This window comes from Drosophila willistoni, unplaced genomic scaffold (assembly GCF_018902025.1).
Source record: "Drosophila willistoni isolate 14030-0811.24 unplaced genomic scaffold, UCI_dwil_1.1 Seg531, whole genome shotgun sequence".
In the NCBI taxonomy this organism is placed as follows: Eukaryota; Metazoa; Arthropoda; class Insecta; order Diptera; family Drosophilidae; genus Drosophila; species Drosophila willistoni.
Window position 1 is genome coordinate 487,910 of NW_025814459.1, and position 72,089 is coordinate 559,998.

Consider the following 72,089-nt stretch of genomic DNA (forward strand, 5'->3'; position numbering starts at 1 on the left):
GTAGCTTATTTTTTCAATATTGAAAAGTTTTGTAATCAAATTTTTTGTAGCTTATTTTTTTTCAGAAAGTACAGGTCATGTTTACAATTTTGTCTGCTGTAATCTAAGTTCTAAGCAAACACTCTGTAAAAAGTGGGCATGCCCATTGTAGTATACTTTTAGGGATTGAATTAGGCCACATACTTTAAGGGATAGATTATAAGTAATTAGAACTTAAACATAATGTTTAGATTTAAGTGCCGTTAAGGACACTAGCCATAAGACCAATGTAAATGCACCCTTATAAATACCGGGCTTGCGGCCCCAATAAATCACTTCAAGTCAAACCTTGCGTTCGCCTACTTCATGGCGATCCTGCCTACTATCGGCAAAAAAAATAAGGCAAAGCAGACAAATCACTGCCATAAGTAAAAAAAAAGGCAAAGTGAAATAAAACAGGGCAGCCTACGTAAACAAATGCCAAAGGAGATAAACGAAGCACTCCAGAAGGCATTGGAGGATTTCCCACTGGACGCTCCACGGCCTTTGAGCATAGAAGAGTACCGTGCCAGGCAACCAGCGTCAAGAGCAGAGCTTGCCAGAAGGAGGAGAGAGGAGGACGCATTGACGGCCATCCCCCTGGGATGGCCCTAAGGCCGAAGCGCCAAGGCGGCCACCTCCGCTTCCGAAAACAGCGTTCGGGTCTACTGGCCCATATTAACAGCGACCCGCCACCACCCTGGGCATGCAAGCTGTGGGACAAAGTAGATGACCTGGAAAAAACGCACCAGAGAAGTAAACAGGCAAGGCAGCAACAGCAGCAGAACCAACAGCAGTAGAACCAATAGCAAATATAGATATAAGATACAGTCTACACACAAACCATCGGAGTCGCGTTCAAAGCGTGCGATACACGCGCATGCACCATTGGGACCGGTCGAACTCAATCGAAGCATACGATATACGATCAAACTCAAGTATGGCCGATCGAACCACAAGCAACCGCTGACGAATTTCGTCCAAGCGGGAAGATGCGTGGGAGGCGTAACACAAGAAATCGGCTACACCCACAAAACGAAAGCGGGAGTGAGACGAATCGTGAGGGCATTGGCCTCATAACGAGACCCAAAGAGCAAAGTGGGAAAGGTAATAAGAGAAATGCATGCACTTGTCTAGCATGCGTGGGGCCCATGGAGAGAGCAAAAGTGGTGGGCCAAGCAAGCCCAGGACGCGTGCGGGGTGCATCGTGCCCGAGACAAACGCAAGAGAGGGCGGCATGTGGGTATGTGAGGGCCTAAATTCCAGTATCTATATATCCTGACGAATACCAATCGCTGAGGAAAAATCCTGCTGCATAGCAAACGGCCACGGGATTTGTCCTAGAGGCGAGCACGCAAAGACCATCTTACAAACACAGCTGAAGGTACTGAGGTGGAAACAACATCCCTAGAAGATCAGGATACGCCAGAAACGCGAAAGAAAGGCCATAGGATCAATCCTAGGACCAATCAAAGTTCCAGAGATGTTCTGAAGAGATACAAGTCAAAGTATCTACATTGCGAGTCTGAAATAGTAACCAGCGCTGCCCAAGTTCGAGACTTCTTCAGAGAAATTGGTCATACCCAGCCGAGCCAAAAGAATATTATAAATAAATACCTGCTTTAAAACCATTAAAAAACGTGTTCTAATTTCACTAAGGCACAAATTAAATTTTGTTGTGCCGAACCTAGCCCAAGAAATATTGAAAATATCCCAAGGGACGAGAAAGGATCGTTACAAACTAATTATTATACAAAATGGAATCTAAAACAACATGAAAAACAAAAACAAGAAACAAAAAATTTTTTATTATAATATAAACAAAAAAATATATGAAATACTAGGAGAACGAAATTAATTTTAGGGAATTATTTAGTAACATTTAGTAGGCCATAAAGATAAAACGAAAAGTAACAGAATTTCATATGGACCAGAACATAGAAATATTAAAAGAAAATTGTCAAAAAGCGTACAAGTGCCTAAATAAAACAATTTATATACACCCCCGGACCATTAATAAGCACCCTGAAACTATCTTTGAGAGTTACAATAAAATAAAGAATAACAATACAGACATATGCAAAGAATCAAGTAATAAGATCTTCACTGAACTAATATACAGTTTAAACAAACAACTAATAAGCATAGCAACTAAACATAATATAAAATTCACAATACCGGTAGATTCGAATCTAAAAGCAACTTTTGAACCTCTAGTAGCAAAAGACACAGAACAGCCAGGTGCAGAAGATAACCCAGAAGACATTCAAGATATTAATACAAAACCAAAGATGGTGCAAACATAGATTGAATTTCTTAATACAGCTTCTAAGCTGTTCGAAGAGTATGATGGTGGAGTAGAAACACTTCAAAGTTTCATAGATTCATTAGAATTAATCAATGAAATAAAGGCAGAATACGAAGAAACAGCTATTAAAGTCATAAAAACAAAACTAAAAGGGGACGTTAGACTACTAGTAACAAATGAAAACACTATAAATGGTATAATCCATAATTAAGGGCGAAACAGTTCAGGTAGCAGAGGCAAGATTAATGAATTTAAAACAAAATGGCAAGAACGCAAGTTAATTTATGTCATAAATAGAAAATCTCACTAAATCATTGAAACGTAAATCCTGAAACAGCAAAAAAATATGCAACTCAGATAGCGGTGAAATCAATTATAAAGAACTGCGAAAACGATAAGGTCATAACAATAATAGAAGCAGGCAATTTTACTGAAATGAATGATGTAGCTAAATTTGTAAATACATCTACAAATATGGAACAGGATCACAGCGTGTTTTATACTGAAAGAAACAATTACACAAATAAGAACTCGTACAATAATAAGAGAAATTATAATAATAATTACCAAAATAAAAACCCAAATGATAATACTAACTATAACAATACTAGGAATTACAATAACTATAGTAATAATTATAATCGAAGAAATTATAACAATAGAAATACAAAAACTAATTATCCTCCTAAAACACAACAAAATAATAATGCCAGATTTACAAACGTAGAAGAAAATTCGGAAAACTCCGAATATCTTTTGATGTAAAAAATCGAACAAATAAAATATATAGTTTAAATTGCAACCTTAATAGCTACATAACTTTAAACTTTGACGATGTAGGGACAATAAAATTACTATTAGACACAGGAGCTGATGTATCACTAATAAAACAAAAAATATTAAGAAAAGACAATACAGTTGACATACAAAGACGGACAAAACTTAGTGGAATAGGCAAAGACGTCCTATTTACAATAGGTGAAACCAAACTCAAGGTCAGCAACCTCTCAACAAAACACACCTTCCAAGTAAAAGAAAATGATTTTCCCATCCCATGTGACGGAATCCTGGGGCTTGACTTTATAAAAAAATTCAATTGCACACTGAATTATTCCACCAACAAATTGATAATAGGTCCGTATAAATCAAGATTATAATTAACATAGGGATCAGTCAAAACATACATGTATTCCATATCCCACCTAGAACAGAAAAAATATTACGCATTACAATATCCTTAAACAATAATAACATCTTTATCCCTAATCAAGAATTTCACCCAGGGGTATTCGTTGCAAACACAATTGCTCCTAGGACTAAACCATATGTCCGCATATTAAATACTAACAACACAAACGTGCAAATTACGTGCAAAATAGACAAACAGCATGATTCAAAACATAAAACCACCATCATGAACAAACTAGCACCCCGTTTTCTCGACTTCGTGAAGGAACCTCTACATAAATTATGCTCAGAATTTGATGATGTATCTGCAATTAAATCAGAGGACAAGAAAATTTCGCAGCAGATGCTCTCTCCAGAATTGAATTTGAAAAATATAAAAAACAGAAACTAATAAAATACTTAAAGTAGCAACAAGATCAGAAACATAAAAATTAACACATAAGGAAAACAACATTAACAATAACAGAATAGAAATACCAAGAATATATGAAATAATAAATCCTAACGAAGCCAAAAAATATACCCAACTTAGAGTAAAAAATGCAAATGTTTTATTACCAATGAAGTAAGTAAGTCGTCTCGCCGACTTGGGTATACCATACACCAGGTGAAACAAATATTTATAATTTCGAAAACCAAATGTTGTATGTCCATTAAATTGTTTTAACATGCCTCATACCATATGCTATCTCGCTCACTCTAAAAACACACGAGCACTCTAGCGCCGCCACTAGCCAACGGCCAATTCTGCCCTTATGGATCGCGTAGCAAAATACGTTCATACGTATATTTTGCATGTTTCTAGACCGATTTCAATCAAATTTGGCAGTTTGATAGAAATAGATAAATAGATAGATTTATTAGTCTGCCAAATTTGATCGCGATGGTCAAAAAATTGCAAGAGCCATTCGGTTTTTTTTAATTATGGAGGCGGAAGTGGGCGTGGCAACATATTAAAATATATGTATTCTGCGCGCATACTATGCCAATATACATACTAAATTTGGTGAGTTTAGCTTTGTTAGTTTTCGAGAAAATCAGTTTTGTTTAATTTTCGGGGGCGGAAATGGGCGTGGCAAAATTTTTAAATAGTCAATATCTGCGCGTCTATTAGGCTAACTTACATACCAAATTTAATGTCGGTAGCTTTCATAGTTTTTAAGAAAATCAGAGTTATGTGGCAAAAAGTTGGAACAATTATTTTCTGCGCGCTAACTAAACGAGTATATAAACCAAATTTGATGTTTCTATCTGCTATACTTTTTAAGAAAAACAGTTTTATGTAAATTCTGGGGGCGGAAGGGGGCGTGGCAAAAATTTGAAACAAACTCGATAAGCGTACATACTACACGAGACTGCATACCAAATTTGGTGGCTCTAGCTCTTATAGTCTCCGAGATCTAGGTGTTCATACGGATGGGCGGACGGACGGACAGCCGGACATGGCTAGATCGACTCGGTTTTTGATCCTGATCAAGAATATATATATATTTGTGGGGTCGGAGATGCTTCCTTCTGCCTGTTACATACATTTTGGCGACTTTAATATACCATTTCACCCTATGGGTGTATGGTATAAAAATAAAGAAAAGTTACTCCCAACATAGGCGATTTGATCATTAATGGAAGAATAGATCTAGATCTATTTCTTCCACGGCTTGAAAAAGAAGCCGGTGCTCAAAGAATCTATAATCTAAAGTTAGACTTGTCAGAAAAACTATTTAAGTCACTTACAATCAATGAATTAAAACAAAAAGGACATGACACATTAAAACATTTAGAAATAGCAGTTCTACCGCTAGTAAAAGTAATAACAAATAAAGAAAAACTAAGAGATGCATTAAATAAATATCATAATGATCCAATAGAGGAAGGTCACTGATGGGTAAACAGAACGCTAGGAAAAATAAAAAGAGATTTTTTTTGGAAACACATGTCTTGAGACGTTGCAACATACATCAAAAATTGCGAAAAGTGCAAACTAGCCAAAACAACCACCCACAACCACTCTCCATTGATAATAACACCAACCCCTGCAACCACTTTTGACACAATAATAATAATGGATACAATTGGACCATTACCAAAAACAATGAATGGTAATGAATACGCAGTTACTATTATCTGCGATGTGTCCAAATATCTCATATCAATACCAATACCAAACAAAAGTGCAAAAGCGGTTGCAAAGGCAATATTTGAAAAATTTATTTTAATTAACGCGCTCAGTTAAAACAATTCTAACAAACATGGGAACAGAATATAGGAATTTAATATTAAAAGAACTCTGCAAAAATTTTAGCATAACTAAAATAAACTCCACGGCTCACCATCATCAAACTTTTGGAACAGTAGAAAGGAGCCATAGAACTTTCAATGAGTTTATCAGGTCATATATATCCATTAAAAAGGACGATTGCGATGAATATCTAGCATACTTCACATATTGCTTTAACACCACTCCATCCACCGAACTTGGTTATTCACCTTTTGAACTAGTCTTTGCGAAACATCCTAAAACTGTCCCTTTCTCATTTGGGATCATCAATAAAGAAATAAAATTTAAACTGCGAATAGCACAAAATAGAGCAAAACTGCTTATCGAAAAATTTAAAGCATTACAAAAAGAAACATATGATAAAAACACAAAAAAAGTATCACTGACTGAAGCACAAGAAATACTTTTAAAAAATGAGGTAGGACATAAATTAGAAAAAAAATTTACAGGAAAATATAAAATACTGAGCATAGGTCCTAACAATAATATAGTAATAACTGATGGTAAAAACAAAAAGCAAACATTACATTTAGATAGAATAAAATTAATATAAATAGGATATAAGATAAAATAGGATATAGGATATAAGAAGAATGTAAATGCTCTTCTATAAATACCGGGCTTGCGGACCCAATAAATCACTTCAAGTCAACCTTGCCTTCGCCTACTTCACCATATAACCAGTAATAGTAAGGTTCGTTGTAATCTACAAATGTTAGGTCTGGAAGTGACACTGCGTACAAATACCTTATCGATTAAATAATCAACAAAATTCCGGCTCGAAAGTAAAATTGAAAGAAAGGTTTTTATATGCGTGTACATACGTATAATTTGTCTTTGTGTTATAATTATTAAAAGTTGATTATATTATTACGGAAGTTTATTAATTACTAACTACGTACATGTACATATATCTAAGACAGTGTGGCAACAAACACGAAGTACGAAACGTTTCCTTGCTTTACACTAAAAAACTGTTTAGCTAAAATAATTCGATTAAAATGTTAAAAAATGATAACAAATTTTTAATGCAATATAATTATGTCATAAAGGTAATGTAAAATTATTATTTAATGCATTATAACCAGCTTTAAAGGAATTTCATAGTAAATAACGCATTGCACATCAAATCCAAATTTTCAATAAAGAAAAAATAAATTTTTCCATTTGTCAACAAACATTTTTTAAGTGTACTTTTGACACGTGGACTTATTTTTTTTCTGACAAGCACAAGTTGAATTGTTTCCGAAGTACCGTTGCCGAACCTACAGAGCGAGGCCCTAGTCCGGGGAATGGGCCGTGCCTGCCGACCACTGATCTAAGATATGGACGTTTTTTATGCTATTTACCACATATCAAGTATCCCAACTTTTGCCCGTAGATACCGAGATCGTATGGGAATCGGCATTTCACCATCATTCATTTCGTTTTGAATATTGTTAAGTCAAATTGAGCTCTCTAGTATGAATATATATATACATATCATTGACAAACTCAACCTCTGCAATAAGCATTCTTTCCAGATCCGGTAGAAATATTTGGTCCGTTGTAAAATTTATTAAAATTTTGTTTCTTTATGTTTGTTTTTTGCCATTTATTGTTTAGATTTTTGCTCTAAATGGCACATGTCATCAAGTGGATGACAAATTTTTCGCAAAATATCGATAAAAAGGCCAGTCGAACCGCCTGAGATAGGAACGCCTCATTGGGATGGCAAAACCTTATGTACCATCCTTCAAGGAGATGGAAGATGGTCGCCAGTGGGAATCGGGCTTTACGCACTATAAAGAGATGATGGATGGTCCAGAGTGAGATTCGGGTTTTATTAGCCACCATAAATAATCGGAATTTCTGAAAAATAATTCATAGCTTCCAAATACCCGAAAGTATATGCTTAGTCGATAATTTTATCGATGAACTTACATTCCTACCACAAGGAATAAGATTATGTTATATATGCTACAAACAAATTTTGTATAATGGATTGTGAAAGTATACAAATGGCAATCGCAGAAGAAGTTCAGCCCACGGTAAGTGGTTATACAACAAAATATTTATATGAATTAAAAAGTATGAGTTTACCCAATTCCTTAAGTTTGCCCCTCAAATTGTCATAGAAATCTCGTTACATGTTCTTAGAAGTACATTTTTACACAGAACGATTTCTTAACATACATACATATGTATGTATGTATGTTTATACATACGTATGTATGTATGTCGCATAATTTTGCAAAATGAAAAAAGGCACACAAGTTCAATTTTAACATCGAAAAATGAAAAAGGAGGGTTTTTTCCATTAGCATCCAGCACTCCTTGGAGGCATCGCGAAATCGACGATACGGGGGCAGTCATATCGTAATGTTGTGCTATATATAGCCATTCCTGCTTTGTACAACGGAATTAATCTGTTTTTGACGTGGGGCGTCGTTTCGCTACCAGCTTAAGCAATGGCCATAAATTCTCAATGGAATTGAGAACCGGACTCTGTGGGGCGTCTCAATCACTTTGTAGTAGTTATACAATAGCCAAGTGCGACAAAGAATCGACTTATGCTTTGGATCATTGTCTTGATACAGCTTGTATTTTAGATTGCTGGTGTTTTTTCAGGATCCACAAAGTCGAAATCGTGAACACTTTGTCAATCGCTTTATAATGTCCATTGGTCATTATTTCGTATACAATTACAGAACTTACAATATTGAGTCAAACCAACATGTTAACTTGTTTCTATTAACAGACTCGCAAGGAATGCGGCAAAAGGGGGCGAAAACCAGGAAGAAAGACGTCGAATGAAAGAATTGATATGAAAGCAAAACTTGGTATATACGTATATATTGACAAATAAAAATTCATCCAAAATAAAAATTCATGAATGAATATTTGCAGAGCGTAGCAGACAAAGTGCTAGAGAGTGCCGTGCTCGCAAGAAATTACGATATCAGTATCTCGAAGAATTGGTTGCTGATCGTGAGAAGGCTATTATATCATTACGGGATGAACTGGAGCGTGTTGGTTAATATTTTTAATTGTTGCACAGCAGCAAAATATTAATTCTTTCTATTACAGTACATGCTATGCAGTAAACAGTTGTGCGACAAAATGTCATCAAATAATATCGACTATTTACTCAAGGATATTGGAATTGTTAAACAGGAGCAAACATTTTAACCTTAAATACTTCCTAATACGCACCACTGTATAAAGTTTATTTTCAGATTACACGCAAAGCTTATCTTATTTATATACACCATTAATTTTTTTATTTTGGGATTGTATTAAAAAAATGTAAACATGAAGTAGAAATAAAGAAAGACTTGAAATTAATTTTTTAAAAATATGAAAATAATACCTGCTTTATCATTAACTTTGCATAAAAGGCAAAATATTGGACTATAAAGAAGTTGGGATAATTTGCTCTCATTTGCGCACAAAATCTGTAGAAGTCGCCGTTTAGTGAACATTTTTTTTTTACAATCCGGAAAAATATAGAACTACAAGATGATCAGGTAGAATTCCATTACATGGCTTCATGTAACAAATTTATCCAGACTTGTAAGTAATACTGTATTCAAAATTACAGTGTGGAAAGTTCTTAGGGGTTTGAATTTAAAAATAGATAAAAAAAAAATAATTCCATGCATGAGTATGCCTTGTCATAATCTTCCTCGTCTGGAATTTTTTGAATGCAATTTGGTAAAACGTTTCCACGATCATAGTATGGGATGCAATTTTTGGCTATGATGCGCTATGTCTCTATAATTAACAAAGGGTTCAAAAATGCTAAACAAACTGATGTCATATACACTGACTTCAGCAAAACCTTTGATTCTGTTACTTTCTAAACTGAACGACGTTGGGTTTTCAGCCCTTTTCCATTCTTGGGTTCGAGAATATTTAACAAATAGAAAACAGAAGGTACTTTTTAAGTCTTCTTTTTCCAATCCCATTTCTGTGACATCCGGTGCACCCCAAGTTAGTCATCTTGACCAACTGCTTTTCTCATTATTCATTCATGAATCTTCTATCAGTCATTATTCATTCGCGTGTACTTATGTACATATGCTGATGATGTCAAGTTTTGTCTTACTTATAAAAAAACAGATTCATTTATTCGGCTACAAGCTGATCTTATAAACTCTTATTGTTTATAGATTAAACTTATTAAATCTTAACACTAAAAAATGTAAGGTAATGACTCTCCTCAATTGGTCAATTATTTTCTAAACAATAGTCCTTTATAACGTCTAAATAATATAAATGATTAAATTTTAACACCCATATTTCCACCACGGTCGCATAGGCCATGAGTGTTCTGGGTTTCATTAAAAGATGGTCAAAAGAATTTGACGACTCCTATACAATTAAAGTTCTTTTTACTTCCCTTGTCCGTCCTATCTTAGAGTATGGATCTTGCATTTGGACAACTCAATATGAGTCTTTCGGTACCATGTAGACGGAGTAGACATCCTGTTGTACCTTTAAACCTTAGTCGTTGCATGAATCATGAATCTTTTAGGGTCCTCTGCTCTGAATGCAACCTTATTTTTCCTGTAATCTGTTCAGAATCTTCAATTACTATACTTAAAACTTCTATCCTTTCCTATTTACTTCATAGATAGCTATAGTATTATTTGTTTGTCCGTTTTTATATTGTTTAATTGTCCACGCGATTCGTGCCGTGCATTATACGGCTGCACCGCTCGGTCGGTTCGGTGGGAGGTATGACGTATCATCAATTTTAACTCAAAACACACTAAGACGGTGATAATAAATATAGCAAGGAGCTGTATCAAACGGATGCTAAACATTTCGGATAAAATATACCATGAAGATACCAAGAAGGAAATAATAAATATTTTAAAAGACAACGATTTCCCGGATACCTTAATCAAGTCGTTATTCAAAAAACATAAATCACCTATTGACAAAACCAAAAATGAAAAAAACTACTTATCTGTCACTTATGTACCTAAATTATCACATTCACTATAATGACAAAGATCAAATAAAAATAGCACACAAACCTGACAATACCCTCAAACATATATTGAATAAAACAAAATTCAAGATAGAGACGACAAATAGAAGTAATGTGATAAACAAAATTCCATGCAATGGACAAGGAAATATATATATATATGTAATAAAATATACATAGGGACGACCAAATCAAAATTAAAAACTAGGATCTCAAAACACAAATCTGACTATAAAATGACACACACTAAAACCAGCACTAATGACACACTGTGCAACTAGTGGCCATGCACCGAATTTCGAAGAGACAGTAATAGTAGATGAAGAGCGACACTACAACAAGAGGTTCACCATGGAGATGCTACATACATCATGTATCATCAATACTCTGAACGCTACACGACTTAACTTTAAGACTGTCACCGACAATTGCGTCCACATATACAGACATTTTTTTTTTTACGAAAATTAGTTCCCAACTCGGTTGAACGGTGCTGACGTGTAAAATAATGTATGTAACAATTTAGTTAAGTTGTTGAAATATATCGGTACAAAATTTATTTTTATACCATACACCCATAGGGTGAAATGGTATATTAAAGTCGACAAAATGTATGTAACAGGCAGAAGGAAGCTTCTCCGACCCCATTAAGTATATATATTCTTGATCAGGATCAACAGCCGAGTCGATCAAGCCTTGTCCGTCTGTCCGTCCGTCCGTCTGTCCGTATGAACACCTAGATCGCGGAGACTGTTAAAGCTAGAGCCACCAAATTTGGTATGTAGACTCGTGTAGTATGTAGAGTGATCAAGTTTATTTCAAATTTTTGCCACGCCCCTTACCACCCCGCAATTAAAAAAAAGCGTTTATCTCAAAAACATTCCAGCTAGAGACACCATATTTGGTATGTATTCGCTTAGTAAATGCACACATTTTGTATGTATAAAGATTTAACCACGCCCTCTTCCGCCCCCGTAATTTGAAAAACTTGATTATCTCCCGTATGTTTTTACCTTATGCAATCAAATTTGGCACGTTTTTCCATAAGGCCGGAGTTGGCCGTTGGCTGGTGGGGGCGCTAGGATGCTCGTAAGATTGAGTGAGCGAAATACTAAGATGCGCTTGTCAAAATCATGTGAAAATGCATTTGTTTAATAAAGTTGAAATATTTGCTTTACTGGTGTATGGTATACCAAAGTCGACGAGACGACTTACTTACTTCATTTTTATTTATGATAATAAACTATAAAAACACAAGGCTTGCTAAAACAATCACAATGACAACAACGGAAGGCCCGCGGATCGCAACTCAACCCACGGGGTTTGTGAGAATGAAATTAAACTACAGCAACACAAAAACCACAATTAATAGACATCAGACTACCTCCAAAAAATTAGTAAGACTGAAAAGTAGTTTAAAATTTCTGTTAAAAGAAGAAAGAATGATGCATATACTATCGGATCTAAACACCTATAGAATCCTCGGGAAAGACCCAATAACACGTATACAGACAAAGAACAACAATCTGATGGACTAACTACATAAAATGACATCAGACTACCTCCAAAAAATTAGTAAGACTGAAAAGTAGTTTAAAATTTCTGTTAAAAGAAGAAAGAATGATGCATATACTATCGGATCTAAACACCTATAGAATCCTCGGGAAAGACCCAATAACACGTATACAGACAAAGAACAACAATCTGATGGACTAACTACATAAAATGGGTTTTATTTCAAAGATTGAAAAAGATTACTCTGCACATTACCCCTTGTGTCAGAACTGGTCGTTATATTGTTATACATATATTTTATTATCTTTAAACTGAGAAGGCTATTATATCATTACGGGATGAACTGGAGCGTGTTGGTTAATATTTTTAATTGTTGCACAGCAGCAAAATATTAATTCTTTCTATTACAGTACATGCTATGCAGTAAACAGTTGTGCGACAAAATTTCATCAAATAATATCGACTATTTACTCAAGGATATTGGAATTGTTAAACAGGAGCAAACATTTTAACCTTAAATACTTCCTAATACTCACCACTGTATAAAGTTTATTTTCAGATTACACGCAAAGCTTATCTTATTTATATACACCATTAATTTTTTTATTTTGGGATTGTACTAAAAAAATGTAAACATGAAGTAGAAATAAAGAAAGAAATTAAATTAATTTTTTAAAAATATGAAAATAATACCTGCTTTATCATTAACTTTGCAAAAAAGGCAAAATATTGGACTATAAAGAAGTTGGGATAATTTGCTCTCATTTGCGCACAAAATCTGTAGAAGTCGCCGTTTAGTGAACATTTTTTTTTTTACAATCCGGAAAAATATAGAACTACAAGATGATCAGGTAGAATTCCATTACATGGCTTCATGTAACAAATTTATCCAGAATTGTAAGTAATACTGTATTCAAAATTACAGTGTGGAAAGTTCTTAGGGGTTTGAATTTAAAAATAGATAAAAATAAAAATAATTCCATGCATGAGTATGCCTTGTCATAATCTTGCTCGTCTGGAATTTTTTTAATGCAATTTGGTAAAACGTTTCCACGATCATAGTATGGGATGCAATTTTTGGCTATGATGCGCTATGTCTCTATAATTAACAAAGGGTTTAAAAATGCTAAACAAACTGATGTCATATACACTGACTTCAGCAAAACCTTTGATTCTGTTACTTTCTAAACTGAACGACGTTGGGTTTTCAGCCCTTTTCCATTCTTACGTTCGAGAATATTTAACAAATAGAAAACAGAAGGTACTTTTTAAGTCTTCTTTTTCCAATCCCATTTCTGTGACATCCGGTGCACCCCAAGTTAGTCATCTTGACCAACTGCTTTTCTCATTATTCATTCATGAATCTTCTATCAGTCATTATTCATTCGCGTGTACTTATGTACATATGCTGATGATGTCAAGTTTTGTCTTACTTATAAAAAAACAGATTCATTTATTCGGCTACAAGCTGATCTTATAAACTCTTATTGTTTATAGATTAAACTTATTAAATCTTAACACTAAAAAATGTAAGGTAATGACTCTCCTCAATTGGTCAATTATTTTCTAAACAATAGTCCTTTATAACGTCTAAATAATATAAATGATTAAATTTTAACACCCATATTTCCACCACGGTCGCATAGGCCATGAGTGTTCTGGGTTTCATTAAAAGATGGTCAAAAGAATTTGACGACTCCTATACAATTAAAGTTCTTTTTACTTCCCTTGTCCGTCCTATCTTAGAGTATGGATCTTGCATTTGGACAACTCAATATGAGTCTTTCGGTACCATGTAGACGGAGTAGACATCCTGTTGTACCTTTAAACCTTAGTCGTTGCATGAATCATGAATCTTTTAGGGTCCTCTGCTCTGAATGCAACCTTATTTTTCCTGTAATCTGTTCAGAATCTTCAATTACTATACTTAAAACTTCTATCCTTTCCTATTTACTTCATAGATAGCTATAGTATTATTTGTTTGTCCGTTTTTATATTGTTTAATTGTCCACGCGATTCGTGCCGTGCATTATACGGCTGCACCGCTCGGTCGGTTCGGTGGGAGGTATGACGTATCATCAATTTTAACTCAAAACACACTAAGACGGTGATAATAAATATAGCAAGGAGCTGTATCAAACGGATGCTAAACATTTCGGATAAAATATACCATGAAGATACCAAGAAGGAAATAATAAATATTTTAAAAGACAACGATTTCCCGGATACCTTAATCAAGTCGTTATTCAAAAAACATAAATCACCTATTGACAAAACCAAAAATGAAAAAAACTACTTATCTGTCACTTATGTACCTAAATTATCACATTCACTATAATGACAAAGATCAAATAAAAATAGCACACAAACCTGACAATACCCTCAAACATATATTGAATAAAACAAAATTCAAGATAGAGACGACAAATAGAAGTAATGTGATAAACAAAATTCCATGCAATGGACAAGGAAATATATATATATATGTAATAAAATATACATAGGGACGACCAAATCAAAATTAAAAACTAGGATCTCAAAACACAAATCTGACTATAAAATGACACACACTAAAACCAGCACTAATGACACACTGTGCAACTAGTGGCCATGCACCGAATTTCGAAGAGACAGTAATAGTAGATGAAGAGCGACACTACAACAAGAGGTTCACCATGGAGATGCTACATACATCATGTATCATCAATACTCTGAACGCTACACGACTTAACTTTAAGACTGTCACCGACAATTGCGTCCACATATACAGACATTTTTTTTTTTACGAAAATTAGTTCCCAACTCGGTTGAACGGTGCTGACGTGTAAAATAATGTATGTAACAATTTAGTTAAGTTGTTGAAATATATCGGTACAAAATTTATTTTTATACCATACACCCATAGGGTGAAATGGTATATTAAAGTCGACAAAATGTATGTAACAGGCAGAAGGAAGCTTCTCCGACCCCATTAAGTATATATATTCTTGATCAGGATCAACAGCCGAGTCGATCAAGCCTTGTCCGTCTGTCCGTCCGTCCGTCTGTCCGTATGAACACCTAGATCGCGGAGACTGTTAAAGCTAGAGCCACCAAATTTGGTATGTAGACTCGTGTAGTATGTAGAGTGATCAAGTTTATTTCAAATTTTTGCCACGCCCCTTACCACCCCGCAATTAAAAAAAAGCGTTTATCTCAAAAACATTCCAGCTAGAGACACCATATTTGGTATGTATTCGCTTAGTAAATGCACACATTTTGTATGTATAAAGATTTAACCACGCCCTCTTCCGCCCCCGTAATTTGAAAAACTTGATTATCTCCCGTATGTTTTTACCTTATGCAATCAAATTTGGCACGTTTTTCCATAAGGCCGGAGTTGGCCGTTGGCTGGTGGGGGCGCTAGGATGCTCGTAAGATTGAGTGAGCGAAATACTAAGATGCGCTTGTCAAAATCATGTGAAAATGCATTTGTTTAATAAAGTTGAAATATTTGCTTTACTGGTGTATGGTATACCAAAGTCGACGAGACGACTTACTTACTTCATTTTTATTTATGATAATAAACTATAAAAACACAAGGCTTGCTAAAACAATCACAATGACAACAACGGAAGGCCCGCGGATCGCAACTCAACCCACGGGGTTTGTGAGAATGAAATTAAACTACAGCAACACAAAAACCACAATTAATAGACATCAGACTACCTCCAAAAAATTAGTAAGACTGAAAAGTAGTTTAAAATTTCTGTTAAAAGAAGAAAGAATGATGCATATACTATCGGATCTAAACACCTATAGAATCCTCGGGAAAGACCCAATAACACGTATACAGACAAAGAACAACAATCTGATGGACTAACTACATAAAATGACATCAGACTACCTCCAAAAAATTAGTAAGACTGAAAAGTAGTTTAAAATTTCTGTTAAAAGAAGAAAGAATGATGCATATACTATCGGATCTAAACACCTATAGAATCCTCGGGAAAGACCCAATAACACGTATACAGACAAAGAACAACAATCTGATGGACTAACTACATAAAATGGGTTTTATTTCAAAGATTGAAAAAGATTACTCTGCACATTACCCCTTGTGTCAGAACTGGTCGTTATATTGTTATACATATATTTTATTATCTTTAAACTGAGAAGGCTATTATATCATTACGGGATGAACTGGAGCGTGTTGGTTAATATTTTTAATTGTTGCACAGCAGCAAAATATTAATTCTTTCTATTACAGTACATGCTATGCAGTAAACAGTTGTGCGACAAAATTTCATCAAATAATATCGACTATTTACTCAAGGATATTGGAATTGTTAAACAGGAGCAAACATTTTAACCTTAAATACTTCCTAATACTCACCACTGTATAAAGTTTATTTTCAGATTACACGCAAAGCTTATCTTATTTATATACACCATTAATTTTTTTATTTTGGGATTGTACTAAAAAAATGTAAACATGAAGTAGAAATAAAGAAAGAAATTAAATTAATTTTTTAAAAATATGAAAATAATACCTGCTTTATCATTAACTTTGCAAAAAAGGCAAAATATTGGACTATAAAGAAGTTGGGATAATTTGCTCTCATTTGCGCACAAAATCTGTAGAAGTCGCCGTTTAGTGAACATTTTTTTTTTTACAATCCGGAAAAATATAGAACTACAAGATGATCAGGTAGAATTCCATTACATGGCTTCATGTAACAAATTTATCCAGAATTGTAAGTAATACTGTATTCAAAATTACAGTGTGGAAAGTTCTTAGGGGTTTGAATTTAAAAATAGATAAAAATAAAAATAATTCCATGCATGAGTATGCCTTGTCATAATCTTGCTCGTCTGGAATTTTTTTAATGCAATTTGGTAAAACGTTTCCACGATCATAGTATGGGATGCAATTTTTGGCTATGATGCGCTATGTCTCTATAATTAACAAAGGGTTTAAAAATGCTAAACAAACTGATGTCATATACACTGACTTCAGCAAAACCTTTGATTCTGTTACTTTCTAAACTGAACGACGTTGGGTTTTCAGCCCTTTTCCATTCTTACGTTCGAGAATATTTAACAAATAGAAAACAGAAGGTACTTTTTAAGTCTTCTTTTTCCAATCCCATTTCTGTGACATCCGGTGCACCCCAAGTTAGTCATCTTGACCAACTGCTTTTCTCATTATTCATTCATGAATCTTCTATCAGTCATTATTCATTCGCGTGTACTTATGTACATATGCTGATGATGTCAAGTTTTGTCTTACTTATAAAAAAACAGATTCATTTATTCGGCTACAAGCTGATCTTATAAACTCTTATTGTTTATAGATTAAACTTATTAAATCTTAACACTAAAAAATGTAAGGTAATGACTCTCCTCAATTGGTCAATTATTTTCTAAACAATAGTCCTTTATAACGTCTAAATAATATAAATGATTAAATTTTAACACCCATATTTCCACCACGGTCGCATAGGCCATGAGTGTTCTGGGTTTCATTAAAAGATGGTCAAAAGAATTTGACGACTCCTATACAATTAAAGTTCTTTTTACTTCCCTTGTCCGTCCTATCTTAGAGTATGGATCTTGCATTTGGACAACTCAATATGAGTCTTTCGGTACCATGTAGACGGAGTAGACATCCTGTTGTACCTTTAAACCTTAGTCGTTGCATGAATCATGAATCTTTTAGGGTCCTCTGCTCTGAATGCAACCTTATTTTTCCTGTAATCTGTTCAGAATCTTCAATTACTATACTTAAAACTTCTATCCTTTCCTATTTACTTCATAGATAGCTATAGTATTATTTGTTTGTCCGTTTTTATATTGTTTAATTGTCCACGCGATTCGTGCCGTGCATTATACGGCTGCACCGCTCGGTCGGTTCGGTGGGAGGTATGACGTATCATCAATTTTAACTCAAAACACACTAAGACGGTGATAATAAATATAGCAAGGAGCTGTATCAAACGGATGCTAAACATTTCGGATAAAATATACCATGAAGATACCAAGAAGGAAATAATAAATATTTTAAAAGACAACGATTTCCCGGATACCTTAATCAAGTCGTTATTCAAAAAACATAAATCACCTATTGACAAAACCAAAAATGAAAAAAACTACTTATCTGTCACTTATGTACCTAAATTATCACATTCACTATAATGACAAAGATCAAATAAAAATAGCACACAAACCTGACAATACCCTCAAACATATATTGAATAAAACAAAATTCAAGATAGAGACGACAAATAGAAGTAATGTGATAAACAAAATTCCATGCAATGGACAAGGAAATATATATATATATGTAATAAAATATACATAGGGACGACCAAATCAAAATTAAAAACTAGGATCTCAAAACACAAATCTGACTATAAAATGACACACACTAAAACCAGCACTAATGACACACTGTGCAACTAGTGGCCATGCACCGAATTTCGAAGAGACAGTAATAGTAGATGAAGAGCGACACTACAACAAGAGGTTCACCATGGAGATGCTACATACATCATGTATCATCAATACTCTGAACGCTACACGACTTAACTTTAAGACTGTCACCGACAATTGCGTCCACATATACAGACATTTTTTTTTTTACGAAAATTAGTTCCCAACTCGGTTGAACGGTGCTGACGTGTAAAATAATGTATGTAACAATTTAGTTAAGTTGTTGAAATATATCGGTACAAAATTTATTTTTATACCATACACCCATAGGGTGAAATGGTATATTAAAGTCGACAAAATGTATGTAACAGGCAGAAGGAAGCTTCTCCGACCCCATTAAGTATATATATTCTTGATCAGGATCAACAGCCGAGTCGATCAAGCCTTGTCCGTCTGTCCGTCCGTCCGTCTGTCCGTATGAACACCTAGATCGCGGAGACTGTTAAAGCTAGAGCCACCAAATTTGGTATGTAGACTCGTGTAGTATGTAGAGTGATCAAGTTTATTTCAAATTTTTGCCACGCCCCTTACCACCCCGCAATTAAAAAAAAGCGTTTATCTCAAAAACATTCCAGCTAGAGACACCATATTTGGTATGTATTCGCTTAGTAAATGCACACATTTTGTATGTATAAAGATTTAACCACGCCCTCTTCCGCCCCCGTAATTTGAAAAACTTGATTATCTCCCGTATGTTTTTACCTTATGCAATCAAATTTGGCACGTTTTTCCATAAGGCCGGAGTTGGCCGTTGGCTGGTGGGGGCGCTAGGATGCTCGTAAGATTGAGTGAGCGAAATACTAAGATGCGCTTGTCAAAATCATGTGAAAATGCATTTGTTTAATAAAGTTGAAATATTTGCTTTACTGGTGTATGGTATACCAAAGTCGACGAGACGACTTACTTACTTCATTTTTATTTATGATAATAAACTATAAAAACACAAGGCTTGCTAAAACAATCACAATGACAACAACGGAAGGCCCGCGGATCGCAACTCAAACCACGGGGTTTGTGAGAATGAAATTAAACTACAGCAACACAAAAACCACAATTAATAGACATCAGACTACCTCCAAAAAATTAGTAAGACTGAAAAGTAGTTTAAAATTTCTGTTAAAAGAAGAAAGAATGATGCATATACTATCGGATCTAAACACCTATAGAATCCTCGGGAAAGACCCAATAACACGTATACAGACAAAGAACAACAATCTGATGGACTAACTACATAAAATGACATCAGACTACCTCCAAAAAATTAGTAAGACTGAAAAGTAGTTTAAAATTTCTGTTAAAAGAAGAAAGAATGATGCATATACTATCGGATCTAAACACCTATAGAATCCTCGGGAAAGACCCAATAACACGTATACAGACAAAGAACAACAATCTGATGGACTAACTACATAAAATGGGTTTTATTTCAAAGATTGAAAAAGATTACTCTGCACATTACCCCTTGTGTCAGAACTGGTCGTTATATTGTTATACATATATTTTATTATCTTTAAACTGAGAAGGCTATTATATCATTACGGGATGAACTGGAGCGTGTTGGTTAATATTTTTAATTGTTGCACAGCAGCAAAATATTAATTCTTTCTATTACAGTACATGCTATGCAGTAAACAGTTGTGCGACAAAATTTCATCAAATAATATCGACTATTTACTCAAGGATATTGGAATTGTTAAACAGGAGCAAACATTTTAACCTTAAATACTTCCTAATACTCACCACTGTATAAAGTTTATTTTCAGATTACACGCAAAGCTTATCTTATTTATATACACCATTAATTTTTTTATTTTGGGATTGTACTAAAAAAATGTAAACATGAAGTAGAAATAAAGAAAGAAATTAAATTAATTTTTTAAAAATATGAAAATAATACCTGCTTTATCATTAACTTTGCAAAAAAGGCAAAATATTGGACTATAAAGAAGTTGGGATAATTTGCTCTCATTTGCGCACAAAATCTGTAGAAGTCGCCGTTTAGTGAACATTTTTTTTTTACAATCCGGAAAAATATAGAACTACAAGATGATCAGGTAGAATTCCATTACATGGCTTCATGTAACAAATTTATCCAGAATTGTAAGTAATACTGTATTCAAAATTACAGTGTGGAAAGTTCTTAGGGGTTTGAATTTAAAAATAGATAAAAATAAAAATAATTCCATGCATGAGTATGCCTTGTCATAATCTTGCTCGTCTGGAATTTTTTTAATGCAATTTGGTAAAACGTTTCCACGATCATAGTATGGGATGCAATTTTTGGCTATGATGCGCTATGTCTCTATAATTAACAAAGGGTTTAAAAATGCTAAACAAACTGATGTCATATACACTGACTTCAGCAAAACCTTTGATTCTGTTACTTTCTAAACTGAACGACGTTGGGTTTTCAGCCCTTTTCCATTCTTACGTTCGAGAATATTTAACAAATAGAAAACAGAAGGTACTTTTTAAGTCTTCTTTTTCCAATCCCATTTCTGTGACATCCGGTGCACCCCAAGTTAGTCATCTTGACCAACTGCTTTTCTCATTATTCATTCATGAATCTTCTATCAGTCATTATTCATTCGCGTGTACTTATGTACATATGCTGATGATGTCAAGTTTTGTCTTACTTATAAAAAAACAGATTCATTTATTCGGCTACAAGCTGATCTTATAAACTCTTATTGTTTATAGATTAAACTTATTAAATCTTAACACTAAAAAATGTTGGTCAATTATTTTCTAAACAATAGTCCTTTAAACCGTCTAAATAATATAAATGATTAAATTTTAACACCCCTATTTCCACCACGGTCGCATAGGCCATGAGTGTTCTGGGTTTCATTAAAAGATGGTCAAAAGAATTTGACGACTCCTATACAACTAAAGTTCTTTTTACTTCCCTTGTCCGTCCTATCTTAGAGTATGGATCTTGCATTTGGACAACTCAATATGAGTCTTTCGGTACCATGTAGACGGAGTAGACATCCTGTTGTACCTTTAAACCTTAGTCGTTGCATGAATCATGAATCTTTTAGGGTCCTCTGCTCTGAATGCAACCTTATTTTTCCTGTAATCTGTTCAGAATCTTCAATTACTATACTTAAAACTTCTATCCTTTCCTATTTACTTCATAGATAGCTATAGTATTATTTGTTTGTCCGTTTTTATATTGTTTAATTGTCCACGCGATTCGTGCCGTGCATTATACGGCTGCACCGCTCGGTCGGTTCGGTGGGAGGTATGACGTATCATCAATTTTAACTCAAAACACACTAAGACGGTGATAATAAATATAGCAAGGAGCTGTATCAAACGGATGCTAAACATTTCGGATAAAATATACCATGAAGATACCAAGAAGGAAATAATAAATATTTTAAAAGACAACGATTTCCCGGATACCTTAATCAAGTCGTTATTCAAAAAACATAAATCACCTATTGACAAAACCAAAAATGAAAAAAACTACTTATCTGTCACTTATGTACCTAAATTATCACATTCACTATAATGACAAAGATCAAATAAAAATAGCACACAAACCTGACAATACCCTCAAACATATATTGAATAAAACAAAATTCAAGATAGAGACGACAAATAGAAGTAATGTGATAAACAAAATTCCATGCAATGGACAAGGAAATATATATATATATGTAATAAAATATACATAGGGACGACCAAATCAAAATTAAAAACTAGGATCTCAAAACACAAATCTGACTATAAAATGACACACACTAAAACCAGCACTAATGACACACTGTGCAACTAGTGGCCATGCACCGAATTTCGAAGAGACAGTAATAGTAGATGAAGAGCGACACTACAACAAGAGGTTCACCATGGAGATGCTACATACATCATGTATCATCAATACTCTGAGCGCTACACGACTTAACTTTAAGACTGTCACCGACAATTGCGTCCACATATACAGACATTTTTTTTTTACGAAAATTAGTTCCCAACTCGGTTGAACGGTGCTGACGTGTAAAATAATGTATGTAACAATTTAGTTAAGTTGTTGAAATATATCGGTACAAAATTTATTTTTATACCATACACCCATAGCCAGCTGTATTCGCTTAGTAAATGCACACATTTTGTATGTATAAAGATTTAACCACGCCCTCTTCCGCCCCCGTAATTTGAAAAACTTGATTATCTCCCGTATTTTTTTACCTTATGCAATCAAATTTGGCACGTTTTTCCATAAGGCCGTTGGCTGGTGGGGGCTCTAGGATGCTCGTAAGATTGAGTGAGCGAAATACTAAGATGCGCTTGTCAAAATCATGTGAAAATGCATTTGTTTAATAAAGTTGAAATATTTGCTTTACTGGTGTATGGTATACCAAAGTCGACGAGACGACTTACTTACTTCATTTTTATTTATGATAATAAACTATAAAAACACAATTCTTGCTAAAACAATCACAATGACAACAACGGAAGGCCCGCGGATCGCAACTCAAACCACGGGGTTTGTGAGAATGAAATTAAACTACAGCAACACAAAAACCACAATTAATAGACATCAGACTACCTCCAAAAAATTAGTAAGACTGAAAAGTAGTTTAAAATTTCTGTTAAAAGAAGAAAGAATGATGCATATACTATCGGATCTAAACACCTATAGAATCCTCAGGAAAGACCCAATAACACGTATACAGACAAAGAACAACAATCTGATGGACTAACTACATAAAATGGGTTTTATTTCAAAGATTGAAAAAGATTACACTGCACATTACCCCTTGTGTCAGAACTGGTCGTTATATTGTTATACATATATTTTATTATCTTTAAACTGAGAAGGCTATTATATCATTACGGGATGAACTGGAGCGTGTTGGTTAATATTTTTAATTGTTGCACAGCAGCAAAATATTAATTCTTTCTATTACAGTACATGCTATGCAGTAAACAGTTGTGCGACAAAATTTCATCAAATAATATCGACTATTTACTCAAGGATATTGGAATTGTTAAACAGGAGCAAACATTTTAACCTTAAATACTTCCTAATACGCACCACTGTATAAAGTTTATTTTCAGATTACACGCAAAGCTTATCTTATCTGTAGAAGTCGCCGTTTAGTGAACATTTTTTTTTTACAATCCGGAAAAATATAGAACTACAAGATGATCAGGTAGAATTCCATTACATGGCTTCATGTAACAAATTTATCCAGACTTGTAAGTAATGCTGTATTCAAAATTACAGTGTGGAAAGTTCTTAGGGGTTTGAATTTAAAAATAGATAAAAAAAAAATAATTCCATGCATGAGTATGCCTTGTCATAATCTTGCTCGTCTGGAATTTTTTTAATGCAATTTGGTAAAACGTTTCCACGATCATAGTATGGGATGCAATTTTTGGCTATGATGCGCTATGTCTCTATAATTAACAAAGGGTTCAAAAATGCTAAACAAACTGATGTCATATACACTGAATTCAGCAAAACCTTTGATTCTGTTACTTTCTAAACTGAACGACGTTGGGTTTTCAGCCCTTTTCCATTCTTACGTTCGAGAATATTTAACAAATAGAAAACAGAAGGTACTTTTTAAGTCTTCTTTTTCCAATCCCATTTCTGTGACATCCGGTGCACCCCAAGTTAGTCATCTTGACCAACTGCTTTTCTCATTATTCATTCATGAATCTTCTATCAGTCATTATTCATTCGCGTGTACTTATGTACATATGCTGATGATGTCAAGTTTTGTCTTACTTATAAAAAAACAGATTCATTTATTCGGCTACAAGCTGATCTTATAAACTCTTATTGTTTATAGATTAAACTTATTAAATCTTAACACTAAAAAATGTTGGTCAATTATTTTCTAAACAATAGTCCTTTATAACGTCTAAATAATATAAATGATTAAATTTTAACACCCCTATTTCCACCACGGTCGCATAGGCCATGAGTGTTCTGGGTTTCATTAAAAGATGGTCAAAAGAATTTGACGACTCCTATACAACTAAAGTTCTTTTTACTTCCCTTGTCCGTCCTATCTTAGAGTATTGATCTTGCATTTGGACAACTCAATATGAGTCTTTCGGTACCATGTAGACGGAGTAGACATCCTGTTGTACCTTTAAACCTTAGTCGTTGCATGAATCATGAATCTTTTAGGGTCCTCTGCTCTGAATGCAACCTTATTTTTCCTGTAATCTGTTCAGAATCTTCAATTACTATACTTAAAACTTCTATCCTTTCCTATTTACTTCATAGATAGCTATAGTATTATTTGTTTGTCCGTTTTTATATTGTTTAATTGTCCACGCGATTCGTGCCGTGCATTATACGGCTGCACCGCTCGGTCGGTTCGGTGGGAGGTATGACGTATCATCAATTTTAACTCAAAACACACTAAGACGGTGATAATAAATATAGCAAGGAGCTGTATCAAACGGATGCTAAACATTTCGGATAAAATATACCATGAAGATACCAAGAAGGAAATAATAAATATTTTAAAAGACAACGATTTCCCGGATACCTTAATCAAGTCGTTATTCAAAAAACATAAATCACCTATTGACAAAACCAAAAATGAAAAAAACTACTTATCTGTCACTTATGTACCTAAATTATCACATTCACTATAATGACAAAGATCAAATAAAAATAGCACACAAACCTGACAATACCCTCAAACATATATTGAATAAAACAAAATTCAAGATAGAGACGACAAATAGAAGTAATGTGATAAACAAAATTCCATGCAATGGACAAGGAAATATACCATGTAATAAAATATACATAGGGACGACCAAATCAAAATTAAAAACTAGGATCTCAAAACACAAATCTGACTATAAAATGACACACACTAAAAACAGCACTAATGACACACTGTGCAACTAGTGGCCATGCACCGAATTTCGAAGAGACAGTAATAGTAGATGAAGAGCGACACTACAACAAGAGGTTCACCATGGAGATGCTACATACATCATGTATCATCAATACTCTGAGCGCTACACGACTTAACTTTAAGACTGTCACCGACAATTGCGTCCACATATACAGACATTTTTTTTTTACGAAAATTAGTTCCCAACTCGGTTGAACGGTGCTGACGTGTAAAATAATGTATGTAACAATTTAGTTAAGTTGTTGAAATATATCGGTACAAAATTTATTTTTATACCATACACCCATAGCCAGCTGTATTCGCTTAGTAAATGCACACATTTTGTATGTATAAAGATTTAACCACGCCCTCTTCCGCCCCCATAATTTGAAAAACTTGATTATCTCCCGTATTTTTTTACCTTATGCAATCAAATTTGGCACGTTTTTCCATAAGGCCGGAGTTGGCCGTTGGCTGGTGGGGGCTCTAGGATGCTCGTAAGATTGAGTGAGCGAAATACTAAGATGCGCTTGTCAAAATCATGTGAAAATGCATTTGTTTAATAAAGTTGAAATATTTGCTTTACTGGTGTATGGTATACCAAAGTCGACGAGACGACTTACTTACTTCATTTTTATTTATGATAATAAACTATAAAAACACAATTCTTGCTAAAACAATCACAATGACAACAACGGAAGGCCCGCGGATCGCAACTCAAACCACGGGGTTTGTGAGAATGAAATTAAACTACAGCAACACAAAAACCACAATTAATAGACATCAGACTACCTCCAAAAAATTAGTAAGACTGAAAAGTAGTTTAAAATTTCTGTTAAAAGAAGAAAGAATGATGCATATACTATCGGATCTAAACACCTATAGAATCCTCAGGAAAGACCCAATAACACGTATACAGACAAAGAACAACAATCTGATGGACTAACTACATAAAATGGGTTTTATTTCAAAGATTGAAAAAGATTACTCTGCACATTACCCCTTGTGTCAGAACTGGTCGTTATATTGTTATACATATATTTTATTATCTTTAAACTTTTATTTATTCCTTTTTAAAATTAAATTAATTTTTTTATAAAATGGTTGTCTGCTTCAAAAATAATTGGGCAGGTGTTTACAAACTCCAAGCGAAGCAGTTTACTGCGGTGGAGACTCATTTTATAAGCTTAGCGCTTATGAATTAGTCTCCAAAACGTAAAAGGACCAGTCCTTGGGGCGTTTCATAATCTGTAGATCCGCCAGCGTCTCTTATCGTCCCACACCGGTCTCATGCACCGTCTACTCCCAATGTACACAAATTGATATCGTTTAAGAGCCCGGTGGTGAATACGATTAATAAGGAATTACCGGTATCACTTGGGAATGATGTCTCAAAAACGATGCCATGAGTAGCCATTCCAATGGAAATTGCCGATAGTTTTAAAAGTATCGAGGGCCCCGTGAACAATTTGACTGCTGTAGTGGGGGACTTGTCCAACGTTGCTGCTGCGGCATACCACCAACGAAACATATATTTGTTTCTGGGCTAGACCCTGTTTTCATATCTAATAATGTCAGTTTTGTTGTATCACTCAACGCGAGAGGTCGTACCTTAATCTGAGTCATCCGATTATCTTTTCACTTCTTTCGTTAAAACGTACGGTACTTTAAGCTAAAAATAGCGCGTGCTTATCTGTTTTTTGGCGGGGCTACTGCACCTGCCAATGGCAAAATGCCTCGCACGAATGATAAAAATTCGCCGCGTAAACACACTGAAAACAATTTTTCAAACTATTTGCGTCCACTGCAGACTCTTGAAAACGAAAATATCAATGTACGTGTGCCTGAACCAGAGCCTGAGGCTAGTGTAAAATTACCACCAATCACAGTCATCAAACAAACAATGCAGTTTGTCCATAACTTGCTTTCAACAAACAAAATCAGCAATTGTTATGTCAAATCTATTTCAATTGGGCATAAAATATACGTAAAATCTGAATCTGACTTTACCTGCTGTGCATTAAGCTAAAGGAAAACAGTTGTGAATTTTTATCTCACGAGACAAGAGTTACTAAGCCATACAAGGCAGTTCTCTCTGGACTAGACAAGCAGTCCAATGATGAAGTAAAAACCATGCTCTTGAATCTTGGTCTCAGCTGCACTGATGTTAAGTTAATTGAAAAAACTACAAGAAACGGTTATAAACTGATATTGTATGTTGTTTACTTCTCTCCAAAGAGTATAACTATAAGACAGTTAAGGAATGAGTATCCACACATAAACCACACTAAAGTTCGTTGGAAGTATAAAACCAAAACCCACAATAAATTGACGCAATGCTACAAGAACCTACTATATGGTCACGGTGCCAAACAATGCGCAATCAAGACATCCTGCGCACACTGTGCTGGCCATCATCTAACGACCGTCTGCCCTGACAAGACTGCAACAAAGTGCAAACTGCAAAGGAAACCATCCGTCTACAGATGTTAACTGCCCTTGCCGGCTCTCCTACCTGTCGCTATTACAAAAGCGTTCCAAATATAACAAAAGCAACTCAAACCAAAACAATTATGCTTACCTATCAACGCCTAGGGCTGCTGCTGTATCCAACACCATCCAGAGCGTCCCTCAAACTACATCTCTGAGCTATAGCCAAGTCGTCACTAATGGTACAAACAACTCCACCAACCAAGATCTTTTCACATTTGAGGAAATTACTACTCTTACTAGGGAATTGATAAACAAACTTAGTCTTTGTAAAACTAAAAGCGATCAATTTAATATTATTACTGAACTAGCTCTTAAATATGTGTACAAATAGTCAACGAAACGCTCTTAATATCATGACATGGAACTCACGTGCCGTTTTCAATAAACGTCTAGAACTTATTAACTTTTTGAACGAAAACCAAATACATATATGTCTTGTCAGCGAAAATTGGCTGACGCAAACAAACAGATTCTTCATCCCTAATTATTCAGTCTATAGAAACGATCGCTCTGCCATTAGAGGAGGGGGTGTTGCAATAATTGTTAAGAAATCCATTAAACACTCTCAGATTCAGAGCATTGACACTCACCTTATTGAAAATGTTGCAATAAAAGTTTGTTTAGATGCTCAAACACGTACACTTGCTAAATCAATCCAGCCTGACCTAAATGCCTTCAAAGACTGCGTCACAGATAAAGCATTAATTGACTGTATGACCAAGACCATTACAGAAAAAATAACACAGGCAATTGAACACTGCACCCCAAGAATACAAGTTAAGTTACAAGCCCGAAAACTTCCAGCCAGAATAGCAGACATTATTGCTACCAGAAATGCTCTTCAGAGTCAATGGATCAGAACGAGACTGCCAATCTGCAAAGCTAGAATGAACCACTTAAATAGAATCATAAAGCAGGAATTATTTAATCATAATAATACTATTTGGGGAGAGAAGCTGTCTAAACGGGGTTATAACTCCAACCCTTTCTGGAAACTTACAAAAATAATAAAAAACAAAAAGCCGTTTATTCCCTTCTTCAACCATGATGATAAGATCTACACTACAAACTTAGAAAAGGCAAACTGTCTTAGTGAAATATTTGAGTCCAAACACCACATTACAGAAACCTTCTCTAATAGTGCTACCTCTAAGTTAGTGCATAACTCTCTCATTGAACTCGCTATTGAGACCAATATCACATGTGACTCCCTTATTTCAACTACAGATGTAAAATCCATAATAAAGTCACTCAAAAACAAAAAATCACCTGGGATAGACAAAATACCTAATATTTGTCTTAAAAACTTACCAGCAGGTGCAGTTGAATTTGTTACACTGATCTTTAATAGTTTTCTGAAAATTGGTTATTTTCCTCATGAATGGAAAACTGCTAAGATTATTCCAATTGGAAAACCAGGTAAATCTCCAAATTCTCCTTTGAGTTATCGTCCGATTAGCCTTCTGTGTGGTTTATCTAAAATATTTGAACGGATCATCAAGATCAGACTCAACACCCACCTTGAAGAAAACAATATTTTACCATCAATGCAATATGGATTTGGAGAGCCCTATAGCTGAGGGAAGCCTTTGGACAAATTGACTAACTTTGTCAAAACTAAGTTCGTTGAAAAGCAATCTGTTGGCTTGGTAACCATGGATGTTGAAGCTCCTTTCGACACTGTATGGCACGACGGTTTAATCCACAAACTGAGAGCCAGTAACACTCCAGTCTACCTGATCCATATAATTAGAAGTTTCCTGACTGATAGACACTTCTGCGTATAGTTGAACGAAACTTTGTCAGCCAAAAAATCCATCTGTGCCGGAGTCCCACAAGGCTCTGTTCTCAGCCCTATTTTATACAATATTTACACCTTTGACTTTCCTAGGACTTCAAGTTGCAAGGCCTTAATCTTCGCAGACGACACCATACTATTTTCTTCTGGTACATGTTACTCGGATATTCACAATAGTTTACAAAACACTCTAAACTCCATATATGAATACTTTTATAGTTGGAAAATTAAGCTCAATGCCAACAAAACCAAAGCACTATTTTTTACTTCAGATCTTGAACTGAATGGAACTAAAATCTCATGGGAGGAATCTGTTAAATATTTAGGAATTACTTTAGACAAAAAATTGTTATTTAGTAGCCATATAAGTAACACCATAGATAAAATTAACAAAACTGTTCGTAGTCTTTATCCATTTATAAACCGTCACTCTAAACATTCAAATAAAAATAAGTTAACAATTTACAGATCAATAATACTTCCATGTTAATGTACGGATCTGAAATATGGAACTGCTCGGCAGTAACTCATTTGAAAAAACTCCAAGTTGCCCAAAATAAAATTTTCAAAATGATCCTCAACCTACCACGATATCACAGAACCACATCTCTACATAAAATAGCTGATATTAAAATGATTGATGAGCGCATCAGTCACTCTAAAACCAAATTTACAATTAAAAAATCTCAGATAGCTCATGTTTTGAGCTAATAGGGCCTTTGCCTTATTATTTATATATAGTCAATGCCTTAAGTGCCTTCTTTTGTAGTTTTAAGATAGTACCTAAGTTGCATTTAAAGGTTTTTTTTTTCATCCATTTTCCTTTATATTCTAAATTTATTAACAACTTATTTCTAAACATGTAAATAGAATATCTCACCTGATCAGACATAAATTAAGTCTAAACTCTGTAAATAAATCAATAAGCTAGCTTTAAGCTAAATATAATAATATGGAAATAAAGCAATGAAAAATCGAATCAAAATATCTAATGATGTAATAGAATATATTCAAAGAAAAAGGTACCGTCTCGAATATTGCGGTGGAAAAGTTAAAAATTTTTTTGTTTCTACTAATATCTTTGACATATAATGTCGAGAAGATTTTTGGCTGACAACTAACACTGTTCCTGCCCCATCAGCATCTGCTGGTGTGTCAAAAAAATACTTCCGTCTCTTAACGTGGGATACCAGAACGTTAGAGGACTGAAATCGAAATTTCCTAATCTCTATGTAGATAGTCTTTCTTTTGAACATAACATTCTAACCTGACATTGCTGATGATCTGTTTTTCTACAAACTTTTATACATTCAGACGTGGCCGAGTTTCTCGCATAGGCAGTGGCCTTCTAATAACTGTTGATGCTGCTTTGTCACCTGAAATAATTAAAAGTTTCTAATACCCAGGAGATTGAGTTTGTCCGTGTTGAAGTAAATTTTAAATCCTTTAATGCTTTTATTAGTTGTTCCTATATTCCACTACTGTCAGACATTGTGGTCTATTTAAAACATTTAAAGGCAATTCGAGACATGTTCATAGTTAGGTGATTTTAATTTACGTGCTTTAGCATGGTGTAATAGGTTTGATGTTCTATCCTTCGAGATGTAGTATTTTTAGTTTTAAAGAAAGACACAAGCAGGTCTTTTCAGTTTGAGTATGGTTTATTGAATAATTCTTAATTCTATTACAATTGTTCTCTATAGCTAAGAGCGCGTAGCTGCGCTGCTGGCAATGCAGGCAGAGGAGCGGTATGCTGATGTATAAACATATTTATGTATAAATGTATGAATGTATAAATGTATAATGTTTACATAAGAGTATGTGTGTATATATGTCGCCGCAGCGAGAGAGTGAGGTTGTATCATATTGCATATTGGGCCAGAGTGGCCGCGCGTGTTATATTTGCCGAGACAGCAATTGTCCAGCACCATGCACTCATGGGTCATGTTGCTTAAGAGGCAAATGTACTTGAATGTTGCGCACATAAATATTGTAACTAATTGCTACAATATATTTGTATACATTGTAATGTTGTTATTCTAGAACATGCTACATCCCCCCTCTTTAGAACTTGTACTTGAATGTTGCGCACATAAATATTGTAACTAATTGCTACAATATATTTGTATACATTGTAATGTTGTTATTCTAGAACATGCTACATCCCCCCTCTTTAGAAAAATAACGTAATTATATGGAGTTATTTTCTAATGGAAATTTATTTATGTATTATTGTTAAAAGAATTTTTTTTTTGTGGTTTTTTTTTTTCAATTTGATTGTTTGATTTTCCGTTTGATTATATATGTGGTAAAAGTATTTTTGTATATATGTATAGTGCCATTAAATGTAGATAAAATTTTTTTTTTTTTGTTTTATTATTTTTTTTTTTTCATATATATTAATTGATAAAAATTTTTAACCTATCTTTATGCACTAATTGTTTCTTATTCTTTGTATCTTTAATTAAAATGTTATCCCTATCCTTTATTTCTTCTATAATGTATGGGCCTAAATACTTAGGTTCTAACTTATGACCCGTATCATTACGTAATAAAACTTTATCTCCTATTTTTAATTCGATATCTTTTATTTATTTATTTATTTATTTATTTATTTATTTATTTACGTCAACTAACACAGAAGTCGACGAAAAAGCTTAAGCTAAAGACAGATAGTAATTAATTGAAAAAGATAGCTTAGCTATATACACAACTAAACATCCCCGACCCGGTGGAGGTGTTTTATTTGCATAAGGTGCCCCGATTCACAGCCAATGTGGTCAGGGATGAGTTGCAGCCAATCCAAGTACAGAATATTATTATTGGTTTCGCTGTAGATGATTAAAAAGTATAGCGCGAAGAGAAGTGACAGAAAGATGAGGAGAAATTAGGTGAGAAAGGTTGTTAAAAGATTGGCAAAGAACACGAAAAGTTCATGAAGAGAGTAGTTAGTCAGACATCTACTAAGGTGAATAGGAAAAAAGTTTCTGGTCCGACGTGAGGGAACACAAAAATATAGCGTATCTAGTAAATTCGTAGAAATGACTTCGCCGTTGACTAGTTTATAAGGAAAGAGAATGCCAAAAACGAGCCTACGGTTGTAAAGTGAAGGAAGATTAATAAGAAGAAGTCTGTTAGAATAAGAAGGTAGGCGAAGACTCGGGTCCCAATTAAGACCGCGTAGCGCAAACTTAAGGAATTGCTTCTGTACCGATTCAATACTACGCTGGTGAACATCATATTGCGGATTCCACACTGGGGAGCAATATTCTAGAGTAGGGCGAACTAACGAAGTGTATAAAACCTTTGTTACATAGGGATCATCAAATTCTTTGGCCCAACGTTTAATGAAGCCAAGAAGGCTGCATGCTCTATTGACAATAGAAGAAATAGGAACATTAAATGAAAGTTTTGGGTCAAACATAACGCCTAAGTCTTTGAACGATGGTACACAATCTAAAAGAACAGACTTAACAGAGTAATGAGCCAGGAACGGAGACAAACGACTGAAAGTCATAAAAGAACACTTAGAGGCATTAAGGTGTAATTTATTAACGTGGCACCACTCACAGAACGCATCGAGATCTGATTGCAAGTACTGTTGGAAAGAAGGATCATTATAAGAATAACAAATCTTGACGTCATCCGCAAACAGGAGCACGCGTGAATGAGCCAAGGCCAAAGGCAAATCATTTATAAACAGTGTAAATAACAGGGGGCCCAGATGACTGCCTTGGGGTACACCTGACGTAACTCGAACAGTTTTAGATATCGAGGAACGAAAAGACACCTTTTGGGTTCTGCCAATAAGATACGACTTTAACCAAGCCAACAGTTTTGGGGAAAAACCCATTATGTTAAGTTTCGCGAGAAGCATAGAATGATCATAAAGTCAGTATAAATAACATCAGTTTGACACTTTTTACGGAAGCCGTGGTCTACAAGGGTAGTCAATTCTAAAAGGTTAGTAAGCGACGAACGACCTTTCATGAATCCATGCTGACAAGGAGAAATAGTGGATCTGGATAGGTGTTGAAGGGAAGACGTAATAATTTTCTCAAACAACTTTGGTATTGCCGAAAGTTTGGCAATGCCACGGTAGTTAGAAACATCCGATTTGCTACCCTTTTTAAAAAGCGGAATAATAAAAGACTCCTTCCAAATATCGGGAAAGCTACAAGTCTCACTCGATATAAAGAATAACCGAGATGAAGGGTTAGATAGGGAACTCGAACACATTTTAAGGATGCAACTAGGTATATTATCAGGACCGGGAACGAAGGAAGACGTCATAGATGACAAGCTAGAGATAATACAGTCTTCAGTAATACTATGAAAAAACATACAATTTAAATGTGGGATTGAAAAGGGATAGGGTGTGGGTTCCGAAACAGTAGTAGAATAAGTCGAATGAAAGAATTTAGCAAACAGATCTGCAATATCTGAATCATTATTAGCAGTCTGGTCATTAAGTCTGAAGGGGGAGGGTAGTACATTAGAGCGTCTTTTGGAATTAACAAAGTTGTAAAATCTTTTGGGGTTCTTATAAAATTCAACCTTACAGCGAACGATATAATTATTGTAGCATTGAGTGTTTAAAAGACAAAATTAAGATTTGGCTATACAGTAATTTGCATAGTCAAGTCGCGAACCAGTTTTTTTAAATCTTTTAAAATATCTCGACTTAATGTTACGGAGATTAGAGAGCCTACGTGTGAACCAGGCTGGCGCGCTGGAGACGGTAGAGACATTCACATAAGGAACGCATTTATCAATTAGAGAATTAAGAGCAGAGTAGAAAAACTTCACTGCACGATCTATATCGCAGCTCTCAAATAGAAATGACCAATCAAAAGAGAAAATAAGGCTATTAAGAAGATTGAAATTTGTTTTACGAAAACATCTACGACGAGAATTTGCGATGTTATTAAATGAATTAGTAACGGAATTGTAAGAAATAGTAAGTTCAATGGTAGGGTGATTGGGGTCTTCATGTTTCACTAGGGGTTGTGTTCGGGATACAGCACTAACAGTGGGATCAGAGACAAAAACAAGATCAAGGATTCTTTTAGAAGAGTTAAGGAAAGAATTGAACTAATATAGCGGACATTCAAGTAGGCTATCAAGAAAAACATGTTGAGATGAAGGAATTAAGAAAGATAGATTATCATCAAGCCAAGAAATATTAGGCAAGTTGAAATCACCTAAAACTATAAGGAAATCGCGATCTTTAAGACGATTAAAAATAGTTTGCAAAGCATCAGCATGATGCATATAGGTCGTTATATCAGAAGCTGGAGGAATATATGAACAAGAAATATATAAGCTAAAGTTGGAACATGTAATTTCGACGCAAATAAACTCAACACCTAAGTGCAGATCAATCGGCACAACACTTGAACACAGAGTCGAGTTGACAGCAATAAGTACTCCACCGCCACGACGACCAACACGATCAAGCCTATAAGAAATAAAGTTATTAGAAAGAATTTCATTATCCAAAACAGAGGAGTTAAGCCAAGTTTCAGAGAAAGATAATATGTCAGCCGAAAAGGTTTGGCTATCACAGAACAGGTTCGAGGGCTTGGTAAGAAGTCCTCTTACATTTTGATAATGAATGCAAAGACTAGACGTTATTAGTTTTTTGAAGCAGAAGATAAATTAGGAAGGTGGACAGGCAACGGACGGGAGCGCTTATTGGGCGCAAACTCGTGTACAACTAGGCCCTCTGGCCAGAAATTAGTGTCAACCATAGCTGAGAAATACTCATTAGGTACTGTAATTTTAAAAGAGGAGATTTCGCGAGGCCTAGAAAACTTAAACTTTTGAATTAAAACTTTAGCAGGGCATATATTACTAATGTAAGCTGCCACAGTCGACTCAGAAGTATCAGGAGCAAGCCTAGAGATAAATAATTGTTTGCGATGAGGCACTATAGTTAGTGGAGGCGGAGGAGCATTGGGATCCGCAAGTGATTGAGAGCTGGCATGATCCTGTGATTGATCAGAGTTCCCGTGAGGGATAGAATGAGGTACACCAGGGCTTGTAATGGGTACTTCAATCTGAAAAGAAGAGCATAAAGAGGGACAAGAAGATGGTGTAGGCGAAAGTAAAATGGGAGACGATGTAATAGAGAGTGCTGGCGACTGCTTGCGAGGCAACTCAAGGGTACATTTCTTGGGCGATTTCTCAGAAGGTGGAACAAACTTGAATTGCGACAATAAATGTACGCTAGAGTCACACTCGTTAGACAGCTGTTTGGCCAGTTTGTTTAAAGAAAGAAACTTTAAACGAATATCCCTATACATACGGCTAAAATCAAGCTGCTGGCTGGCACAAGATGGGCAAGTCCAGCGCATTAAGCCAAGCTCAGGCTTAGACACAGACAAACCAGAAAATTTGTCGTAGTCGCGGCCATTGAGGCCAGCACATTTTAAGTGAATAAGATTATCGCAAAGCCAACAAGATATTGCTCTATACTGATCATCAAAACGATCAGAATGCTTGCAAGTAGGTAGACAACAAGCCATTATAAAGCCAAAAGAAACACAAGGCAAAAAAAAAAAAAAAAAAATAAATAAATTTATATATATAAGAATAAATAGAAAAATTTAAATACACAGCACAAAGATAATTATCGATAAGAAATCAATACTTACAAATAAAACAAAGAGAACAGCTAGAGTGCACAGCACAAGAGAGAGTGCAAGAACAGTTATAAGCCGAGCTTTGAGAGGCGGCCTTACAAAAGTGATTACGCGGGAGAGAAGCTGAGCACAAGCACAAAGCAGATAGAACAACAAAGCCACTAGCACTGATGGTATGATGGGGGCGATGAGGGGAGCAACTGCAGAAGCAATGACGAGAAAAAAAAATAAAAAGAAAAAAAAATTAAATGCACCAAACACTAATCACGAAACAGAAAAACTGTTTAAACTATTTAATTTGGCGAATTATGGATATTTATTATTTTATATATTTATTTATTTACCTTTCTATCATTTATTTCCTTATTTATGCTGTTCTAACATAATTCTGGCTCTTTTATAAGCCTGTTCTAATCTAAATTTTGATTTCTTAGCATAGTCTTCTATGTTATATAGTGGATTTATATTATCAACACTATTAAAATGTTTGGGTAAGTTCGCAGTTTTACTAAATACCAACTCATATGGACAATAATCATGTGCCATAGAGGGTGTTGTATTAAAACAATATGCGAAGTATCGTATCCATACATCCCAGTCAGTTTTGTCAACTGAAATGTATTATCGTAAATATTCATTGAGTGTTCGGTGGCTTCGCTCCACAGTGCCTACAGTTTGGTGATGATGTGCAGTTGAAGTTATCTTTTTAATTTGCAAGTCTTTGCATAAATCTTCAATTATTGAGTTTCTATATTCTGTTCCCATGTCCGAAATGAACGTCTTCATTGGACCGTACTGCAGAATGAAATCTTCAAATATAGCTTTCGCTACTGTTTTTGCACTTTTGTTTTTTGTTGGTATTATTACAAGATATTTAGTTAGATCGCAGATTAAGGTTACTGCGTATTCATTTCCGTGTTCTGATTTTGGGAGTAGACCGATCGTATCCACAATTACCCTGTCGAAAGCCAGTTGTGGCGTTTCAGTTATGATTAATGGAGTTTTTGTGTGCTTTGTTATTTTTGCTTGTTGACACCTATTACATTTTTTTTATATATTGAGATATATCTCGTGTCATATTCCTCCAATAGTAATGCCTTTTTATTTTGGCCATAGTTCTTAATATTCCAGTATGACCTCCTTGTATGTTGTCATCGTGGAACGTAAACAGTATTGCTTCTTTTTCTTTATCGTTATTTGATAATAAGGTCACCGGCTTGAGTAGCGCTACTCTTAATAATTGTAAAATATTATTGTCCATATTTTTAAAAGATTCTATTGAGATAGTTTCAAAGATTTTCGCTTTTCGCTCGGTGCCACTTTGACTTGACTTATGTTGAGTATACCGGCTTCTTTTTCGAGCCTTTGAAAAAATTGACCTAAGTCGAGAATTCCATTGGTATACATATCGCAAATGTCAATTCTTGCTATATCTTTCTTGCCATGTTTGAATGTGGCTAAAGAATCAGTTATTCGCAAGGTCACTACTTTTTGTACTTCGTCGTTTACAATGACGTCATACACATTGGGCTTAGAAGCATTAAGAGATTGCTTTTGCAACTCTTTTATATTATTTTCTTTTTCTTTTCCTGCGCAGGAATTTGACTATTTATTTTGATTTCTGGTAGTGACTCTCAGAATTTTGTGACTGGTTGGTATATTTTGTAAGTCCTGTATAGTTATTCTCGATAGCGCGTCGGCTACGAAATTATCTTTTCCCTTTAGATATTCTACCGTAAAATTATATTCCTCTAATTCAAGTCGCATTCTAGTTAGCTTGGAACTTGGGTTTGCCATTGAAAACAAATAAGTTAATGCTCTGTGATCTGTTTTGACAGTAAAATGTCTACCATAAATGTATGGTCTGACGTGCGTGATTGCCCAGTGAATTGCAGCTAACTCTTGTTCAGTTGTACTCTTATTACTATCACCTTTTGTGAAAGATCTAGACGCGTATGCTACTGGAAGCTGTACTCAATTTTTGTTTTGCGTGAGGACTGCTTCACATGCATATTTACTTGCGTCTGTGATTATGCAAAATTCTTTGCTAAAATCTGGGTACTGTAACAGAGTTGGGTTCATTAATGCTGATTTTAAATGCTCGAACGCATTTTGACAATTTTTCTTACATAATCTTGTTATGTGACGAGAATATTCAGCGAAGTTTTGTATAAATCTTCGATAATAATTGCAAAATGCAATGAATCTTCTAGCGCTATCCGCATCATGCGGGACTGGATAATATTGAATGACATCATACTTTGTGTCATCAGGCAAGATTTATTCATCTGTGCATTTATGTCCCAAAAAGATGACTTCATGCATAAAAAATGAATATTTTTCAGGATGTAACTTTAGGTTGTGTTGCCTACACTTCTCAAAAACATCTGTTAGATTATTGAGCATATGTTTTTCGGAACAACCTATGACTATTAATTCATCCATGTAAAAAATTTTCGTCTTTCTGACTATGAGGATTTCTATAATTTTTGATATATATTGGTTCATCGTCCACCAGTCTTAATTTTTGTTTATAAAAGTTATTTGTTGTTATTGATTCGGTTTCTAGTCCGAATACATCACTATATTTCTTGCACAACTTCGTAAGTTGGCTGTGAAACTGTGGGGGAAAATTTTTTGATAACGTAGTTAGTACAGCGTTTTCACGCTGTACTTTATTTGCTTCGATTATTTCGTAGCCGGAAAGTGGTTCATATTTCAAACTTGATATGTTTACTATTTGATCTATATTTGTAGTGTTTAGCAATCGTATGACTGCGTTTTGGGGGTTAGTTATGGTATTTGCTAAATAAATACCATGCTGAATTTTCTGATTTGGGATCAGTACACTGTCTTCTTGTGAACTTATTTCAATTTTTCGGACAACTTGGGATCTTGCTGGCAAAACTATTGAATTGTTACCAGAACTGTACGATATTGGTACATATATCGGATATTTTAGGTTGTTTGGTCTAATTATTAACCAGTCTTCGGACGGATTGAAATCTAATTGACAGTTGTATTTCCTTATGAAATCGATTCCTAGTATTCCATCACATGGAATAGCGAATTGGGTATTAACGATGTGAAAGTCGTGTGGGATTATATATTTTGAAAATTGGATTTTAGCAGAAGTAAACCCTATGGATTTAGTTACTTCTTGACTGATTCCCTGTATATTTATGATTTTATTGGTTTGAATAGTTTGAAAATTATCGGAATTTTCTTTTACAATAGATATTTCCGCTCCTGTGTCTATTAAGAATACTAACTTTTTTCCCGCTGCCACATTCGTGAAGATAACAAACGTATTTTGATTTAAACTGATGGCGTGAATCTTATTACTCTTTACTGCTGAGTATCTAAAGGTGCTTCGGAGTTTTCCGAAGCATTCTGTGCTACCATAACATTATTATTGGTATAACCGTTTTGTCGGTTATTTCCTCGGTTACCTCTATGTTGTAACCTCTGTTGTTTCCTCTGTTATTATTACTTCTGTTTTGCTGGGAATTTTGGCCGTTATTGTTATTATTATAGTTATTGTAATAACCACGACCATTGCCTCTACCGCGATAATTATATTTGTTATTATAATTACCACGGTTTCTTTGGGCATAATAGATGGTATTATTTTGAAAGCTATTTGTGGATCCCGACTCTACTGAAAGAGTGGTAAATCTAGTGTTTGCTTCTTTAGCCGATTGAAAGTGTCCTGATTCCATTAATAATTGGACTCTTTGACTTTTGGTATGACCTACTATGGCATTTACTGCCACTTTGGTAGTATATTTTATTGCTTCCTCACTTGGAAGACCACCGGAAATAGGTCAACGCCTTTAAGGGCGTCGGTCAACTCAGTAATTTCCTTTGTGTATGAAACACAGTTATTGGGGTTTCTCTGCAGATTTTTAATTTTTGCTGTTAAAAGATCTACTGATTCACCCTTGAAGATTGTTGATAGTCTTCGTATTACTTCATCAATCGTTTTTTCTGAGCTTAGGGTATTAGCCGCTTGACCTTTTAATTTTGATTTTATGAGTTCGATGGCTACCGCTTCGTGCGGTTCTTTTATGGTGTCAAGAACGCGAAGCGCTCCAATGAAACCCGGTAGACTTTTAATATCACCATCGAAGTATGGTATCAGCTTGGTGGCTGTATTTATGAATTCTACCCTTGTTTGTGTCATTGTGTTTTCTTTTGGAATGGCTGGTTTGTTAAGACTTATTATTGATTGGTCAGAGCTCACTAATGGTTCCTCTTGACTTATTTCTTCATCAGCCATTGGTTGCGTTACTTCTTCCAGTACTATTGAAGTTTCCAAATCAGATGTTTGTTTAAATTCAATATTGTGTCTGTTTAGCACAGGTTTTGCTTTTTGTTTGCAATCACTGTAGAACGCACTTGCGGCTGTTTTTTGCCACACTTTTAGTTTCCTATAGTGTTCAGTTAGTACTGTTCTAATAGCTTGTAGGTTCTCTGTTATAATTTTTGTGTGTTTGGTTACTGTTTCTTGGGATGTTTCCCTATTCTGAGAAAGGCACTTACAAGATTTACTTAATTCTTGTGAGTGTATTCTAGCTTTTCCTATTATATCATGCCAAGTAACCATAGTTTGTAAAAAAAAATCAACCTCTTTTTTTTTCAGAGTATATTTGGTCCTTTAACCTATTTTTAATTGAAAAAAATTTTTTTTTTCTTTTTTAAAAAATGCTTATAGTTTGCTACTCTATATCCACTATTTCTACATCTGAGTCTGTTAAATCCATGGGTTCATTATTCGGTTCTGATATATTTATCAGCTCGATTGAGTCCTTGAAAAGTTCGTGTACCCATCCGGGCACGTCTATTCTTAAAGGAGTCTTGGCTAACAATCTACCGTAAGCTACTTTTATGGTTTTTTCCATAAGCTCTACAATTTTTTTTCAAATTTGTAGTTTTGTGCTATCCAATATCTTATTTCCTTATATTTGCGATTTGTTTCGCCTGATTGTATCAGGAAATCAAGGAAGGGTAAATATTTTTGTAGCCCTTTTGTTTCTGTTTTATCCATGCTTGTTCGATTTATTTATTTTTATATTTTTTTTTTATATCTTAATTTTGGCTTTATTTTCGCAACAACTTATCATTGTTGAGCTTCATCCATTAGGTAGAAGCGAAATGTGCCTGTTGAGTTCGAAAAACAGCATATATTTGGTACAGTGACAATAAAACTCATCTGTACCATTGCACTTCCTTTAACTGGGAATTCTTCACCCGTTAAATCAAGGTATGCTAATCTTATCTGTACTAGGTTTATCGAACTTTGTGCCGAATTAATATTATCCCTACTAAAAACCTCAACTAAACCTGCTGCAATGTTGGGATTCCTATTTACTATCTTCCTAAAATAACTGTCTAACGTACTCATTTTAATCAACATATATATTTTTTGTTCAGCTTAAAAATTTGTTTTTTTTTCTTTTATTTCGAAATTGATATATTTTTTATTCTTTTGATAATAATTTTTTTGAAATGCACTTTTATTACAATTGATGCATATGTTATTTAGATCTTATCAAGATCATTAGCAGGCTTAAGGCTCTTTTTGTTACACATTTATTGTGTAGTTTGTATGCTTTATATAGCACATATGCGCTCATTATTATTACAATTACTAATAAAAGGGCATTGTTGGTTTTAAATATACATTCGATGACTCTATTTATTATATTATATTGATAACGTTAGCAGTGGAGTCCACTGTCTTGGTATCTATTAACCCCATATTGGGTTCATTAAATATGTCATCAAACTTGCTTATTCTATTATCAAACATTCAAATTTTAAAAATTGTTTCTCTTTTTTTTTTTATTTCTTTGCTTAATAATTGTGAATTTTCTTTTGATGTTGCTTGTCTTTTTCTTGCCTTATTTAGAGATAGTTTTTTTTGTTTAATTTTTCTTTTTACATATATCCCTGCCTATGTGTGCCTTTTGCGTGTAGTTTTCAGGCCACACTCTAATTGGACAGCTTTAATGCCGCACAATTGTACATAGTTAGTTTTACAATATATAAAAAAAAAATGCATTGCAGTGCATTAAAAAAAATTTGCGACGCAGCGCATAGTTTTATAATTAATTTATAGTGGGCGCTCTTTGTAGCGCTATCGGTTCACTTTTAGGGCGCGTTCAATCTCAAGTTCAGCTGACGATGTCCGGGGCCTATGGGCTCAGGCGGTACCGGTGCCGGTCTTCGCACCAGATTTTCCTTTTGGGGTCGCGTAGCAGTGGCTACAGGTATATTCGCAATACGTCGAATATAGTGGTCCCTCGCAGTCGTTTGGGCAGACTATTTTCACTTTTGGTACTTCCTTCTCCGGTTGTGGCGTTATTTTTGATTTCGTCTTTGCCACGTTGTGTATTGTAGAGAATGGGATTTTTCTTTTCGCCCAATTGGCTTTTTATGAATTCTACCTCGGCGTGTAATCTCACCGAGGTATTCCAACTAATTATATTTGGACTGTTTAATAGCCTCAAAATTTCAGCCTTTCTGGACTTTAACTTCTTTGCCACACCGGATTTTTTTCCTATCACTCTACTTACTTTTGTTTATATGTATTTTTCCATTCATTCTCATGACGCTGCCCAACGTTGGTGTAGTGGGCGGATAAACTACCACACGTAAATAATAGTCTGCTCAGCACCTCTAGTGGTCGTTGTTGCCGTTTATGTTCTAGGTCCGCTTTGCCTTCCGGTCACTTTTTATAAGTTAGTGACCACTGTCACGGTCGCCATGTAATAGGTTCCATGTTGTATCCTTCGAGATGTAGTATTTTTAGTTTTAGAGAAAGACACAAGCAGGTCTTTTCAGTTTGAGTATGGTTTATTGAATAATTCTTGATTCTATTACAATTGTTCTCTATAGCTAAGACCGGAGGAGCGGTATGCTTATGTATAAACATATTTATGTATAAATGTATGAATGTATAAATGTATAATGTTTACATAAGAGTATGTGTTTATATATGTCGCCGCAGCAAGAGAGTGAGGATGTATCATATTGCATATTGGGCCAGAGTGGCCGCGCGTGTTATATTTGCCGACACAGCAATTGTCCAGCACCATGCAGTCATGGGTGGTCATGTTGCTCAAGAGGCAAATATACTTGAATGTTGCTCACATAAATATCGTAACTAATTGCTAAAATACATTTGTATACATTGTAATGTTGTTATTCTAGAACATGCTACAATGGTCACCAACAGATAAATGTGTGGCGACACCGAAAATACTGGTTCGCCCTCTGTTTGTCGTTTCCCAATTCTGAACGGAATTCCTAGTATTATTAATGTTAGTCAACACTATACTCTCTTCTAAAAACTTGTCAAGGCGCGTCAAGACGCTTTGATCAGACTTCCAATAAACGTAAATATATTTAAGTACAAATGGCTGCTTTGTAGATTCAGAAAAGCCAAAAATGTACCAAGTTGCTGCCCTCTATGTCTCATGACTTTTTTGATGGCCTTCTAGGCTTAAATTTATCTCAAGTCTATCATGTCTTAAATTCTAGTGTAAAATCGTTAGATCTTATTTTTGTATTGGATTCTTCTTATTGTGATGATTATTGGTTCAAATGAGTTACCTCTAAGTAGGTGCTTTCGTAAGACTGACTTTGCCAGCCTTAATGAAAACATTGTTACTACTGATTGGTCTTATCTGTACAATTGTAGAGATACCCACTATTTGATATTTCTGTGACTCTGGGTAGGCAAGAGTGGCTTAACAAACCTCCCTCGTTCTTTCGAGAGTTATCCAATTTAAAAAATGTGAAGACTCGATATTATAAAAAGAGTCAAAAAACACGTCGTTCATCAGATTACGCTCTGTATACAGTCGCTCGCTCAAAATTCATGATGCTTAATACACAATGATATAAGAATTATCTTCAGCGCTGAAAGCTTCAGTTTTCATCTGACCCATAACAATTTTATAATTTTGGTAATTCTAAACGGAAGACCTCTGTGCACCCATATTTTTTGTTCTTTTGAAATACAATTGCCGATATGTTTGCGAGTTTTTTCAAAACAACTTATTCCTCAACGGAATATCGAGCAAGTCCCTATCCTTATCATTTAAAATATGCTGATTGTATTTTTAATCCAGTGATTGATGAAAGTTCTCTTCTTAGCGAACTTAAACTAGTTAAACCTGTTTATTCTCCAATGCCTGATGATCTAACTGGATGCGTACTCAGGTTCTGTGCGAGCGCATAAGGTAAACCCATTTTTAAATTGTTTCTATTGTCTGTCGAATTTTCCTCTTTTTCATCTATTTGGAAGGAGTCGCTCATCATTCCTCTGCATAAAAATGGCAAAAAGTCCGAAGCCTCTAACTACAGCAACAATTGTGCTGCAGTATCACATTCTGTAATGCACACCTGATTGAACATTTCGCGAATGTCTGCTACGACTGCTACCGCATGTAGCCGAAATCGTATCAAAATTCCAGTTAAAGACGTTGACCAGTCTGGGCCAGTAAGCAGGTTGCTATTGAGGGACGTAACGTTGCAGGTGGCCGCAGCTTCGAACCCAAGTCGAACCTTGCCGGGCTTAAAAACCGTAAAAACCACTGTTTTGGAGAGTTGATAACGTTAATGTCTGTTAACTGCACGGCGTAACCCTTGTTCTTATATTCTTCTGAGGTATGCGCCCCATTTTCGAAGATAGTTTTCCGATCAGACAGTTTTCCGATCATCATAGCTAGTAATTGTTGTGTGTCGATTAGCCGGTTATCAGTGTATTACAAAGCAGAACTTATGTTTTAAACGGTGTTATTGAATTCTTCGAAATGGTCGATATTATTAACTGGCTTTACTTGGAACGCTCTTGACATCAGCTCTAGTGTAATTTTTTGGTTCCACCGTACGCTTTATCTAAGATCGATATGATTTTATCTGGATCTTTTGCAGACATTAGTAGCGGACGTTGACGATACTATGCGCAGTACGTTCAAGTGGCCCCTACGACACCAGGACAAAGCCTGTTACGCGCGAGCCCAAGCAGATAACTGACCACCTCCCACCCGACCGACCGAGGGGTGCAGCCTTATAACGCACGGCACGAATCGCGTGGACAAATACACAATAGAAAAAACAGACAAACAAATAATACTATAGCTATCTATTAACTAAATGGGATAGGATAGATGTTTTAAGCATATTAATAGAAAACTCTGAGCCGATTACAGGGAATAGAAGGTTGTAATCAGAGCAGAGGACCCTAAAAGGTTCATGCATAGCATAGTTAAAAGAACAACGACTAAGGGATAAAGGTATCAAAGGATGCTACATGGTACCGACAGATTCACCTGAGCTAATAACTCAGGCGAGTCTATATCACCAATTAGGAGCTTGTGCATAAAAATGACACCAAGCATAATTCTACGGTTAGTTAGGGACGGAAGGTTAATCAAGAGAAGTCTACTAGAATACGAAGGCAAATTGACATTGCGATTCCAGCACAAGCCACGAAGAGCAAATAGCAAGAACTGCTTTTGAACGGATTCTACTCTAATCTGGTGCGACTCATATTGAGGTGACCAAATGCAAGATCCATACTCTAAAATAGGACGGACAAGCGAAGTAAAAAGAGCTTTAGTTGTATAGGGGTCATCAAATTCTTTTGACCATCTTTTAATGAAACCCAGGACACTCATGGACTTTGCGACCGTGGTGGAAATATGGGTGTTAAAATTTAACTTATGGTCCATAAGTACGCCCAAATCATTCATATTATTTATACGTTCTAAAGGGCTATTGTTTAGAAAATATGTAAGTGACCAGTTGAGAAGAGTCATTACCTAAAAAAAGTCATTACCTTACATTTGGTAGTGTTAAGATTTAGTAGATTAAACTGGCACCAGGATTGAAAGTTTTTAAGATCAGCTTGTAGCCGACTGAATCTGTATCTATATAAGTAAGACAAAGCTTGACATCGTCAGCATACATAAGCACACGCGAATGAACAATGCCTGATGGAAGATCGTTAATAAATAGTGTGAAGAGCAGAGGGCCAAGATAACTACCTTAAGGTACACCAGAAGTCACAGGAATGGAAACGGAAAAAGAAGACTTAAAAAGTACCTTCTGTTTTCTATTTGTTAAATATTCTCGAACCCAATATAGGAAAAGGGGTGGAAACCCAATGTCGCTCAGCTTAGAAAGTAATAGGGTATGATTAACGGAGTCAAAGGCTTTGCTGAAGTCAGCGTATATGACATCAGTTAGTTTACCATTTTTGAACCCCTTGATAATTATTGATGTAAATTATAAAAGGTTAGTGGTTGTAGATCTACGTTTCACAAACCCATGTTGGGATGGCGCAATAATAGAGCTGCAAAAATGTTGCAATTGAGAAGTTATAATTTTCTAAAAAACCTTTGGGAAGAGCGGACAATTTTGAGATACCCCTATAGTAAGAGGCTTCGGACTTTTTGCCATTTTTATGCAGAGGAATGATAAACGACAGAGCCTGAGTACACATCCAGGAAGACCATCTGGCCCCGGAGAATAAACAGGTTTAACTAATTTAAGTTCGCTAAGAATAGAACTTCATCAATCACTGGATTGAAAATGCAATTAGCTTTTTTTAAATGATAAGAATACGGACTTGCTCGATATTCCGTTAAGGAATAAGTTGTTTTGAAAAAACTCGCAAACATATCGACAATTGCCTGATCAGTGCTCGCTTTTTTATTTTGAAAAGACAAAAAGGATAGGTGCACAGAGGTCTTACGTTTAGAATTAACAAAATTATAAAATTGTTTAGGGTCAGAAGAAAACTGAAGCTTACACCGCTGAAGATAATTCTTGTAGAATTGTGTATTAAGCATCATGAATTTTTAACGAGCGAATGTATACAGAGCATAATCTGATGAACGACGTGTTTTTTGAAACTTCTTTTAATATCGTGTCCATTTTTCAAATTGGATAACTCACGAGAGAACCAGGGAGGTTTGTTAAGCCGCTCCAAGCCTACCAAGAGGCACACAAATATCAAAGAGTGAATTCAGAGTATCATAGAAAAAACGAACAGCTGAGTTCATATCTCTACAATTGTACAGATAAGACCAATCGATAGTAGCAATGTTTTCATTAAGGCTGGCAAAGTCAGTCTTACGAAAGCATTTGAACCAAGTAATGATAAAAGCAAGGACAAATCAATTTTTAAATTTAATGTAGGATGAAATTTTTCTTCTGGAAGAACAAATGTTTCGATCCTAGAAACCTCCCAATAAGAAGAATCCAATACAAAAATAAGATCTAACGATTTTCCATTAGAATTTAAGACAGGATTGACTTGGGATAAAGATAAGCTTAGAAGGCCATCAATAAAGTCATGTAACAAAGAGGGCAGCAACGTGGTAGATTCATCTGTTAGTGACCATGCTAAAGCTGGTAAATTAAAATCACCTACAACTATGAGCATGTCTTGACTGGAAACTAAAGAGGAGACAAACTGAATTGCCTCTAAATGATTTAAATATACCACCATGTCTGACAATGGTGGAATATAGGAACAAGTAATGAAAGCATTAAAAGATTTAAAATTTACTTTAACACCGACAAACTCAATCTCCTGGGTACTAGAAAATTGGATCATTTCAGATGATAAAGCATCATCAACAGCTATCAGAACGCCACCACCTACGCGAGAAATCCGGTCACGTCTGAATATAGAAATGTTTGTGGAAAAAACCGATGCATCAGCAATATCAGGTTTTAGCCACGCCTCTGTGAAAGCTAGAATGTTATGCTCAAAAGAAAGACTATCTACAGATTTCAGTCCTCTAACGTTCTGGTAACCCAGGTTAAGGGACGAAGCTAGTTTTTTGACACACCAGCAGATGCTGATGTGGCAGGAATTGTATTAGTTGTTGTTGTAGGCAAGCGAATCGGTTGCAGATTTTTCTTTTTTACAGTATATTCCTTAACTATTATATGTTTCGTCCAAAAATCTTCTCGACATATAGTGTCGAAGATATTGGCAGAAACACTAATTTGAAAGGACGAAATGTCCCGAGAATAAGAAAATTTAAACTTCTCCACCGCAATATTCGAGACGTTAACTTTCTTCCGAATATAGGCTATTACATCATCAGATGTGACAACAGGGTCTAGCCTAGAAACAAATATATGTTTCTTTGATGGTATGCCAACGAGAGGCCGAGGTCCTGAAGCGTCAGCCTCAGCAGCAACGTTGGACAAGCCACCCACTGCAGCAGTCAACTTGTTTACGGGGCCCTCGATACTTTTAGAACTATCGGCAATTTCCATTGGAATGGGTAATTGCCCGGACACATCGGACACTACAATAGGCATCGTTTTTAAGAGATCATTCCCAGGTGATACCGGTAATTCCTTACTAATAGCATTCACAACCGGGCTCTTAAACGATATCAATTGCTGTACATTAGGAGTGGACGGTGCATGAGACCGGTCGGGGACGATAAGAGACGCTGGCGGATTTACAGATACAGAAACACCCCAAGGACTGGTTCTTTTACGTTTCGGAGACTCATTCATAAGCGATAAACATCTGAACTGAGTCTCCACCGCAGTAAACTCCTCTTGGAGTTTATTGAAACCTGCCTCATGAAAGACCGCATCTCATTCTCGACCTCCCGGCAAGCATCACATCCATATTTTAAGCCACCACCTTTAGCAATAAACTCCTTGATTCTGCCTGTGTAACCTGCACACTTAACGTGAACCGCATTGTCACACAACCAACAAAGAATATAATCATGGGAGTCAACCGCATTAGTGGCAACTATGCAATTATTTATTAACTTTTATCAAAAAGTTTACTTTAATTACAAAAGGAAATACAAAAAAATAAAAATTCTAAAGGTAAAAAATCGGTGTATAAGAATATACTGACCAGTTCTGACACAAGGGTTAATGTGCAGAGTAAGCCTTCACAACTAAAGAATAAAAAGAGATGAAAGCACAAAAACAAAAACACGTATCACAGAGTCGCGGGTAGGCAAAAGACGAGAGCGCAAATCAATCAAGAATAGGAAAGAGCGGGAGAGCGCGTCAAATTGAACACATGCAACAACAATTTGTACGCAAGAGAGCGAGACTTAGTTAAAACGGTAAAGACACAAAAGCAAAAGAGATAAACAAAACAACAACACCGCTAATGCAAGTATTGTTGTAAGTTTTGATTTTATTTAAATTTAAACAAAAGCGACAGCAAGAATTCGCGAAATGAAAATAAAATTCGGATGTTGAAATTATTATTAATTAAACCGATAATTTAAAATTTATGGAAAAGTATTTAATCGCGAGAAAAAAATAAAAGTTGATAAGCGCAAAAAAAAACACGTCCGTCCTCTGCAACGAGTGAAAGAAAAAAGAAGTAGCAAAGAAACCTTTTCCTTAGCACTCCCTTTAAAGCTTTTGATAATCGTTGAACATCTTCCTCCTTGGAGAATCCGCAATCTTTGCTCTTTAGATGGAAAAGTGCCAGCTGTATATTTATTTATTTATTTATTTTCGTCAACTAACACAGCAGTCGACGAAAAAGCTTAAGCTAAAGACAGATAGTAATTAATTGAAAAAGATAGCTTAGCTATATACACAACTAAACATCCCCGACCCGGTGGAGGTGTTTTATTTGCATAAGGTGCCCCGATTCACAGCCAATGTGGTCAGGGATGAGTTGCAGCCAATCCAAGTACAGAATATTATTATTGGTTTCGCTGTAGATGATTAAAAAGTATAGCGCGAAGAGAAGTGACAGAAAGATGAGGAGAAATTAGGTGAGAAAGGTTGTTAAAAGATTGGCAAAGAACACGAAAAGTTCATGAAGAGAGTAGTTAGTCAGACATCTACTAAGGTGAATAGGAAAAAAGTTTCTGGTCCGACGTGAGGGAACACAAAAATATAGCGTATCTAGTAAATTCGTAGAAATGACTTCGCCGTTGACTAGTTTATAAGGAAAGAGAATGCCAAAAACGAGCCTACGGTTGTAAAGTGAAGGAAGATTAATAAGAAGAAGTCTGTTAGAATAAGAAGGTAGGCGAAGACTCGGGTCCCAATTAAGACCGCGTAACGCAAACTTAAGGAATTGCTTCTGTACCGATTCAATACTACGCTGGTGAACATCATATTGCGGATTCCACACTGGCGAGCAATATTCTAGAGTAGGGCGAACTAACGAAGTGTATAAAACCTTTGTTACATAGGGATCATCAAATTCTTTGGCCCAACGTTTAATGAAGCCAAGAAGGCTGCATGCTCTATTGACAATAGAAGAAATATGAACATTAAATGAAAGTTTTGGGTCAAACATAACGCCTAAGTCTTTGAACGATGGTACACAATCTAAAAGAACAGACTTAACAGAGTAATGAGCCAGGAACGGAGACAAACGACTGAAAGTCATAAAAGAACACTTAGAGGCATTAAGGTGTAATTTATTAACGTGGCACCACTAACAGAACGCATCGAGATCTGATTGCAAGTACTGTTGGAAAGAAGGATCATTATAAGGATAACAAATCGTCATCCGCAAACATGAGCACGCGTGAATGAGCCAAGGCCAAAGGCAAATCATTTATAAACAGTGTAAATAACAGGGGGCCCAGATGACTGCCTTGGGGTACACCTGACGTAACTCGAACAGTTTTAGATATCGAGGAACGAAAAGACACCTTTTGGGTTCTGCCAATAAGATACGACTTTAACCAAGCCAACAGTTTTGGGGAAAAACCCATTATGTTAAGTTTCGCGAGAAGCATAGAATGATCAACCGTATCGAAAGCCTTACTAAAGTCAGTATAAATAACATCAGTTTGACACTTTTTACGGAAGCCATGGTGTACAAGGGTAGTCAATTCTAAAAGGTTAGTAAGCGACGAACGACCTTTCATGAATCCATGCTGACAAGGAGAAATAGTGGATCTGGATAGGTGTTGAAGGGAAGACGTAATAGTTTTCTCAAACATCTTTGGTATTGCCGAAAGTTTGGCGATGCCACGGTAGTTAGAAACATCCGATTTGCTACCCTTTTTAAAAAGCGGAATAATAAAAGACTTCTTCCAAATATCGTGAAAGGTACAAGTCTCACTCGATATAAAGAATAACCGAGATGAAGGGTTAGATAGGGAACTCGAACACATTTTAAGGATGCAACTAGGTATATTATCAGGACCGGGAACGAAGGAAGATGTCATAGATGACAAGCTAGAGATAATACAGTCTTCAGTAATACTAGGAAAAAACATACAATTTAAATGTGGGATTAAAAAGGGATAGGGTGTGGGTTCCGAAACAGTAGTAGAATAAGTCGACTGAAAGAATTTAGCAAACAGATCTGCAATATCTGAATCATTATTAGCAGTCTGGTCAGTCTGAAGGGGGAGGGTAGTACATTAGAGCGTCTTTTGGAATTAACAAAGTTGTAAAATCTTTTGTTTGTAAACGATATAATTATTGTAGCATTGAGTGTTTAAAAGACAAAATTGAGATTTGGCTATACAGTAATTTGCATAGTCAAGTCGCGAACCAGTTTTTTTAAATCTTTTAAAATATCTCGACTTAATGTTACGGAGATTAGAGAGCCTACGTGTGAACCAGGCTGGCGCGCTGGAGACGGTAGAGACATTCACATAAGGAACGCATTTATCAATTAGAGAATTAAGAGCAGAGTAGCAAAACTTCACTGCACGATCTATATCGCAGCACACAAATAGAAATAACCAATCAAAAGAGAAAATAAGGCTATTAAGAAGATTGAAATTTGTTTTACGAAAACATCTACGACGAGAATTTGCGATGTTATTAAATGAATTAGTAACGGAATTGTAAGAAATAGTAAGTTCAATGGTAGGGTGATAGGGATCTTCAGGTTTCACTAGGGGCTGTGTTCGGGATACAGCACTAACAGTGGGATCAGAGACAAAAACACCATCAAGGATTCTTTTAGAAGAGTTAAGAAAAGAAATCAACTGATTAGCGGACATTCAAGTAGGCTATCAAGAAAACATGTTGAGATGAAGGAATTAAGAAAGATAGATTATCATCAACAAGCCAAGAAATATAAGGCAAGTTAAAATCACCTAAAACTATAAGAACATCACGATCTTTAAGACGACCAAAAATAGTTCGTAAAGCATCAGCATGGTGCACGTAGATCATGATATCAGAAGCTGGAGGAATATAAGAACAAGAGATATATAGGCTAAAGTTAGAACATGTAACTTCGACGCAAATAAACTCAACACCTAAGGGGAGATCAATCGGCACCACACTTGAAGACAGATTCGAGTTTACAGCAATGAGTACTCCACCGCCACGACGACCAACACGATCAAGCCTATAAGAAATAAAATTATTAGAAAGAATTCCTTGATGGTGTTTTTGTCTCTGATCCCACTGTTAGTGCTGTATCGCAAACACAGCCACTAGTGAAACCTGAAGATCCTTATCATCCTACCATTGAAGTTACTATTTCTTACAATTCCTTTACTAATTTATTTAAAAACATCTCAAATTCTCGTCGTAGATGTTTTCGTAATACAAATTTCAATCGTCTTAACAGCCTTATTTTCTCTTTTGATTGGTCGTTTCTATTTGAGTGCTGCGATATAGATTGTGCAGTGAAGTTTTTCTATTCTGCTCTTAATTCTCTAATTGATAAATGCGTTCCTTATGTGAATGTCTCTACCGTCTCCAGCTCGCCAGTCTGGTTCACACGTAGGCTCTCTAATCTTCGTAACATTAAATCGAGATATTTTAAAAGATTTAAAAAAACTGGTTCGCGACTTGACTATGCAAATTATTGTATAGCCAAATCTCAATTTTGTCTCTTAAATTCTCAATGCTACAACAATTATCTCGTTCGCTGTAAGGCTGAATTTTATAATAACCCCAAAAGATTTTACAACTTTGTCAATTCCAAAAGACGCTCTAATGTCCTACCTTCCACCTTCAGACTTAACGACCAGTCTGCTAATAATGATTTAGATATTGCAGATCTGTTTGCTAAATTTTTTCAGTCGACATATTCTACTACTGTTTCGGATCCCACACCCTATCCCTTTTCAATCCCACATTTAAATTGTATGTTTTTTCCCAGTATTACTGAAGACTGTATTCTCTCTAGCTTGTCATCTATGAAGTCTTCCTTCGTTCCCGGGCCTGATGATATATCTAGTTGCATCCTTAAAATGTGTTCTATTTCCCTATCTAAGCCTTTAGCTCGGTTATTCTTTATATCGAGTGAGACTTGTAGATTTCCTGATAATTGGAAGGAGTCATTTATTATTCCGCTTTTTAAAAAGGGTAGCAAATCGGATGTTTCCAACTACCGTGGCATTGCCAAACTTTCGGCAATACCTAAACTGTTTGAGAAAATTATTACGTCTTCTCTTCAACATCTATCCAGATCCACTATTTCTCCTTGTCAGCATGGTTTCATGAAAGGTCGTTCGTCGCTTACCAACCTTTTAGAATTGACTACCCTTGTACACCATGGCTTCCGTAAAAAGTGTCAAACTGATGTCATTTATACTGACTTCAGTAAGGCTTTTGATACGGTTGATCATTCTTTGCTTCTCGCGAAACTTAACATCATGGGTTTTTCACCAAAATTATTGGGTTGGTTAAAGTCGTATCTTATTGGCAGAACCCAAAAGGTGTCTTTTCGTTCCTCGATATCTAAAACTGTTCGAGTTACGTCAGGTGTACCCCAAGGCAGTCATCTGGGCCCACTATTATTTACATTGTTTAAAAATGATTTGCCTTTGGCCTTGGCGCATTCACGCGTGCTCATGTTTGCGGATGACGTCAAGATTTGTTATTCCTATAATGATCCTTCTTTCCAACAGTACTTGCAATCAGATCTCGATGCGTTCTGTGATTGGTGCCACGTTAATAAATTACACCTTAATGCCTCTAAGTGTTCTTTTATGACTTTCAGTCGTTTGTCTCCGCGCCTAGCTCATTACTCTATAAAGTCTGTTCTGTTAGATTGTGTTCCATCATTCAAAGACTTAGGCGTTATGTTTGACCCTAAACTTTCATTTAATGTTCATATTTCTTCAATTGTCAACAGAGCAAGCAGCCTTCTCGGCTTCATTAAACGTTGGGCCAAAGAATTTGATGATCCCTATGTAACAAAGGTTTTATACACTTCGTTAGTTCGCCCTACTCTAGAATATTGCTCGCTTGTGTGGAACCCGCAATATGATGTTCACCAGCGTGGTATTGAATCGGTACAGAAGCAATTCCTTAAGTTTGCGCTACGCGGTACAATTTGGGACCCGGGTCTTCGCCTACCTTCTTATTCTGACAGACTTCTTCTTATTAATCTTCCTTCACTTTATAACCGTAGGCTAGTTTTTGGCATTCTCTTTCTCCATAAACTAGTCAACGGCGAAGTCATTTCTACCAATTTACTAGATACGCTGTATTTTTGTGTTCCCTCACGTCGGACCAGCAACTTTTTTCCTATTCACCTTAGTAGATGTCTGACTAACTACTCTCTTCACGAACCTCTTCGTGTTCTTTGCCAATCTTTTAACAACCTTTCTCACCTTATCTCTCCTCATCTTTCTGTCACTTCTCTTCGCGCTATACTTTTTAATCATCTACAGCGAAACCAATGAAAATATTCTGGACTTGGATTGGCTGCAACTCAAACCTGGCCACATTGGCTGTGAATCGGGGCATAGCTGGCACCTTGTGCAAATAAAACACCTCCACCGGGCCGGGGATGTTTAGTTGTGTATAAAGCTAAGCTACCTTCTTCATTTAATTACTATCTGTCTTTAGCTTAAGCTTTTTCGTCGACTGCTGTGTTAGTTGACGTAAATAAATAAATAAATAAATAAATATATTACTAATGTAAGCTGCCACAGTCGACTCAGAAGTATCAGGAGCAAGCCTAGAGATAAATAATTGTTTGCGATGAGGCACTACAGTTAGTGGAGGCGGAGGAGCATTGGGATCCGCAAGTGATTGAGAGCTAGCATGATCCTGTGATTGATCAGAGTTCCCGTGAGGGATAGAATGAGGTACACCAGGGCTTGTAATGGGTACTTCAATCTGAAAAGAAGAGCATAAAGAGGCACAAGAAGATGGTGTAGGCGAAAGTAAAATGGGAGACGATGTAATAGAAAGTGCTGGCGACTGCTTGCGCGGCAACTCAAGGGTACAATTCTTGGGCGACTTCTCAGAAAGCGGAACAAACTTGTATTGCGACAATAAATGTACGCTAGAGTCACACTCGTTAGACAGCTGTTTGGCCAGTTTGTTTAAAGAAAGAAACTTTAAACGAATATCCCTATACATACGGCTAAAATCAAGCTGCTGGCTGGCACAAGATGGGCAAGTCCAGCGTATTAAGCCAAGCTCAGGCTTAGACACAGACAAACCAGAAAATTTGTCGTAGTCGCGGCCATTGAGGCCATCACATTTTAAGTGAATAAGATTATCGCAAAGCCAACAAGATATAAACCGATAATTTAAAATTTATGGAAAAGTATTTAATCGCGAGAAAAAAATAAAAGTTGATAAGCGCAAAAAAAAACACGTCCGTCCTCTGCAACGAGTGAAAGAAAAAAGAAGTAGCAAAGAAACCTTTTCCTTAGCACTCCCTTTAAAGCTTTTGATAATCGTTGAACATCTTCCTCCTTGGAGAATCCGCAATCTTTGCTCTTCAGATGGAAAAGTGCCAGCTGTATATTTATTTATTTATTTATTTTAGTCAACTAACACAGCAGTCGACGAAAAAGCTTAAGCTAAAGACAGATAGTAATTAATTGAAAAAGATAGCTTAGCTATATACACAACTAAACATCCCCGACCCGGTGGAGGTGTTTTATTTGCATAAGGTGCCCCGATTCACAGCCAATGTGGTCAGGGATGAGTTGCAGCCAATCCAAGTACAGAATATTATTATTGGTTTCGCTGTAGATGATTAAAAAGTATAGCGCGAAGAGAAGTGACAGAAAGATGAGGAGAAATTAGGTGAGAAAGGTTGTTAAAAGATTGGCAAAGAACACGAAAAGTTCATGAAGAGAGTAGTTAGTCAGACATCTACTAAGGTGAATAGGAAAAAAGTTTCTGGTCCGACGTGAGGGAACACAAAAATATAGCGTATTTAGTAAATTCGTAGAAATGACTTCGCCGTTGACTAGTTTATAAGGAAAGAGAATGCCAAAAACGAGCCTACGGTTGTAAAGTGAAGGAAGATTAATAAGAAGAAGTCTGTTAGAATAAGAAGGTAGGCGAAGACTCGGGTCCCAATTAAGACCGCGTAACGCAAACTTAAGGAATTGCTTCTGTACCGATTCAATACTACGCTGGTGAACATCATATTGCGGATTCCACACTGGGGAGCAATATTCTAGAGTAGGGCGAACTAACGAAGTGTATAAAACCTTTGTTACATAGGGATCATCAAATTCTTTGGCCCAACGTTTAATGAAGCCAAGAAGGCTGCATGCTCTATTGACAATAGAAGAAATAGGAACATTAAATGAAAGTTTTGGGTCAAACATAACGCCTAAGTCTTTGAACGATGGTACACAATCTAAAAGAACAGACTTAACAGAGTAATGAGCCAGGAACGGAGACAAACGACTGAAAGTCATAAAAGAACACTTAGAGGCATTAAGGTGTAATTTATTAACGTGGCACCACTAACAGAACGCATCGAGATCTGATTGCAAGTACTGTTGGAAAGAAGGATCATTATAAGGATAACAAATCGTCATCCGCAAACATGAGCACGCGTGAATGAGCCAAGGCCAAAGGCAAATCATTTATAAACAGTGTAAATAACAGGGGCCCAGATGACTGCCTTGGGGTACACCTGACGTAACTCGAACAGTTTTAGATATCGAGGAACGAAAAGACACCTTTTGGGTTCTGCCAATAAGATACGACTTTAACCAAGCCAACAGTTTTGGGGAAAAACCCATTATGTTAAGTTTCGCGAGAAGCATAGAATGATCAACCGTATCGAAAGCCTTACTAAAGTCAGTATAAATAACATCAGTTTGACACTTTTTACGGAAGCCATGGTGTACAAGGGTAGTCAATTCTAAAAGGTTAGTAAGCGACGAACGACCTTTCATGAATCCATGCTGACAAGGAGAAATAGTGGATCTGGATAGGTGTTGAAGGGAAGACGTAATAGTTTTCTCAAACATCTTTGGTATTGCCGAAAGTTTGGCGATGCCACGGTAGTTAGAAACATCCGATTTGCTACCCTTTTTAAAAAGCGGAATAATAAAAGACTTCTTCCAAATATCGTGAAAGGTACAAGTCTCACTCGATATAAAGAATAACCGAGATGAAGGGTTAGATAGGGAACTCGAACACATTTTAAGGATGCAACTAGGTATATTATCAGGACCGGGAACGAAGGAAGATGTCATAGATGACAAGCTAGAGATAATACAGTCTTCAGTAATACTAGGAAAAAACATACAATTTAAATGTGGGATTAAAAAGGGATAGGGTGTGGGTTCCGAAACAGTAGTAGAATAAGTCGACTGAAAGAATTTAGCAAACAGATCTGCAATATCTGAATCATTATTAGCAGTCTGGTCATTAAGTCTGAAGGGGGAGGGTAGTACATTAGAGCGTCTTTTGGAATTAACAAAGTTGTAAAATCTTTTGTTTGTAAACGATATAATTATTGTAGCATTGAGTGTTTAAAAGACAAAATTGAGATTTGGCTATACAGTAATTTGCATAGTCAAGTCGCGAACCAGTTTTTTTAAATCTTTTAAAATATCTCGACTTAATGTTACGGAGATTAGAGAGCCTACGTGTGAACCAGGCTGGCGCGCTGGAGACGGTAGAGACATTCACATAAGGAACGCATTTATCAATTAGAGAATTAAGAGCAGAGTAGCAAAACTTCACTGCACGATCTATATCGCAGCACACAAATAGAAATAACCAATCAAAAGAGAAAATAAGGCTATTAAGAAGATTGAAATTTGTTTTACGAAAACATCTACGACGAGAATTTGCGATGTTATTAAATGAATTAGTAACGGAATTGTAAGAAATAGTAAGTTCAATGGTAGGGTGATAGGGATCTTCAGGTTTCACTAGGGGCTGTGTTCGGGATACAGCACTAACAGTGGGATCAGAGACAAAAACACCATCAAGGATTCTTTTAGAAGAGTTAAGAAAAGAAATCAACTGATTAGCGGACATTCAAGTAGGCTATCAAGAAAAACATGTTGAGATGAAGGAATTAAGAAAGATAGATTATCATCAACAAGCCAAGAAATATAAGGCAAGTTAAAATCACCTAAAACTATAAGAACATCACGATCTTTAAGACGACCAAAAATAGTTCGTAAAGCATCAGCATGGTGCACGTAGATCATGATATCAGAAGCTGGAGGAATATAAGAACAAGAGATATATAGGCTAAAGTTAGAACATGTAACTTCGACGCAAATAAACTCAACACCTAAGGGGAGATCAATCGGCACCACACTTGAAGACAGATTCGAGTTTACAGCAATGAGTACTCCACCGCCACGACGACCAACACGATCAAGCCTATAAGAAATAAAATTATTAGAAAGAATTCCTTGATGGTGTTTTTGTCTCTGATCCCACTGTTAGTGCTGTATCGCAAACACAGCCACTAGTGAAACCTGAAGATCCTTATCATCCTACCATTGAAGTTACTATTTCTTACAATTCCTTTACTAATTTATTTAAAAACATCTCAAATTCTCGTCGTAGATGTTTTCGTAATACAAATTTCAATCGTCTTAACAGCCTTATTTTCTCTTTTGATTGGTCGTTTCTATTTGAGTGCTGCGATATAGATTGTGCAGTGAAGTTTTTCTATTCTGCTCTTAATTCTCTAATTGATAAATGCGTTCCTTATGTGAATGTCTCTACCGTCTCCAGCTCGCCAGTCTGGTTCACACGTAGGCTCTCTAATCTTCGTAACATTAAATCGAGATATTTTAAAAGATTTAAAAAAACTGGTTCGCGACTTGACTATGCAAATTATTGTATAGCCAAATCTCAATTTTGTCTCTTAAATACTCAATGCTACAACAATTATCTCGTTCGCTGTAAGGCTGAATTTTATAATAACCCCAAAAGATTTTACAACTTTGTCAATTCCAAAAGACGCTCTAATGTCCTACCTTCCACCTTCAGACTTAACGACCAGTCTGCTAATAATGATTTAGATATTGCAGATCTGTTTGCTAAATTTTTTCAGTCGACATATTCTACTACTGTTTCGGATCCCACACCCTATCCCTTTTCAATCCCACATTTAAATTGTATGTTTTTTCCCAGTATTACTGAAGACTGTATTCTCTCTAGCTTGTCATCTATGAAGTCTTCCTTCGTTCCCGGGCCTGATGATATATCTAGTTGCATCCTTAAAATGTGTTCTATTTCCCTATCTAAGCCTTTAGCTCGGTTATTCTTTATATCGAGTGAGACTTGTAGATTTCCTGATAATTGGAAGGAGTCATTTATTATTCCGCTTTTTAAAAAGGGTAGCAAATCGGATGTTTCCAACTACCGTGGCATTGCCAAACTTTCGGCAATACCTAAACTGTTTGAGAAAATTATTACGTCTTCTCTTCAACATCTATCCAGATCCACTATTTCTCCTTGTCAGCATGGTTTCATGAAAGGTCGTTCGTCGCTTACCAACCTTTTAGAATTGACTACCCTTGTACACCATGGCTTCCGTAAAAAGTGTCAAACTGATGTTATTTATACTGACTTCAGTAAGGCTTTTGATACGGTTGATCATTCTTTGCTTCTCGCGAAACTTAACATCATGGGTTTTTCACCAAAATTATTGGGTTGGTTAAAGTCGTATCTTATTGGCAGAACCCAAAAGGTGTCTTTTCGTTCCTCGATATCTAAAACTGTTCGAGTTACGTCAGGTGTACCCCAAGGCAGTCATCTGGGCCCACTATTATTTACATTGTTTAAAAATGATTTGCCTTTGGCCTTGGCGCATTCACGCGTGCTCATGTTTGCGGATGACGTCAAGATTTGTTATTCCTATAATGATCCTTCTTTCCAACAGTACTTGCAATCAGATCTCGATGCGTTCTGTGATTGGTGCCACGTTAATAAATTACACCTTAATGCCTCTAAGTGTTCTTTTATGACTTTCAGTCGTTTGTCTCCGCGCCTAGCTCATTACTCTATAAAGTCTGTTCTGTTAGATTGTGTTCCATCATTCAAAGACTTAGGCGTTATGTTTGACCCTAAACTTTCATTTAATGTTCATATTTCTTCAATTGTCAACAGAGCAAGCAGCCTTCTCGGCTTCATTAAACGTTGGGCCAAAGAATTTGATGATCCCTATGTAACAAAGGTTTTATACACTTCGTTAGTTCGCCCTACTCTAGAATATTGCTCGCTTGTGTGGAACCCGCAATATGATGTTCACCAGCGTGGTATTGAATCGGTACAGAAGCAATTCCTTAAGTTTGCGCTACGCGGTACAATTTGGGACCCGGGTCTTCGCCTACCTTCTTATTCTGACAGACTTCTTCTTATTAATCTTCCTTCACTTTATAACCGTAGGCTAGTTTTTGGCATTCTCTTTCTCCATAAACTAGTCAACGGCGAAGTCATTTCTACCAATTTACTAGATACGCTGTATTTTTGTGTTCCCTCACGTCGGACCAGCAACTTTTTTCCTATTCACCTTAGTAGATGTCTGACTAACTACTCTCTTCACGAACCTCTTCGTGTTCTTTGCCAATCTTTTAACAACCTTTCTCACCTTATCTCTCCTCATCTTTCTGTCACTTCTCTTCGCGCTATACTTTTTAATCATCTACAGCGAAACCAATGAAAATATTCTGGACTTGGATTGGCTGCAACTCAAACCTGGCCACATTGGCTGTGAATCGGGGCATAGCTGGCACCTTGTGCAAATAAAACACCTCCACCGGACCGGGGATGTTTAGTTGTGTATAAAGCTAAGCTACCTTCTTTATTTAATTACTATCTGTCTTTAGCTTAAGCTTTTTCGTCGACTGCTGTGTTAGTTGACGTAAATAAATAAATAAATAAATAAATAAATAAATATATTACTAATGTAAGCTGCCACAGTCGACTCAGAAGTATCAGGAGCAAGCCTAGAGATAAATAATTGTTTGCGATGAGGCACTACAGTTAGTGGAGGCGGAGGAGCATTGGGATCCGCAAGTGATTGAGAGCTAGCATGATCCTGTGATTGATCAGAGTTCCCGTGAGGGATAGAATGAGGTACACCAGGGCTTGTAATGGGTACTTCAATCTGAAAAGAAGAGCATAAAGAGGCACAAGAAGATGGTGTAGGCGAAAGTAAAATGGGAGACGATGTAATAGAAAGTGCTGGCGACTGCTTGCGAGGCAACTCAAGGGTACAATTCTTGGGCGACTTCTCAGAAAGCGGAACAAACTTGTATTGCGACAATAAATGTACGCTAGAGTCACACTCGTTAGACAGCTGTTTGGCCAGTTTGTTTAAAGAAAGAAACTTTAAACGAATATCCCTATACATACGGCTAAAATCAAGCTGCTGGCTGGCACAAGATGGGCAAGTCCAGCGTATTAAGCCAAGCTCAGGCTTAGACACAGACAAACCAGAAAATTTGTCGTAGTCGCGGCCATTGAGGCCATCACATTTTAAGTGAATAAGATTATCGCAAAGCCAACAAGATATTGCTCTATACTGATCATCAAAACGATCAGAATGCTTGCAAGTAGGTAGACAACAAGCCATTATAAAGCCAAAAGAAACACGAGGCAAAAAAAAAAATAAATAAATTTATTATATAAGAATAAATAGAAAAATTTAAATACACAGCACAAAGATAATTATCGATAAGAAATCAATACTTACAAATAAAACAAAGAGAACAGCTAGATTGCACAGCACAAGAGAGAGTGCAAGAACAGTTATAAGCCGAGCTTTGAGAGGCGGCTTTACAAAAGTGATTACGCGGGAGAGAAGCTGAGCACAAGCACAAAGCAGAGAGAACAACAAAGCCACTAGCACTGATGGTATGATGGGGGCGATGAGGGGAGCAACTGCAGAAGCAATGACTAGAGAGAAAAAAATAAAAAGAAACAAATTAAATGCACCAAACACTAATCACGAAACAGAAAAACTGTTTAAACTATTTAATTTGGCGAATTATGGAAATAAAACACAAGGGTGTCAAGCAAACAACACCAGTGAAAGCGTAAACAAACTAAGCACAATTAAAAACTGAGAGAAAACAATAAATATACAATAATAATAAAAACTCAGGAGCTATGCAAAAACAAAAAATTGCCGACACAAAACACTATCGACCTTCCCAGTTTGAAAGAATACACGTATATTACACCAAGTATTACACCAAGCGATTTTAGAGGCCACAGGATGCCTATATAAGGCCAGCAGCAAGCGAGGATGAGCATCAAGTAATCAAGTCGTGATCAATTTAACAAGTGAACTAACAAGTTTCTTAAGGCCTTACGAGTAAGGCCTTAGAAATTCATCGAACACAACTAAAGCGTTTGCGCCAAGTTCCTTTGAGATTGCCTGCTCATGTTCTGCCTTTTCAGCATAATTTAAACCTTTGAACGTACGAAGCTGTCGTTTTAACAATTTCAGGTAGATTGCAAAATATACATCTCGTAGTGTTTGCGATTTCTACGAATCAATGCGGCCAAGCTGCTGTTTGCTCCACTGCCACATTTTTGATTAGATGGTTTTGTTTTGATTATGGACTGTATTTCTATCGCTGTTTGCTTTTTAAGCTATCCGGCTCGAAGGACCACTATGTTATTTTTATTTTGAGACGCTCATTAACTTTATTTGGATATTTTCTTAAAAGTATGTTTTACAATGTTCTCATTGTCGGCGTAGTCCTTTTTCAAGTGTGGCCGTATCTTGCTAAACTGAGAATACATTGAAATAATCGAAACTTAAAATACTAGATGTATCGATCTTGTTATAGGCTTCTTACTACCATACTATTAAGCTACTACAATAATAAAAAAAAAATAATAATAATAATCAAAATAATAATGATAATAATAATAATAATAATACTACTAATACTACTACTAATACAACTCCTACTACTAATAATAATAATAATAATTGTTTAAGATTAAACATCGTGTTCATCTGAAATAGCTTCACCAAATCAGATGCACCAAGAAATATACAAAACGAAACAAAAACATAACACAAAAATAAGTCATAACGATTCATATGACAATTATTGCTTAAAACCAAACAAAACATGCATCCACACTCTGTGGAAAACATTTAAGATTATAACAGCGACGCGGTATCAAGTAGCCAACGGTGAGCATGAAATATAAACAATTGTCAACCGCCGAAAACGTGGGTCATTAGAATAAGTATTTTTAAGAACAATTGTCGCCTAGAGTCTAAGAGTTCATTTATATACACAACACTTTTGTAAATAAAATCAGTTCTTATTTTGAATTCAACGAATGAAGATTGGGTTATTTTCCTTCGCCCGGAATCCCTATTCATTTTGGTCCTTCGAGAAAAAGGAACTCTGTAGTTTTCCCCCACCAGTGGTAAGAGACTCAGAGATTGAATCAGCTCCTTAAAGTCTGGATTCTTATGCAAGTGTAAATGCTAAAATCAGCTATAGGTAGCAAAATAAAAAAAACTCTTGTTTTCCCCACCAGTGGTAAGAGACAGAGTATAATATAAAAGCAAAATATTGCTTAATAAATAAAAAATGCGTGCGACCGAGTAAATAAAGGCAGTTTGGTTAGTCGAGCAAGTGCAATAATTTCGGCGGCCGTAAAAAAATTTAAGTTCGGAGTTGGCTTGTGGCGTATTCGAAGCCCAGATATCGAAAGTGAAAACAATATAAAAATACAAATTAGTGTATATGTACACAAATATAGTTGCAAGTAGGCAACAAGAAGCATCAGCAAGCAACGCAGTTGCAAAGAAGCAGTAAGGCAACAAGATAGTTGCGAAAGACGAAGAAGGCGACCTGCGGCGAGACGTAATATAAAACAAAAAGGCGAGCAAACTATCGCTACCCATTGGCAGACACGCAGCGGCAGACAACTCTACTTGACGGACAACAGTGGCGAACGGTGTCAACGACAGGATCATCAGATAAGATATAAATTAAAATAGTTATAAGTACTTTTTATTATTATATATACTTATACTTATATACTTATATCGGCATCCTCCCCCACCAAAACTGAAAAATTGTTAGTGAAGCAACACGAGTTGCATAAAAGGTTGAAGAAGCTAGAAGAGTTAGATGCTACTAAGTTGACTAGCAAGATTCTTAACGAAGTAAGTGAGATACAAAAGCTATGGATTAGTTACCATAGCCAAATGCTACAGAGTGGAGTAACCGAACACTACTATTTCACAGAAGGAAAGTATGAGGAAGGCTTGGATATGGCAGCCAGATTAATAGCCAAGAAGAGTCAAGCAAGCAGGGAACTGGTGATTCGGAAAACAGTGAAGCAGATGTATGGATGTTCGAAAAGTAGAGGTGCGCGGTAATGAAAACGCCAATGTTAACCAGGAGATATTTATGGATAGAGCCCGACAGCTCCAGGAATATTTGGATAGGGTAACCAAAGATTTACGCACTATAGATAATTCAACAGAGACATGCATAATATATGTTAATAAGATCAATTATTTATGGGAGAAAGTACAGACGTACCGTGGTTTGACAAAAGATGCAAAATTAAAAAATGCTATGGATGATTTAGAATTCGATGTCCAGAATTCAGTATCAGTGTTAAAAAAAAAAATGTTACCGTGAGAGGCGAACTACCGGTGTTGCCAAAAATACAGTTACCCACATTTTCTGGACAACCTAGAGAATGGGATCTGTTCGTGGAATTATTTGCGGAATTAATTGAAAAAAGAGAGGATTTAAGTCTGGCTCTTAAGTTCAATTATTTAAAACCCGCGTTAAAGGGCGAAGTAAGGAGCATGGTAGCTCTTCTATTGTCAGGTTCAGCTGACAATTATAGTGCCGCTTGGGAACTGTTAACCGGTGTGAACGGTATGAGAATAACCGTAGGGTATTTTTCGAACAATTAAGTCGGATCGTTGATTTACCGATGATCAACAATGATTCCGCAAAATGTGCAAAGGGAGTGATTGACATAGTTAATGAGTCAATACACTTAATTAAAATAAAAGCAAATTTGTCCGATGAAGTTGACGTACTATTCGCACAACTCTTACTAAGTAAATTTGACAGAGAGACTCTACAAGTGTATGAGAGTCAGATTAGAAAAACCAGGCAGATCCAACTGCTATCTGATGTCATGGAATACTTGGAGCAAAGATATTGTTCGCTAAGTACCATGAGCAAAGAATAAAAAAAACCGCTACAAAGTGGGTCAAATAATGTGGTATTCGAAGATAAATGTCCGATTTGCAAAGTTGCCGGGCATAAAGCACATCAGTGCTATAAGTTTCTAGGTTTTACACCTATTGAAAGGTTTGAAATGCCCAAAAAAGTACAGCTTTACAGCAAGCAATAAAGGATGCACTAATGAAATGGTCTGTTCATTGTGCAGTAAAGGACCATACCTTACTCCATTTTCAAGAAAAACAGGAGAGTATTAATACATGTGTAACGGCACAACGAACACTGTTGGCCACAGCTGTACTACAAGTAAAAAATATAAATGGGGGATATAAGACTCTAAGAGCCCTTATTGATTGTGGTTCACAGAGCACCATTTTGTCCGAAGAGGCCGCTCAAATATTAAAATTACCTAAAATTAAACAAAATATAGAAATAAGTGGCGTGTCATAAATAAAAGCCAACAAATCAAAATATAAGGTAAAAATAGATGTAAAGACGCGAAATCTCTGGAAAAGACATCTTAAGGTAGAGGCAATTGTGTTGCCAAAGTTAATGGAAGCTCTTCCATTAGCAAATAGCAAACGTGGATATGTCAAAATGGCAAACTTACGTGCTAGCTGATCCTTCTTTTAATAAACCTGGTAAGGTTGATATAATAATGGGGGTAAACGTTTATACCCAAATTTTAAGAGGGGGAGTTGCAAAAATTGATGGGCTACTAGGCCAAAATACTCAATTTGGTTGGATCGTCTCGGGATGCACCGAATCAAAAAAGTATAAATATGTAGTGGCAACAACAATAGATGTCACAGGTTTTAAACAACGTTCGTAGAACAAGAAAGGTAAATGTCAAAATAAAAAAAATACAATGCCAAACAAACTTAACAACAAAACTAAAGAAATAAATTTGTGGCGCCCGGCAGGGCCTCACATCGGAGGTAAAATGAAAAGTGGGGAAGAAAAGGTATATATCCCAGAGCCAGTACAAAATGACAACAGTCAGAAGGCAATGGGTCAATTAGAAATTGATAATTTAAAAAATAATGTCAAAAAAGATTACGTTAAAAAATTGTCCGAGTCTGTATTAGAAAAAGAACAGGTATTGCAAAATAAAGGGGCAACATTAAAACAGAATAACCGCTCAAAGTTCAGCTATCAAATTGTCAAAACAGTGGAGCAAAAGCCACATTGGCTTAAACCGAAAGGTAGAAGTAGTAGGTATTTAAAATTTACACCATATAAAAAGGCTAGAAGTAATACACATCAGGAGTTGGTAGATATCTCGAAACAGAAATTGTAAAGCATTGGGCGATATTAGTAATTTGCCAAATCTTTATATATAAAAGAAAGTCGTGTTAGTTAGTTCGAGATCTGCTGAACCAATTTTCATGGTTTTTGATTTGTTGTATTTGTCTCCACCCCGAATAGGAGAATACATCTTAAAAACAATAAATAATTGCCGGAAAACACCTTAAAACAGCCAATTTCTTTTCCCTATACAAACGTTTTCTAACAGTCAATTTAAATAAAGTCAACTGTTGTTTTAATGTCATTGTAGTGCTCTGTAATATACAATGTGAAAACTGAAGGAAAAATTCGAATATTGTGTTTTGTGTAGTAACATAATAGAAATTTGAATATCGTGTTTTGTGCAGTGTTTAGTAACCCTTATTATCAAACGAAACCCATTAGCTATCTAATTATTATGCCACGTCCTAGAAGATCTAATCTTTCCCGGCGGAGCCGTAATGCAATTAGGCAACAGAACATCGCGAGTCAATTATCCGATGAACAAGGAGAAATTACGAGAAGAGCTCCGCGTTAGTATTCAACGAAGAAGAGCATTAATTCGTGCTTCTCAATCACGAGAGCAAAGTGAAGCAGCCCGTGAAAGAGCTCGGTTGGTAATGCAGAATCGTCGAGCGAACAACAGAAGGCAACAAATAGATAATTTGCGACGCAGAATAAGATATTTAGCTGATTTGAATCGAGCAGCGTTTTGATACGATTGCAGCAATGATTACAGCTTGCATCCTAGCGTTTGCATTAGGCAAATGGACGTTGTTTGCGAGTATTGTGGTGCATTAAAGTTTTCAGGAGAAACGCCTGGACTATGCTGCCTTAATGGTAAAGTGAAATCGCCATTGTTGTTTCATTGCTTTGTGGCGAAACACAAGAATCACGCCACTTTCTTGCAAATACTTGAAAATACAATAGTTGTTTCCAAATGACATCATTTGGGGCAGACATTATCGAAGACGGAGGATTTAATCCGACATTTAAGGTATTTATTTTTGTACTTACATAGAATGTAGTTAAAGAATAACTTACTTTATCTATTGGTATGTATTATATTTGCTAATACTCAACTCTACTCTCCCACAGAAAGTGTTTATAACCCAGTTAATACTGTCTTGTTTTTATTTTGATACAAGGACAGATTCACCATCGAATTGGATCATTACTACCTTTCGAAGATACACAGAATAAATTTTTACAAATATATTTCAAATATATTTCATTACTACCTTTCGAAGATATACAGAATAAATCTTTACAAATATATTTCATGGGCAACATGGAAGAACAACTTGATCGACGCCTAGGGATCAATGCAGGAATGAAGCGGGCAATTATTCAAGACTTGCAGTGTCTGCTTCATGAACATCATGCGTTTGTCAGGTTGTTTAAGAGTGCTTTAGAGCGCATGCCGAATGATGACTATAAAGTTGTCATCAAAGCAGATAAACGACCATCTGGAACACACGAACGCACACTTAATGCTCCAAAAGTAGACGAAGTTGCCATCCTGATTGTTGGCGAACAATTGGAAAAACGCGATATTGTGCTTACACGTCGCGATACTGGGCAATTCCTATTAATAAAAAAAACACGAAAGAAATGAAGGCGTATTCTTTTGTTCACAAGCTAGCGGTTACTGAGGTCAAAGATGTAGATGGACATTGTCAGTTCTATACCCTCCCAACCATGAATCTTTGTTGTTATTGGTAAAGATTCCCTTTAAAAAAAAACTGATCGATATCAACTCATGTACCCATGTCACTAGGAAAATTAATTCTAAAGCTTAAGCAATCATAAACTATAATTATATTATAGTTTCAGATAGAAACTATAAACTATTATAGTTTCAGATAGAAGAAGCATTTCTTGTTTTACACAATAAATTTTAAAGAAATATATACAGACTAATTTTAAACAGCTGTTCTGGTATGACTCCACATTTTGAGATTCAGAACTTTCAGACTTGAAAAACAATGGAACTCAAAGTAAATTAAACTATTGAATAAGAGGGACTAAAACTAGTAGTATAAAAGAGAGCTTACTAGTTACATGCTATTAATTGTTGTAGAAGATTATAGAAAAATATAGAAGGAATATCAAATAAATGAAGTTAATATTTTTTTTTTGTAATTCATCTCATTTCAAGCTCTTTTTTTTTTAAATTCGTTAGGGTTATTTTAAATTTTCAAGGTGCACACATTTACTCATTACTTTTCCTTTCGCTTCAAGTCAAACATTGTTTACGGAAATCTATTATTTTTTTTTTTTAAATTAATTAGTTGATCACAAAACGCTGAAATAGAAATTACATCAACAAATCAGAGTATCAATTGACTACCATCACCCCATGGTTCGCAAAAACTTGGTTGAAAGTCGCCGAATTAATACCGCTTAATACATTAGGCACTTACCCCATTGTTTAGTCGCTGAAAGGCCTTCCATCGATGCACTGTGGGAGGGTGTTTTATATGATGATTTCTCCTTTGCGCTTTATGACCACCATTAAACTTCGTTTCTCTCACTTTGCTTTAACATTTACTCTATTTACCGTTACTCTAGACTTGAATTATTTTATATAACCATAACGAGACTTTAATTGATTTAATATTTGACTTAATTACATTCTCTCTTATGTTTTAACTGGATTAGGACTTCGAAATTTAAAAAAATATCAGAAAGGAAAAATATATGCACTTAATGATTTCGTGCAAAACGATGTTAATTTAAAAAAAAAAAATTGTAGGAGCTTTCGAGGTGGTCACATGTATTGCACTAAATCGGGTGACAGTAAGAAGTATCCAGAATCGGGATAAAAGCCAAGCTTTGTCTGGCTCAGCAGGGGCAGAAGGTTATATAGGGCCACTCGTCTTTAAAGCCTTGCCGTACAAAAAATCCGGTTCACCGAAAGTTAGGACAACTTTCAGGAAATGAGTCACTTTTGGCACCGTAAGCCTTAACACAAAAACGTTGTGTCACTGCCGGTGGTTAGTTGGCGGTGTCTTTCCAATGTCCGAGTGCCAATTCCAGAATGCAACAACAACCCGAAATTCGGCTGCACGTGCTCCGGCACCAGAAATAGGTATTTGAAAACTCGCCGTTTTTCCAGAAAATAATCCTCACAAACGAAAGCTATCAGCAATATTGACCAGAAAATGGAAGGTTTCCAATCTATGATATAGAGTAAGATGCAGATGGCGGCGGGGTAAAATTTTTAATTAACCTACATACCTGCTATAATTTATAACCAAAGTTTTGGGACACAGCTTTTTTTCCACAACTTTTTTCCTCAGTATTAAAATGAAGTGAAGCCTAGCAAAAAAAACGAAACGCGTTGCCACCGCAAGAAAAACGATAGATCATTATCGCTATCCCCATATTATGCGTTTACCGATTGATCGATACCAATATTTTTATTTATTGATTGATCGCTATTGGCAAAGTGGCGCGTAAAGTCGTTAAGTTTAAAAATTTGAAAGTTTAAACTAGCGCACGCTACAAACTGCAACAAATATCTGAAACTCATCAATCATATGACGCATTGCAATACCCACTGATGTTTTGGCAAGGAGAAGATGGATATTATTTTAATATTAAAATGATAAATCCATTGAATGGTATATACGGTATACGGTAGTATTAATAATGGTTAATGTCTGTATTATTTGTCTTTGAAATGGTTAATTATCAAATTTTTAATTTCAGGTAAAGAAACTACAAAGAAAGTTAGCTCAATGAATTATTATGCATATCGTTTGATGATTCGTCAAAATGCTGACAACTATTTACTGCGGTTTCGTCGATTGTTTCAGCAGTATTGCGTTAACATGTACCTCATGGAAATAATTATATGTGCAAGACAATTTTTGGAAAAAAATTATATTTCAAATGAAAGAAAAATAATAACTTTTCTGTAGCTTATAATTATAATTAAAAGAAACAAAAAACAATAACAAAAATTCATTTTTTTTTTAACTCATAAAAATATTGAAAGAAAAAAAGAAAGAGGGCGTCTAACGGTTAGACACGATAGAAGTGAAACCTTCCGTAAAACAAACTGAGAGAGAATGAGACGAAAGCAGCATTAGGAGCGGGATAATTATAGGTTCATTATAATATTGCTATAAAGGTCATGTTTTATTTTCTTCATTTTATTATTATTCATCCTCAATGTTTTCAATTTCAACAAATGATACGAGTGGCTTATGATAGCTAAAATATGATACAAATGCTTTGGTTTCGATGTTGTCAACATATCTTTGAAATACCGCGTCAATTGTTGTTTTTGATCGTGTTGTTGATTCAGTGCGATTGTTACACATTTTTAAACTGAATGTTGTATTGAGAAAGTCAATTAAAGGAACCGCTGTGTCCAATGCAAAATTTACGTTAAAATCGCCACTTAAAATCATTGGAACTTTATCGTAATCTTTTCTAAGTATCCGCGATACTTCTGGTGTATACTTTATTAAATTTTCATGAATGAATTCCGTGATGCTATTTATTGATTGATTGGGTGAAATATAAATTGCCACAATTAAAACTGTTTTTCCATTGCTCAATCTGGTTTCGCATACACATATTTCTCCCACTTTAGAGAGCTGAACAGACAGTGATTCTAGTTGCTGGCGATTCATTCATTATATATTTTGTGATACATTTTTATTTACTTTTTATACCCTTGTAAAATTGGTCAGAAGTTCGTAACGCACAGAAGGAGGCGTTTACGACCTGAGAAGCTGAGTTGATATAGCCATGTCCATCTGTCCGTCCGTCTGTGCGTATGCGTTTTACTCAGCCGTCT

At 35.7% G+C, this 72,089-nt stretch overlaps 1 protein-coding gene and 3 long non-coding RNA genes across 7 annotated transcripts; all 4 read left to right on the plus strand.

The window, feature by feature from the left end:
• Positions 1-7,686: 7,686 nt before the first annotated feature.
• LOC6653310 (REPTOR-binding partner) lies at positions 7,687-12,877 on the plus strand. Of its 4 annotated transcripts, none has more exons than XM_047013053.1 (5): positions 7,687-7,822; positions 8,533-8,614; positions 8,682-8,770; positions 12,608-12,640; positions 12,699-12,877. In XM_047013053.1, exons 1-5 carry the CDS (start codon positions 7,772-7,774, stop codon positions 12,798-12,800), a joined length of 357 nt encoding a protein of 118 aa, XP_046869009.1. In that variant the 5' UTR covers positions 7,687-7,771; the 3' UTR covers positions 12,801-12,877. The 4 variants fall into 4 exon arrangements, with proteins under 4 accessions (XP_046869009.1, XP_046869010.1, XP_002075661.2 ...); XM_047013054.1 differs by having other exon boundaries at positions 7,691-7,822; positions 12,608-12,644; XM_002075625.4 differs by lacking the exons at positions 12,608-12,640; positions 12,699-12,877 and adding an exon at positions 8,862-9,040 and having other exon boundaries at positions 7,695-7,822; positions 8,682-8,803.
• Positions 12,878-16,387: 3,510 nt separating this feature from the next.
• LOC124461543 lies at positions 16,388-16,716 on the plus strand. The gene is made up of 2 exons (XR_006955132.1): positions 16,388-16,483; positions 16,538-16,716. It is a non-coding gene; the product is annotated as an uncharacterized LOC124461543 (long non-coding RNA).
• Positions 16,717-20,226: 3,510 nt separating this feature from the next.
• Positions 20,227-20,555, plus strand: LOC124461544. Its single transcript, XR_006955133.1, has 2 exons — positions 20,227-20,322; positions 20,377-20,555. It is a non-coding gene; the product is annotated as an uncharacterized LOC124461544 (long non-coding RNA).
• Positions 20,556-23,533: 2,978 nt separating this feature from the next.
• Positions 23,534-23,855, plus strand: LOC111519672. Its single transcript, XR_002724434.2, has 2 exons — positions 23,534-23,629; positions 23,684-23,855. It is a non-coding gene; the product is annotated as an uncharacterized LOC111519672 (long non-coding RNA).
• Positions 23,856-72,089: the final 48,234 nt, after the last annotated feature.

Coding starts and splice junctions, on each gene's coding strand:
- LOC6653310 (XM_047013053.1), top strand. CDS start 7,772: ATGGATTGTGAAAGTATACAAATGGCAATCGCAGAAGAAGTTCAGCCC. Junction 8,615..8,681: donor TGATATGAAAGCAAAACTTG/GTATATACGTAT, acceptor GAATATTTGCAG/AGCGTAGCAGACAAAGTGCT. Junction 8,771..12,607: donor TGGTTGCTGATCGTGAGAAG/GCTATTATATCA, acceptor TAAACTGAGAAG/GCTATTATATCATTACGGGA.